The 58,847-nt window shown below is 38.8% G+C and overlaps 1 protein-coding gene and 1 long non-coding RNA gene across 5 annotated transcripts; one reads left to right on the forward strand and one right to left on the reverse strand.

Moving 5' to 3' along the window:
• The first annotated feature begins 9,857 nt into the window (after window positions 1-9,857).
• Window positions 9,858-38,091, forward strand: LOC135702813 (serine protease inhibitor 42Dd-like). Of its 4 annotated transcripts, none has more exons than XM_065223854.1 (4): window positions 9,858-10,043; window positions 15,896-16,687; window positions 16,746-16,887; window positions 37,896-38,091. In XM_065223854.1, exons 1-4 carry the CDS (start codon window positions 9,978-9,980, stop codon window positions 38,024-38,026), a joined length of 1,131 nt encoding a protein of 376 aa, XP_065079926.1. In that variant the 5' UTR covers window positions 9,858-9,977; the 3' UTR covers window positions 38,027-38,091. The 4 variants fall into 4 exon arrangements, with proteins under 4 accessions (XP_065079926.1, XP_065079928.1, XP_065079925.1 ...); XM_065223856.1 differs by lacking the exon at window positions 37,896-38,091 and adding an exon at window positions 25,717-26,171; XM_065223853.1 differs by lacking the exon at window positions 37,896-38,091 and adding an exon at window positions 17,043-17,963.
• On the reverse strand, window positions 32,475-37,883 carry LOC135702815 (uncharacterized). The gene is made up of 3 exons (XR_010517721.1): window positions 37,144-37,883; window positions 34,902-35,618; window positions 32,475-34,857 (listed from the first exon to the last, which is right to left on the reverse strand). It is a non-coding gene; the product is annotated as an uncharacterized LOC135702815 (long non-coding RNA).
• Window positions 38,092-58,847: the final 20,756 nt, after the last annotated feature.

Genomic DNA, 58,847 nt, shown 5'->3' on the forward strand with positions numbered 1-58,847 from the left:
TGAAAGCAACGCAGAACAGTCGCTCGTTCCTTTGCCTCTCCCAAATCCAAATTACGTATCTGAAAGTAAACCATTCGACTCGACCCATTTGTCTAGACGAAAAAGAATCATTTTCTCCAACAATTTCCGTATACAGGACAGCATCGCAACGGGACGGTACTAGTTATAATCCGATGCAGGTTTACCGGGTTTTCGAATGGCGATAACTCTTACTTGCCTCCAGTCATCCGGAACAATGTTGTGCTCCAGAAATTGATTGAATAAGTTCAACAAGCGTCTCTTCGCGACGTCTGGGAGATTTTTGAGCAAGTTGAACGTGATTCTATCCATTCCTGGAGCTGAGTTGTTACATGAGAGGAGAGCAAGTGAGAATTCCACCATCGAAAACGGGGAATCTATTTCGTTACTACCCGACGGACGATCACGAACGTTGGTTTGAACCTGGAACGCGTTTCGTCTGTGCTTGAAGAGCGCAGTCAACGATAAGCCGCGATAAAAAGGAGTACTCATCCAGCGGAGGGAGTATCTCAACCAAATCAGTACCACCGAGAACCGCGGACGCAAATTTTTGCCAGTCGATGTTTTTCGTGAGGTCGTACGCGATGTCCACCTAACGAGTGGAAGATGAACCATTGGTAATAGAAATTTTGATTGGCAAGTGGTCACTACCGTAGGGATCTTGAATTACTTTCCACGAGCAATCCAACGATAGTGAACTCGAACTGAGGGAGAGGTCTAATCTACTTTCTCTTGCTGGAGGTTTGGCCACTCGTGTTACTTCCCCAGTGTTTAGAATTGTCATATTGAAGCTATCGCAAAGGTCGCATATCAGGGTTGAGCGGTTGTCATCGTACAGTTCCCCCCAGCCTGTACCGTGGGAGTTAAAATCTCCTAAGATCAACCGAGGCTCAGACAACGGCGCCTATGGTGTAGTGGTAAGCGTGATTACCTCTCACCCCAGCAGGCCTGGGTTCAATCCCAGTCGGCGCCGCCGGGATGTTCTGAGGCATAACATCTCTGATCACGCCTTCCTTCGGATGGGAAGTAAAGCCGTTGGTCCCCGGTTCATGAGTTGATGGGTCGATAGGTAGGGTCCAGGTGTGGGAGCTGCCTTCCTGGCACGTCGGTAGCATTGGTGCTCAGCACGGAAAACAAGATCGACGGAAAAAACAAACCAAAGGAAAAAAAAAAAAAAACGAGGCTCAGATAAAGCTGAGCAGATATCTGAGAAACCTTGGCGAGAAATCGCTGTTCTTGGAGGAAGATATACTGAGGCAATACTGAGGCTTTCACCTCAAATATTTACCTGACATGCGACAACTTCAATGTCTGTCACGGAAGGCAGATCGATTCTATAAAAGGAATGGAGCTTATTAATCCCGAGAAGCACCCCTCCATACGAATCTGCGCGATCAAGGCGAATAATGTTAAAATCGTGGAAAGGGAGATCGGCGTCTGAAGAAAGCCATGTTTCACAAAGAGCAAATGCATCACAATGTGAGTTGTGAACTAAAAATTTGAATGTGTCAAGTTTCGGTATAAAACTTCTACAGTTCCACTGAAGAACAGAGATCATATCCCCGACATCATTCGAAAAATTATCCATCGAAGGATATGATCGACACAAGGAAGGACCACCTAGAAGCTAGTTGCTTCAAAAGAGTTTTCACAAATCGAAGCACTAAATTAATAATGTTCCTAGTTGAGTCAGAGACGTTGAATATATTGAAGATTATCTCCACAATTTCAGAAAACGTGAACATTTCATCATGTTCTTGCTGGTTATTCAGCTGTTTTTCTGTCTGAAAAACTGGGATATCTGGGGTTTTAGATGATCCCGGAAGTGGCGGAAAGTCTTTGTTAAAATTAAAAACTTTAAATCCCGGTGGTGGGGGTTTTGCTACATTTCCGCTACCTCTTAAATTTGTCAAGGTAGGTTGAGAGTCCGTACGAGAGGCCTTACGAGGTTTTTGGGTGACGTTTGTTTTGGACTGCTTCCTCGGGTTGCCGTTAAAGAAAAAAGGACTACTTTAACCAACCTCTGAGTCAGAGCCCTGATCTGGCAGGAGGTAGAATGTGTTGTTGCTTTTTGGGGTGGTTTGGGAAGATGAAGCGGTCGTTTTCAAAATTTCTGCTAACGAGCGCTTAGAGCGAGCTTGCAAAGACCGCTTTAGTTTTTCTCCCTGCTACTTGTACTTCGGGCAATCACTCAGAGCATGCGGAGCATCCTTACAGTAAACGCATTTTGGGGTAGCATGACAAGGACCCTACGTATGCTCCTCCCCACATTGATCGCACCGAGGTTTGTTGGTACAAAATTCCGCGGTGTGACCTAGTTGTTTGCATTTCAAGCAATTCATTACCCTCGGTACAAACAAGCGTACAGGTAGTCGAACCTTCCCGACCAGAAGGGTATAACAATAAAATAACAAGATTATAACAAGCTTTGTTATGGATAACTGATTATGATATAATTAAGTTAAGGAAACTTATCACCAAGAAAATAATATAACAAATCTCTTCAAATTTAAATGCATTGATTTTTTATTGATTTTGTAACTGATTCTTAACAAGATTTTATCACAACCAGATATTATTGACCAAACCCCAATAAAAAATCAAATATATTTTTTCTTGTCTTTCAAGCATTATATTTTCTATGAGTTTGATAATGTTTTGTATTTCATTTACACAGTTAATCAATCTGAGTTTTTGATTTACAAAGTGAAATATATGATTATAACACGATTTGATATAATTTTGTAATAGCACAACAGAATTGTGTTGCAAAATTTGTTATGTTTTTGTTATGAAAGTAACATAGCGAAATATATTTTTGTTGTATCTAGAGGAAATTTTTGTTACATTTTTTGTTATTTTAACTATATCCGGGATCTTAAGTGTAACAAGCTATGTTACAAATTATAGTGAAACAAAATAACACAAGCTGTAATAAATGTGTTATTCCCTTATGGTTGGGTTCCCAATTTTGACGTAGTCAGGTAATGCCGATCCTGAAAAGGTCACACGAAACGAATCTTTTTTGTTTGTGCCTATGAGCGACACTGACTGCAGTTGAATGCAGGAAATCCTCACAAGTCAGACTCGATTCGGTGACCACTCCTTCAATTTCTACGTCACAACTGGGGACGTAGACTCGATATTCGATCGAAAAAAGCTCACAGGCAACAATCCGGTTTGCCTGTTTTAGGTCATCAACGGTAACGCGCAGTTTGTTTGACGTCACCTTAAAGATATCGGTTACGGCTGAAAAATGTTTTGTTAGATCCTTCGAAATCCGAGAAATATTCAAAGGTTTTTTTAACACCCATCCCTGCGTCCCGGTCTCTCTTATTTTCGGGTTAATTTTTCCACAGTTGAATAATCGTTTAATAAATGGATAATAATGTATAATTAAACTTTACTTCACATGAGAATCAAGTGTATACAGAGCATTACTGTTTTAAGGAAGCAGTGATAACTAATAAACGCTGAATTATCAAAAATGTTATCGTATAAACTCTGTTACAACTCATATAAATCGAATAAAAGCTTCTTGACATACATTTTACAACACCAATAGTTCAATGTGTTTTGGTTGAATAAATTATCCAGATTTGTGTGAACAAAGCCTGAACAGAAGTTATTATTAAAAATAATTCAAGTATTATCAAGCATGCAGTTGAATAAAATCGTCAAGAAGTCGTTTCTTCAATAGACGATTGTTTGTTGGAAAGTGCCTCGTCACCTACGAATTGGCGCCTATGTTAGTGGTCTAATAACTCTTAGCGCGCTAATGGTATAGTTCCCCTGCCACATAGAGCGTTGCCGCTATGATATTAGGTTAGGTAAAGTCAGTTAACTGACTGGTGGGAAACGGGAGCTTCAGCATTGACTATTATGTACGCATTTGTATGATGTTATCTAACAACAATGGTGTGTAGCATTTACACGATTATGTTTATATTTCTAATGTGTTGTAAATATAATTGAAAGCATTTGAAAAGTTAGATTCTAATGTTTTGTATATCGTTTTGTATATAGTAAACATCTACATTTGAAAACATTGAAACAACATTTACTTTAAACGTTTTGTTCATCTTAAAACATCAAATAACAACAAACCGAGGTACAATTGAAAACATCCGATCCGAACAACGTTTAGTTCTAACGTTATGTACATCCCATCCGAAGACATCTCAAAAACGTTTGGTTCTAACATCAGTATTCATCTACATGAGAAAACATCAGAAAACATTTACATATAAAAAATCCGAACCAGTTTAGTTCTAACATTTTTTTACATCTGAAAACATCCAAAAACGTTTGTTTCTATTATTGGGAAACCTTTACGATTGAAAACATTAGAAAACGTTTACATATAAAAACATCCGAGCAACGTTTAGTTCTACACGGACAGAAAATTGTTTGCATTGAACATAAAAAAAACTTTATTTGTATTTAAAGAAAAAATTCCGGTTGAAATTATATTGCATTTTATTGTTTCGATAATACTTATTCAAATAAATTCAAAATAAGATTCTTTTTGTTTTAATAAGCCACTTTTCAACTGCAACTATTGTAAAAATAACGATGTTCTTTTATTAACCCAACAATAGTTAATTTTAATTTAGCATTTATTTGTTGTGTCCGTTCCCCGGGCCATGAATGCAAAAATAACTACCAACCATTCCTTCGTTCCCGGACAAAAATGTAAACAATAACAAAAAACTGTTCTCGTTTGATTCAGCTCTTATCCACGTTCGACGTTGTTTTTAACAGTGAATTTCGGGAAATAAGTGCAAGATTTTCGAAAATCTTGAGTCTTGAGGTAAGTAAGTATGATGCAGTAGCTAAATATAAACAGTTTTACTTTTTTTTCTTGTTTTTTTTTTCGTCGATCTTATTTTCCGTACTGAGTACCAATGCTCCCGACGTAAGGAAGGCAGCTCTCACACCTGGATCCTACCTATCGACTCATCAACTCATGAACCGGAGAGATTTTATGCCTCAGAAAGGTTTTACTGTTTATTACAAAAAGAAAACAAAACATAAAAATTATTATTGAATCAAGAAACATATTTTTATTTCTACCGCATATTATCAGGCTTAATAAAATAAATATGATTGAATCCGAGATTGAATCAACAAGAAATTTCTTTTAAAACAGACATATTTTTTGTTGACATAGCTGCCAAATTTGACAGCTCACGTCAAAACCATGAAAGATCTTGTAAATTCGAAAAGATTTTATTTTTGATTTAACAATCCATGGGTTGTAAGAAACAAAGATACTGGATTGTTGAAACAATAATGATTTCTTTTTTACGGCCAAAACAACATGAAATTCTTATTAATTTTACGCGAGAGGAACGACTCTATCTACGCTGCAGGAAAGATTGTGTTGTGTTGTGGCTAGCTGCTCGCACGCTGAGTAGATAGAAAGAAGATTGATGACGATTCTGAAGATTTCCTGCAAAAAAATGATGCTCGATGCAAGTAGATGCGAGAAATGCAAGAAGATTTTTCGAAGATTGATTCGCTAGTGTGAGATTTTTTGAGCATCTAAAATTGAGATTTAGATGTGTCGCCCCCTCGATTTTACGTCAAATATTATTACGTTTAAAAATTTTTTCTGCGTATAACGTTATGTACATCCGAAAACATTCCTAAAACGTTTGGTTCTAATCAGGGTTACTTCCACTCACTTGCTATAAAAAAATTGTTTTTCCGAATTATGAAAACAATAGATGTTATAGTGATAATTAGAACAGTAAGTTACAATAAGAGGTCGTGAAGTATGTGTTTGACTCATTAAACCTGTCAATTTCACTTTCAGAGCGTCACAATCAGCGATCTTATGATTCGCGAGCGTTCACTCAGAGTGAGCGCTCACGAATCGTTTAATCACTGATTGTAACGCACTGAAAGCAATATTGACAGGTTTTATGTATCAAACATATTCTTCACGACGCCTTCTTGTAGCTTACAAGTACTAATTATCACTGTAACATCTAATGTTTTCATAATTCGGAAAAACAATTTTTCATAGCAAGTGAGTGGAAGTAACCCTGGTTCTAATGTCAAAAGATTGAAATTATTGCCGTCAGAACGACATTAGAATATTTAACTTTTTATTTCAAAATTTCTGATGTATACACCATGTTACTTTGCTTAAATACAACTAAATCATAATGTTTTCTAATGTTTGACATCAGAAATACATTTGATTTCGATGCTGTGCAAGTACTCAACACCACTGTACAAGTACTCAACACCACTTGGCACTGATGCAGTCTGCAAGTAGTAGACGAAATACGCGTATCGGTCAAAAGATAAGCAATTATAACGGAATTTAAAGGAGATAAACCAACCCAATCAAAGATCATAAAGGAATTCCGTTAAGAGGTTCGACAAATTTAAAGGATTTACTGGAGGTTGTTTGCTCCAGCTCGGATTAGCCTCCCTGTTTGAATGATCTGCAAGGTGTTTCCTTAGAGTCGTGTTAATTAACTCTGATATCAACATCAAAGCAGCACCGGTGCGAGCTTACCACCAGAAAAGATGGCTGAGCACACCGCAAAAAAACACATCAAAATTGCTATATAAAAACGCCCAATGTCAAATGACGTCACTTTTGCGCCGGCAATTCGTGTGGGTTTCTATATACTAGTAATTGAATTCTCATGTAATTTGATGTGTCGCATGATGGGTTTGACCCTAATCAGATGTTGGCTTCTTCCCCGGGGACACCCAGAATATATCCGAATCTGGCCAAAGCGGTTCTTGGAACTCAATTTGAGTTCCATTGAACCAGTCATAGAATTCTCATGTAATTTGATGTGTCGCATGATGGGTTTGACCCTAATCACATGTTGGCTTCTTCCCCCGGGACACCCGGAATATGTCCGAATCTGGCCAAAGTGGTTCTTGGAACTAAATTTGAGTTCTATACAACAGGTCATAGAATTCTCATGTAATTTGATGTGTGACATGATGGGTTTGACCCTAATCAAATGTTGGCTTCTTCCCCCGGGACACCCGGAATATGTCCGGATGTGACCAAAGCGGTTCTTGGAACTAAATTTGAGTTCCATTGAATAAGTCATAGAATTCTCATGTAATTTGATGTGTAGCATGATTTTTTTTTTTTTTTTATCTTTATTAAGGAGACTTTCAGCCCTGGGCTGGTTCGTCTCCGGCGTGTAGCATGATGGGTTTGACCCTAATCAGATGTTAGCTTCTTTCCCCGGGACACCCGGAATATGTCCGAATCTGGCCCAAGCGGTCCTTGGAACTAATTTTCAGTTCCATTGAACCAGTTATAGAATTCTCATGTAATTTGATGTGTCGCATGATGGGTTTGACCCTAATCAGATGTTGGCTTCTTCCCCCGGGACACCCGGAGTATGTCCGAATGTGGCCCAAGCGGTTCTTGGAACTAAATTTCAGTTGCATTGAACCAGTCATAGAATTCTCATGTAATTTGATGTGTCGCATGATGGGTTTGACGGTTTGACCCTAATCAGATGTTGGCTTCTTCCCCCGGGACACCCGGAATATGTCCGGATCTGGCCAAAGTGGTCCTTGGAACTCAATTTGAGTTCCATTGAATAAGTCATAGAATTCTCATGTAATTTGATGTGTGACATGATGGGTTTGACCCTAATCAAATGTTGGCTTCTTCCCCCGGGACACCCGTAATATGTCCGGATGTGGCCAAAGTGGTTCTTGGAACTAAATTTGAGTTCTATTGAACAGGTCATAGAATTCTCATGTAATTTGAAGTGCCGCATCATGTGGTTAAACCTAATAAAATCTAATCAGTTACTGGATGCTTCCGCCAGGGCACCCGTGATAGGCCTGAACCTGAATGATGAGGCATTCCCGGGAATATCGTCTGATTCTGGGTAGTTTGTAAGTTTGTATGTTGTTATTGTTAGTTTAAGATATGTAAATGAATTATTGTTCATAAATCATTTTTAATAAAGTCATGTGAAGGGTTCAACATTATTTACTTTTTATTATTACACCGAAAATATTTTTCATGTAGCTTCAATTGGAAACTCACATGATTTTCATCCATCATCAAAATTCATCTCCAGGAATTCATCTGTATTTCACATAGCATTTATGCGATGACATTAATTTTATATGATTTTTCACATGAATTTCATCGGCCTTATAATATTCATGTGATTTTGTGGAGGGATTTGCAGCTATGTGATCACAGGAAAGCTATATGAAAATCACATGGTTTTCATCTATTAGATATGTGATAAATTTTGTGAGTGTAAAATTGCAAAAAGAAAGAAAATGGTGGTGCACAAACTACAGCCGCCGGGTAGCGCACCGGGGCAGCTGGGGGCGGACAAAGGGCGACCAAAGCGACCGATTTATCGGTAGTCCTACCGATTTTCGGGATGCCTACCGATTCACAGACAAAAGGTTAAAAACTACCGATTTTTCACTTTTCCTACAGAGAATCACAGATTTTTAGTAATCTTGGAAATTTTTCAATACCTATGTGTTCTTCTGTTTGTTCTTGTAGTCAGAATAATTCAGGCATAACATTTGATAACGGCACAAAAGCATTTGTAAACAAACTAAGGCCCTTTACACGCGAACCAAAGTACGCCCACGCAAACCAATACCACTTTCGGAAAGGTGATAGTTGCCCCTATCCGATGATGTTGTTGGTTTGCGTAGGCGTACTTTGGTTCGCGTGTAAAGGGCCTTAGAAAGTTTGTTTACAAATGCTTTTGTGCCGTTATCAAAAGAATTATTCTTAGCATTAGAATTAGAAATCAGTGCCAACATTTCAAAGGGGCATAATTGCTTTTGTAAACAATGAATTTAGCCGTCAATTTCTCGCGAATGAAATCTTACCTCTCCAAAATTACAATGCTAGCTGGTAGAGGTTATATTCCTCTACCTTCTGGTGTCATTATTTTTCATGAGTGAGCTTTAATTCGCGAGAAATCGACGGCTAAAGCCATTGTTTACAAATGCAATTGCGCCCCTTTGAAATGTTGGCACTGAAATATTGATTTCGACACGTTTAAAACAGAAGAACTGAAGGACAGTCCCCACGCTCACAAAGGTTTCAAGTATCGGGAAAGCCTTGTTCAGACGGCCTACCGATAACTACCGATAAAAGTTTTGAGAAGCTACCGATTACGAAAAAAATAATCTGGCCACCCTGCCAAAGCGGCTAAAACGGTCCGTGAACGCGCTGCTGGTGATTCGCCCGCTGTATAGACGAGTGCATGGATGGATTTGAGTTCACTCACTCGACAAAAAGTGACACAACAGCGGGGCCCTGTTTACTAATAATGAACACATATGTGTTGATTTATAGTAAACAGGGCCCCGCTGTTGTGTCACTTTTTGTCGAGTGAGTGAACTCAAATCCATCCGTGCACTCGTCAATGTGGGACACTGGTTACTGGTTGAAATATTTCACATACCCTGTGGAATGACAGAGTAATAAATTTGTTTTATTGTTGGTATTAGTAGTATGTATTTATTTCGTCCATTTTTGGTACCTACCACGATTTTTGGAAAGAATAAACTTATAGCCAATACCTTTACATTGATGTTGATATATTTCTAAATAAGTATTCAAGTGAGTATCTAATTATGTAATATTTATTATGATTCCTGCGGTATTTTGTTTGTTTATTGCACAATAACGATTTGATGCTACAAATACTTCGAGAATTACGTTCGGAATGAGATCATCATACCTCCTACATGGACATCGCCCAACACATTTATACCAACCGGCATGGCAGTATACTAAAATACTACTTAGTAAACCTTTGCTAGTAGGTTTGTATAAAAGTGAATTTGCTTCAACGATTCAGTGTAATTTGTATTCTTGTTTCGGTACAGTGGTACCTCTCAGTGCGCTCAGAATTGTTGTTGCATTATCAACCTTCCCATTAGTATTCTGTACAAATCAGTATTCAAAGATGACCCAAACAGCAGATGCCCAGTTTGTTCGCAAAACCAACGACTTTGCTCTGGAGTTGTATAAGGTAGGTGCATATGAAAAACCAAAAAAAAATATTTCGGTGAATTTCAGCAGATGATTCATGCTCAATCAATGTTTATTTTCATAATTGTTTATCAGTTAGAAATAAATCCCAGGGCTGTGTAGTGTCGATAAGAAATATAAGAAACAACTAAGGCTGTGTAACTGCTGTGTTCCATTTGGTGAATTTTCACTTTAATTTGAAAGATGGAAAATTTTCAAATAAACCTGCTTTTCCAGCAGACTTATTTCTGCTAGACAAGCAATCAATTTTGTTTGACAGACACTTTTTCGAAAATTGGTCGATCAACAAAAGAGGGATTTTCTAACATCTTCGAAGTTTCAAATTTAAGTGAAAATTTTCCAAATAGAACATAGTCTAAATATGATGATAATGTTAACTTTCTAATTATAAATTTATGCATTGACAATCCCTGGCTAACTGATCACTTTGAGACGTAAATATCAAAATAATTTTTATACAAATAAAAAATATGTGGGGTTGTGTACAAGACACGTCCGCATGGTTGACGTAGAAGGTTGGGCTTTTTCAGGTGATTCATTGAGCGGCGCCGGTGGTGTTGTGGTAAGCGTGATTGCCTCTCACCCCAGCAGGCCTGGGTTCAATTCCAGTCGGCGCCGCCGGGATGTTCTGAGGCATAACAACTTTGATCACGCCTTCCTTCGGAAGGGGAAGTAAACCCGTTGGTCCTCGGTTCATGAGTTGATGGATTGATAGGTAGGGTCCAGGTGTGGGAACTGCCTCCCTGGCGTCGGTATTATATTGGTGCTCAGCACGGAAAACAAATCAAGAAAAAAAAGGTGATTCATTGAAGTGTCCAACAATAACCGGTCATGATGGCTGATATTCCCAATCACTTTAGATTTCTAGAGCACAAATCTTGGACGGTCGTGACATCACTCCTGAAATTCGAACTCCTTGTGTATTGCACTGCAGCAAACGTGAAGTTTCAATTTATTTGTTATAAGTTTTGTGAGAGCTGATATTTGTGCTCATGAAATTTTAAGGTGGTAATGAGTTTGATCAGAAATAAGGTTTCCACCGAGGGGGCGACTCTACCTGCGATGTAGGAAAGATTTTGTTTTGCTATGGTTAGCTGCCCGCACGCTTAGTAGATAGAAAGCAGATTGATGACAATTCTGAAGATTTTCTGCAAAAAGATGATGCGCGATGCAAGTAGATGCGAAAAATGAGGATTGTTCGAAGACTCATTTGCTAGTGCGAGATTTTTCGAGCATCTAGAAGTGAGATTTAGATGTGTCGCCCTCCTCCGTTTCCACAGCGATTTAACTTCAAAACGCTAAAAAAAAAACGGAGTGCACAGTTTTGCCACAATGTTATGCAAAATTTCGTAGTTGATCGGGAATATCTCGATTAGCAATAAATCCCTCCAATAAGATCTCTGTTCATCTTTAATTCACCGATTGAGCAAAAAAAAACTAAATATTGCTGTTATTTTTAGATTTCGTTTGCGTTTTGTGGACGCACATGCATCATTTGGCATATGAACACGGGGCGTTTCTGTGGTGCATGCATAACTTGGATTAACATTTCTTGGTTGCGTTTGCTGTTGCTTTTGATAGCCAATACAACCTGTTACAAGTACTGTATTGGACAAATTTCAGAAAATTGCTTCCCTTTGAATTGATCATCGCCTGGGCCCTTGTGCATGCTCACTGTCAATTTCTCGGTGCATTTTCTGTTGCTATGCCTCACCCCCATCAGCAAAAATCCGGGAATTTATTAACCGTTCTATAGACCTTTTTGACATTTAATCGTCTTCCTCTATCTAGCACACAGGGATGAATGGATGGTTTGTTTTCCCACTAATCTGTTTCTCTCTTGCTCACACTTCTTCAGTTTAAATGGTGCATTAGTGTGCACCGAATAAACGTCAAAAAGCTCTATAGCATAATTTTCCAAGTTGGATGGACTTACATAGCTTATCAAAAAGCATAAATAGAGGTACCGTCTTATAATTTTTAATTTTTAATTAATTAAATCTTCAACATAATGTTGTACAGATATTTTCTAAGCTAGGTGTCGAATTCTATGTCTGTAGTAGTAGACTTGCTAATGTTAAAATCATATACATCAAACGTTTCATTAAACACACGACAACACAAAGTCCACGGTTCGTTGAATCCATAGTTGGTCCGATGGGTAGGTTGCCACAGAAGCGTGTAACTACGTAGAACTCTTTGAGGAGCATTGATGTAGATTTGGCTAACAAGAGAGTTGCAATCCACGTCACCGTTAAGCAATCCAAACACGAAGAGTCGCTGAAGTAGTTTCCTCCTTGCTGCCAACGTGTCCAGGTCAATCAGCCTGCACCGTTCTTTGTAAGGCGGCAAATTTACCGAATCGTTCCAGGGCAAAACACGTAAAGCGTATCTTACGAAGTTTCGCTGAATGGCTTCGATTCTGTTAGCTTGAATAGCGTGAAAGGGTGCCCACACAACAACAGCATACTCTAGAAGACTGCGGACGAAAGCACAGTATAGTGATTTCAGCGCGTAGATATCCTGGAATGCGTTTGTGTTTCGTTTCAAGAAACCTAATGTGGCGAATGCTTTAGCAGTTATCATGGAGATGTGCTCATTGAATCTGACTTTAGAGTCGATGATAACACCCAAATCCTTAACTGAAGAAACGAAGAGCAAACTACTGAGTCCTATCCTATAGTCATGTCGTAAGGGCTCACGTGAACGGCTAAAAGATATTGCGTAACATTTTGTGACATTAACCTGCATACCGTTCAATGTACACCAGCGCAAAAAGGAATCAATATACTTCTGGAGTCAGTGCTTGGTACAGAAATCTGTTATCTGTGATAGGGAAAAACCTTTTTTTTTTCCACCACGGAAACACCCCGTTTTATTATTCACAATAATGGATGTGCGTTCACAAAACGCATGAAATCTTAAAAAAAAAACAATATTTATTATTTTTTAATTCAATCGGTAGATAAAAGATGTACCGAGAATTGAACGGAGGGATTTCAAGCTAAAATGTTCTGATCACGAGATATTCACGATCAATTACGAAATTTCGCATAAATGTCCAACCTACGAGGGGGAAGGGGGTTAATTGGTCAAAAAAATTCTGCGTCATTTATGGATGGTCCCTTATTTTACTTCCAAAGCTGTGTCCCAATTGGCGAGTTAAATTTTACTCGTGGTTAAAATTGACAGATGGAAAGTTATCGAATAACCCTGCTATATGAGTGTGGTTACTAGACAAGAAGATAAATTTTGGCAACCGTGGCTGAGTTCTGTTTGAGACCTGATCGATCGAAAATTCCGGGATTTTAGAACATTGAAATTTAACTTAACTTGTTCTTAAGACATATTATAAAAATATAAACAAAGACAAAATTGTAAAAATAGCACTTAAGACAACAATTGTAAAACGGTCTACACTGATTGACGACAAATAAATAAATAAATAAATGAAAATAACTTTCGAAATGTCACGTTTGACCACGAGTTAAATTTACATCGGAAAATGGGACAAATCCCAAGAAGTATTTCTCGATTACTTTTTCGAGACGTATCAGCTTTTATAAACAAAGCATTTGATCGCTGATTTTGCGGAACTGGTAGCTCGCCCACGCCCAGCGTTGCCAACAGTTTTCCAAAAATAACTGGACAAATTCCGCAAAAAAAAGCTGGATCATCATAAAGTCTGGATTTTCTTAAAAAAATATATATATGTCCGGAAATATCATGGTTTTCATTATGCCTAAAAAAATCTTATGTTATTGCTAGCACACTTTCAACGTTGTAGGTGTAAAAAAAACAAAAACACTAGTTTCATTCAAATCGTGTGTTTGAAAAACAGCGATTTTTTCCTATTCCATACAAATATGTTTAAACATAACTCAATCGTGGAATAATCTAATTATTTGAGCAGTTTAAAGTTACGTTTCATTATCCCGAAATTTACAATGGAACACTATTGTTGGATTCAATAAATTACAAATTTATTACTAATTACACACTACGAAAAAGTCATTTACATTTGGTTCCCTGATACCAACACATGTAAGTGGCCCTTTTTACAAAAGAATCCGTTGAAAGAAACGAGAAAATCAATTCAATCAAAAGTTATCTTCGTCGACTTGCTTATGTTTCGGTTAGAGAACACTTAATTTAACATGAAATGTTTGACTACGTTACTACGTTCCATGATTTACGTTCAATATGGATTCCGTCTCGAGAAAAATTACTTATTTATAAGTGTTAGGACCAGTTTTTAGTCAGACATGTGAATTTCCCCCTACCTGGGCCACATTGCGCATCTCGAAACGAAAAACTTTTTCATAAAAGCATTCGTACAAAAAGTGTTTCGTTTCGAGATGCGCAATGTGACCCCTGATAGTGGTGTTGGTATGCGTGGGCGAGCTATCAGTTACGCCAAACCGACGATAAAATGCGTTGTTTACAAAAGCTGATACGTCGCTTCAAAAAAGTAATCGAGATTTGTAGAACACGGGATCGTTATCACTCAGGTGAGGTTGATCCACTTCGGAGTGCTTGTGCCATCGTGGCGACGGGGCTCGTTGCCAGCAGCCAGTGATCTCGACAGGAACCGTTACCTTCCTACTGCTGCTGCTGTCTAATGTTCCCTACCAGAAACTCAGCCAGATTGTGACGGCTATAAGCAATCGCATGGATTTACAGATTTTTTTTTTCCTTGATTTGTTTTCCGTCGATGTTGTTTTCCGTGCTGCGCACCAATGCTACCGACGCCAGGGAGGCAGCTCCCACACCTGGACCCTACCTATCGACCCATCAGCTCATGAACCGGGGACCAACGGTTTTACTTCCCTTCCGAAGGAAGGCGTGATCAGAGATGTTATGCCTCAAAACATCCCGGCGGCGCCGACTGGGATTGAACCCAGGCCTGCTGGGGTGAGAGGTAATCACGCTTACCTCTACACCACCGGCGCCGCTTATGGATTTACAGAGTTATAAGTGGTCAAAGCCTGACCACTTTTCGTAACGCGGTCGATTTTGGTTTTTTTAAATTGCACATCCAATATGTTGCCGAAAAACGTAATCCTACGTCAAAATTAGCATCACAGACAAACGGACGTAACTCTTCATTGTGTATCTTCATTCACGCATTTAACGGTTGATTTGAATTCTATCAGTTCCGCGAACTACTCGCCGCAGCGCTGGCATCGGATCACTTTGACGTTTATATACATTCTATAGAACTTTTATGCAATATTGTTTGCAAGTTAGCGAGCAAGCTTGTTTTCCGCGAAAAGCCCGAGAGATGTCGTTACTGAGGTTTGGTAGAAGTTTCTATGTTTTCAAGAAAAAAAATTTCAAAGAGTTACCTCTGTTTGTCTGTGATAGGATATTTTACCTTCTTTTAAACATGAGCAGTTCTTTGGAGTTGTGTTGTTCGGCATTCGGCCAAATGACCCGGAACCCGCAATACAATGATTTGAACTCGAATATGGATTCAGGACTAGAAAACTGCATAAAATGTGTGAAAGTTACGATTTTAGACAAACAAATCATTACGAATGGTTTTTGCATGGAGTGCGATGTGTTCCAGTTTTAGTGCTGTGCCGACAAGGTTATTTTCAATTGGTTAGCACAACCAAACTGGTCAAAATTCATACAACCGATGTCTCTGATTTTATTCGCATGGGCAATATTTTTTGTGAATACTGTGTAAAAATATATTCAAATACTAACTGTCGACACGTTATGCAATATTAAAATCTTATCACTCATTATTACTCTTATTACTCTCATAATAACTACAATATACAAACTACAAGCTGTGCTATATCTGATAATTCGTCCCTTCAGCAAGTCATCTCCAACGAGAAGAAAAATGTCGTCATTTCGCCGTTTTCAATCAGCACCTGTTTATCGTTTGCTGCCATGGGTGCAGGTGGACTGACCGCCGAAGAGATGTTCAAAGTGCTCAAGTACGATCCAGCACAGAAGTCATCCATTGCTGAGAGCTACGGTAATGTTATGACAAATCTGGATGGCAACAAAAGCCTTAGAATTGCCAACAAAATGTATATTATGGAAAACTATTCGGTAAAGTTCAACTTCCATGAAATTGCGAAAAAAAGTTTTCGTTCGGAAGCGGAGAATGTTAACTTTCAAGATAATACTGCTGCAGCTAAAAAAATAAACACCTGGGTAGAGCAGAAAACAAATGATAAAATTAAAGACTTGATTTCGCCTGATTCTTTGGATGAATACACCCGTTTGGTGTTGGTTAATGCAATTCACTTCAAGGGTACATGGACGCATCAATTCAATCCAGAAAGTACCAGACCGATGCCATTCTGGATCAGCGGAACGGAGTCTGTTGATGTTCCAATGATGAACACCAAGAAACATTTCAAACATGGTGTTTTCGATGACCTTGGTCTTGCAGCTCTAGAACTTACGTACAGCGATAGTGATGTGAGCATGCTCATCTTACTTCCACACGAACGTGATGGATTGACTAAGCTTGAAGAGAATCTTCAGAATATCGATATTCCTGAAATGCTTACCAAAATGCATAGCCAAGAAGTAGAAGTATTTTTGCCAAAATTTAAAATTGAATTTGACTTGGATCTCAAGGACACTTTAGAAAAGGTAAGTCCATCTCATAAATTGCTATATCGACCAAGAGTAATGAACTGTTCCTTCACAGCTCGGAATGGGCACTATGTTCAGCGACAGAGCTGATTTCAGCGAGTTGTTGGAACAGAATGAGCCATTGAAGGTTTCAAAAGTTGTACACAAAGCGTTCATCGAAGTGAACGAGGAAGGAGCGGAGGCTGCTGCTGCTACGGGTAAGATAAACTTTTTTTTTATATACGATGGTATTCAGCATGCTGACAAGTTGCCTCATTGTGTGCAAGTTGGTTCTGGTGCATACCGTCCTTGTTTGGTTTATGTTGTGTGTAAATTCTTGCTTAAGTGCTCTTAATATTTTCCTCGTTTGTAGGGGCTATTGTACGAATGAAAAGAAGCGCGCCTTTCCCGCCAGCCCACTTTAATGCAGATCACTCTTTTCTTTTCGTATTGATTAAAGGGAATCATTTTTTGTTTATGGGAAAAAACATTTATCCAGATAAAATGACGCAGTTATTCCATGATGAGCTTTAATTGTTTTCTCGAAAATAATAAAAATTAATTGAAACTCAATAAATAAAAAAATTAAACTCAATGCATCTTAACTGCTTTCTTTATGTTCGATAATCCGAGATAAAAGTTAATTTTTTTTTTCAAAACTTTGGAACTCTTTTACAGTTTGATGTTGCAAAACTATCCCAAATGAAACATTTGTGTCCCAAATTTTAGTATACATAGTATGATTCTGAGGTAAATGCATATTCGAAATCTGCATTAAGAATGGAACTGAAATCCAAAACGTCATCAATTTTGAAGCATAAATTAGCATCATAACGCCCTCGGTGGGACTTTATATGGGAGTGAGCTGTCAATTTGTTTGTTTAATGTCAAAAAGCGATGTTTTATTTTGCTATAAATCTTGATTTAAAAATTCGAGATGAAAATGTATGGGATCGAACATATTTTCGGTGTGCTTAGAAAACGAAGTTCTTTCAGATTATTTTATCACAAAGTTTCTGTTAGATGTCATTTATATTTCAATATTGTTCATATTCTTAGCTAAAAAAAAAGGCTGCATAGGGAAAGAACGTGTCATAATCTAATCATTCCGATATCTTAGCAGCGTTATCAATTAAGCGCTTGCGCATGCTACTGATCCGCCATCCGTTTTATTTTATTAATCTCCATCTTTGCGTCACCATCCTAAACTAATGTTACAATTCCTAGGTATGATTATGATGATGAGGTGCATGATTATTCATCCTTACTTCACCGTCGACCATCCCTTCCTGTACATCTTGAAGCAAAATGAGCAGATGATATTCGTTGGACGAATGAACCAAGTATGAACACCGAAGTTCCTTTATACCGTTATTCATGATTCCGCTTGATCGTCTAATCCGTTTAATATCGTTTTGTACTGCTCTCAACATCGGCCGAACGACACCAAATAAATTCATACGTATTGGTATTGAACGAAAAGAGGAGTAACGGAGTTAATTTTCATTTAAATTGTAGAAGTTATCCCTAATAAAATAATACCATTCCCGGACGATAACCCTAATGATAGCTATTCCACAAATGGTTGGATGATACTCTGAACACGTCGTTAAGCAAGATATCCGTATATACAGGGTGGCAAGTGAACCAGGAAAACCAGGAAAAAAATTTTACCAGGAAAAACCGGGAATTGTTTTAAGCAAAACCAGGAAAAATAATAATTAACACGGGGGACGACCCCGGCGTAGTGGTTAACATCCATACCTCTCACGCCCCCGGACAAGTCACGAATAACCCGAGTGTTAAAGTGACTATAATAAAGTGACGTCGCTTTACGTTACTTTATGTTCTCAGTACAAACACAATATAACCTCACACTGTTTTTACCTTCTAAGGCTCTGAACCATTTGGTGGATTATTTTAACTTTTGGTTAAAATTTGACAGATGGAAAGTTATCGATTAACCCTGCTATCCGAGCGTGGTTACTTCTGACAGACAAGAAGTTAAATTTTGACAACTGTGGCTGAGTTCTACTTGAAAACCGGTCGATCGACAGCACAGGGATTTTCGAACATAGAGAATAACTTTCGAAATGTCACTTTTAACCACGAAATAAATTTAACTCGGCAAATGGTTCACAGCCTAAGGCTCTGAACCATTTGGTGGATTATTTTAACTTTTAGTTAAAATTTGACAGATGGAAATTTATCGATGAACCCTGCTATCCGAGCTTTGTTATTCCTGACAGACAAAAAGTTAAATTTTGACAACCGTGGGTTGAAAACCGGTCGATCGACAGCACGGGAATTTTCGAACATAGAAAATAACTTTCGAAATGTCGCTTTTAACCACGAGTTAAATTTAACTTGGTAAATGGTTCACAGCCTAAAAGTCCAGATATATATATATACTATTTCGAAATTGGTGTCTTATCTTCTTAGGCTCTGAACCATTTGGTGGATTATTTTAACTTTTGGTTAAAATTTGACAGATGGAAAGTTATCGATTAACCCTGCTATCCGAGCGTGGTTATTTCTGACAGACAAGAAGTTAAATGTTGACAACCGTGGCTGAGTTCTTCTCGAAAACCTGTCGATCGACAGCACAGGGATTTTCGAACATCAAGAATAACTATCGAAATGTCACTTTTAACCACGAGTTAAATTTAACTCGGCAAATGGTTCACAGCCTTATTTGGCTAACTTTCCTACTGCGAATTTACGCCGGTTCTCAACTTATAGCGAATTTGTTTTTGATTCAGTCCCAACCTGGATCGGGTATGAAGATTGGGTCTGCTTGTTGCCTTTCAAACGTCAGTGTTAACGTTTGTTTTTGTAACCTGGCTCGGGTTGAGGTTCGCACTGACAATAAGCTCGGGTTCGCACGGGTTGGAACTGGTTCCAACCTGGATAATAAACAAATTCGCTATTAGTGTTCTAGACGCACTTCCACAGTTGTTAATTTAGAGCATACACACTATTTTTAGATTACTGGAGTCAGTAAAATTTTACTGGGTTTTTAAATTGCAGATCGGCCAGTAATCATTGCATCAATCACAGAAATAATTTGCATTACAGAACTGTCCATAAAGTCAATCTGTCAAAAATAACTGTTCCTTCAGTAATTGGTTCGAGTTGCGTATACTGGAAAACCCAGTATTTTCTTTTTGTTTATTTTGCTGCAATTTAACTGAGAAGACAGTTATTTTGTTCATTATTATACCGTGTTACCCAGTTATATTAAAAGTAGTGAATGTGCAGTAATAAAAGCATGAATCCTGGTATAATTCACCGTTTTTAATATGCCAATTAATATGACGACTTAATCCCTTGACGTACCCCGAAATAGCGCGTCGACAGTGAAAGCAAACTATGCAAACATCCATTTTGTTAATCAAAATTTGTTGGAGATCAAGGAACTGCAAAAAGAGTAAATAATAAGTGTTGGTACCAACGAAATAGTTCTTCAATTTCGCTGTCGAGCTTTCTCAGTTCCGTCATGATATAATTCAAATTTTAACAAAACTGTGCGATTAAACACTTGCTCCCGGATTTTACTGAAGCTAAAATGGCGGCGGGATTAAAATTGACAGGTTAGAGTTTTACAATTCGTGGTCGGTAAAACAAGGTGGCTATTTTGCTGACCAGTCGGTAAAAAAAATAAAGACTACTTTGTGCACAGTAATTATTTTTACTGACTTTTCGTGAAATCACGAAAATTTGAAAATTAACGACTTTCTCAGTAAATAAATGTTCTGTGTACAGTATTTTGCATCAAACGATACCGAAGTTCAGTTTGTGTTTTACAGAACGTCGATTATTCACCTGATTTAAACTGAATTTACAGTGTAAATCTTTCGTTTTACCGTGTAAGCCCAGTACAAAAAAATACCGAACAACTAAATGCTGGATTAGTGTGTATGTATTATATGGCTTGGTACGTGGTACATCTTTACTACGATGGAAGTGATTCGTATATTTTTTCTTTCTTTTCCGGCTTTGGTTCAAATAGCTAAATCTATTGATCTAGACTGAATACTTTCAGTCCATCGATAGTGGAATAGCGTAGGATCCATATTGTAAAGATTCCCTATTTTCAGCTTTTCTACAGGCTGGAGTTGTTGTTTGAACCATTTAGTTTATCAATTTAATTTATCTGTATAACAATTATTCACAAGCATTCGTCCAGGTTAATTCAAGAATAGTTTATCACATTCTTGAACTTTTTCCAATCGATATTACGGGTAAGATCGTACGCGACGTTAACGGGTTCCGACGGATTGAACCCACTGGCAACTGAAACTTTTATCGGCAAGTGATCACTACCGTGGGGATCTTGGATTACATTCCACGTGATATCCAACGATAATGAGTTATAGCAAAGTGTGAGGTCTAATCCGAGGTCTAATCTACTTCCATTCGAGGCTGGGCCAGCCAAACGTGTTACTTCTCCATTGTTAAGGATTGTCATATTGAAACTGTCGCAGAGGTCATATATCAAAGTAGAACGGTTGTCATCATACAGTTCCCCCCAGCCTGTACTATGGGAATTAAAATCTCCCATAATCAACCATGGAGCAGGAAGTACCGAACAGATATCTGAAAGTTGTTTTCGATTAACAACGGCTCTAGGAGGAATATAAACACAAGCAATACAAAGGCTCTTACCTTTAAAAATAGCCTGACATGCGACAACTTCAATACCTGGAAATTGTTTAAGATTCACTCTATAGAAGGAAAGACACTTTGATCTCCAAAAATACCCCTCCTCCACGCGAATCATCACGATGTGATCGATGAAGCCCTAATGTCGGTAGAAGGGCTTCCACCGTTGGAGGAATATAACTTCCTCTCCAATCTGATCTTGAACAGCGCGCTTCAAGCTCAAACTCGGCCGGTTCCAGGAACGTCTTTCCGTAGAAAACCTCCTTTCCCTTGGTGGGACCAGCAATGCACTGAGGTTTATCGTAAAAAGTCTGACGCGTTTAAGTTTTTTTCCGGAAAAGTGGAACACCCGTACATTTCGAAGCGTACTCGGCTCTTGAACGCCTCATCAAAGCCAAGAAACGCGAATACCGGCGGCAATTCGTGGACGAATTATCGCGCGAAACGTCGATAAATACGCTGTGGAACACGGTGCGAAGGATGCGTAACCGGTCTTCAAACAACGTGAGCGAGGAGTAACTCGGATAGTTGAATTCTCCAGTTTGCGCGAAAAGTATGTCCTGATTCTGTGCCGGCACAGATGATTCCTCGCGAAACGACGAATTCGGTAGACGAAATCAGCTAGCCATTTTCAATGCTAGAGCTCTCACTCGCGCTCCTTTCGTATGGCAATTCGGCTCCGGGGGCTGATAGAATCAAGTTCAACTTGTTGAAGAACCTCCCAGACGTCGCTAAGAGGCGCATGTTGAACTTGTTTTGTCAGTTCCTGCAGCTCAATATTGTTCCGTATGATTGGAGACAGGTGAGTGTTATAGCCATTAAAAAAACCTGGAAAACCCGCGTCAGATCATAACTCGTATCGTCCCATCGCGATGTTATCGTGCATTCGAAAATTGTTGGTGAAAATCATTGATCATTTTTCACCTGGACAAATGAGTTGGGATGAACCACCTACTCTCAGATACTCAATTTGGTTTCCGTAGGGGCATGGGAACGAGTGACTGTCTCGCGATGCTTTCCACAGAAATTCAGTTGGCTTTTGCTAAAATGCTTCTGTGTTCTTGGATATTAAGAGGGCTTTTGATACAGTATCGGTTGAAGTCCTTTTAGACAAACTCCACGCTTGTGACCTTTCTCCATTAATAATAACTTTTTGTACAATTTGCTGTCAGAGAAACATATGAGTTTTTCTCATGGAAACTCTACAGCTTCTCGATTTAGTTACATGTGTCTCCCCCAGGGCTCATGTTTAAGCCCCCTTTTGTATAATTTCTACGTCAGAGAAATTGACAATTGTCTAAGTAACAACTGCACGTTGAGACAACTTGCAGATGACGGCGTAGTGTCTATGACAGAGCCCAAAGGGGTCGACCTGCAAGGACCATTACTGGATACCTTAGACAATTTGTCTACTTGGGCTATCCAGCTAGGTATAATCACAGACAAACAGACATAACACTCACAATTACATTCATCGCAAATAATTTTTTAGATGGGAATGTGCTTGCATTTGTCATGGTGGCGCCGCTGAAGCATTGAGCAAGCCACCACATTTCGAACTTATCAGTGATGCCAGTTCTTTTTCACGTCTATTTAGGACATGTCAGCTCTTGAAAATGATAAGTGGTCAAGGCATTCCACTGGAGACACATACCACATCTGACGAATACAGAAAAAAGTTGTTGAATATTACATCAAAACTGCTGCACATTAGTCACTCCGTTCCTAATTTTACGTTGTACGATGTACACGGAATTCGAGAACAAATCATGTTAATGACTCTACTATTTTATCAACTTTTACCAGTTATTGATGTTCAATACTTCACCATGAATATCATTGATTGATATATATATATTTTTTTTTCTTCTGTGTACACATTGAAGTGATGAGCGGTGGTAGAAGGGGCACTAATAAGTGATGGATTACCTCGTTTAAAAACTTGTTTCCAGCAAAAGAAAAAGCACACTAAGCAAACAAAACAAATCCCTAAAAAAAAGTATCAGCTTCTGAAAATGTTTCCTACGGATCCGTATTTCTGCAGAATTCAATCAATTCTATAGATCTTCGGAAAATTTCATAGAACCGACATCACTGACTTCCATCTGTTTTGTTTTCGCTAAACACAGCTGACGCGTTGACAGAAAGAGGGAAAAGCAACTAGTGAAAAAAAATGCATGCACGAGGGATGCTCCGGTTGCAAAACATTGCTTGGAAATGTGAATGATAGATGGTGCTAGTGCGCATGCAAAATACGCTTGACGATATTTTGAAGAATTTTCTTCTAAGAGTTATGTCTGTTTGTCTGTGATATAATTCTCCACGGAGAAAACTGAGTTGTTTGTTTTTCTACGAAGCATAGCCCGGCACAACCGAAGCTTCAACTTTTGTTTAAGCCGATCACTCATTCCATGTATTTCAAATATCTTGGGGTTTGGTTCGATTTCAAATGCACCTGGAGATCCCACATTGAGTGTCTGAGACGAAAATGCCAACAAAGGATAAATTTTCTCCTCACAATTACCGAAACGTGGTGGGGAGCTCATTCGCAAGATCTTCTAACGTTGTACCGGACAACGATTTTATTGGTTTTAGAATACGGTAGTTTTTGCTTCCAGTCGGCGGCTAAAACACACATCATCAAACTGGAACGTATCCAGTATCTTTGTATTGGCGGGCATGTTGGCACTCTCTGATCGATTTTCGGAATTGTTCCTCAGGCTCCTCACCCGTTGTGAAGTTATGAACCCACTGGTAATCGAAAACTTTGAGAAGCTTCTTGAGCTAAACCCTCAAACTCGTTTTATGTCATTGCACTACGTGTACATAACACAGGATGTCAGCATAATCCTCATCGTGTATGCTTCTCCGACTTCGGCAATTCAGTTAGTTTTGATTTATCTATGACGCAAGAGTTTGGCCAAGATCGTTCTTCACAGATGGATCACTAATAGAGGCGTCCGCTGGTTTTGGTACTTATAACGAATTTCATAGCGCCTCTCAAATGCTTCAAGCTCCTTGTTCCGTATATGTTGCTGAGCTGGCGGCAATTCATTATACGCTAGAAATTATCGCTTCACGTTCACCAGATCACTACTTCATTTTTACGGATAGTCTCAGTTCTGTCGAGGCTATTCGCTCCATGAGACCGGTAAAGCACTCCTCGTACTTTCTCATGAAAATACGAGAGCTTCTAAGTGCTTTATCTTTACGATCATTTATCATCACCTTTGCATGGGTCCCATCTCATTGCTCGATTCCGGGCAATGAGAAGGCGGACTCGCTTCAAAGGTGGGCGCTATGGAAGGCGATATTTACGATCGACTAATCGCCTACGACGAATTTTTCTTCATTTATCGTCAACAGTCACTCGCCAGCTGGTAAAATAAATGGAGTGAAGGGAGTTTGGGACGACGGCAATATTCGATCATCCCTAAGGTGTCGAAGTATCCTTGGTTTAAAGGGTAAGACTTCATTCGTGTGATGTCTCGCCTCATGTCCAATCACTATTCGCTAAGCGCTCAATTGTTCCGTGTTGGGCTGGGGGACAGTAATCTCTGTGAATGTGGACAAGGTCACCAGGACGCAGATCACATTATTTGGTCATGTGCTGAGCACCGTGGAGTCAGATCCGAGTTGTACGATTCCCTTCGGGCTCGAGGTAGACAACCTAATGTCCCAGTTCAGGATATTTTGGCTAGACGCAATCTGGAGTTTATGCAACTCATATATGCTTTCCTTAAGAATAATAACCGTGGATTGGAAGTTTGATTAACCTTGTGTTTAGTTTGTATTTTGTGTGTGTGTTTGTTTTTTTTTTTTGTTTTTGTATATTTGTTTCTGTAATAATTGTATAATTACAGTACATGTTTTAGAAACAGTGAAATTTTTGAATCATAAATCATATTCCAAATCTCCTTCTCCCTCTCCTGATCCATACAATTGTCATCCACTAACCTGTCCTCGGTGGGACTTTGTATGGAAGTGAGCTGTCAATTTGTTTGTTTATTGTCGAAAAGCGATGTTTTATTTTGCTTTAAATCTTGATTTAAAAATTCGAGATGATAATTTATGGGATCGAACAAAATTTCGGTGTGCTTAGAAAATGAAGCACTTTCAGATGATGTACAAGAACCGATACATTTTTCATTTTCTTTTTTTTTATCACAAAGTTTCTGTTAGATGTCATTTATATTTCAATATTGTTCATATTCTTAGCTAAAAGAAAGGTTGCATAGGGAAAGAACGTGTCATAATCTAATCATTCCGATATCTTATCAGCGTTATAAGCGCGTGTGCATGCTACTGATCCGTCATCCGTTTTATTTTTTATTAATCTCCACATTGGCGTCACCATCCTAAACTTATGTTACAATTCCTAGGTATGATTATGATGACGAGGTGCATGATTATTCATCCTTACTTCACCGTTGACCATCCTTTCCTGTACATCTTGAAGCAAAATGAACAGATGATATTCTTTGGACGAATGAACCAAGTATAAACACCGAAGTTCCTTTATACCGTTATTCATGATTCCGCTTGATCGTCTAATCCATTTAAAATCGTTTTGTACTGCTCTCAACATCGGCCGAACGACACCAAATGATTTTATACGGATTGGTATTGAACGAAATGAGGAGTAACGAAGTTAATTTTCATTTAAATTGTAGAAGTTATCCCTAATAAAATAATACCTTTCTCGGACGATAACCCTAATGATAACTATTCCATAAATGGTTAGATGATACTCTGAACACGTCGTTAAGCAAGATATATATTTTATTAGGGATGATTTATAGTTTATTTTGGTCGAAATCTATGCTGAATAAATGTCGATTATATGAAGAAACCAACATCAGAGACAATATTTATCTTTGTGAATTCCACGGTCTTTAACACTGCCTTTATAGAAGTGGCTCAGCCACCGTCATGTTTTGAAGATGGTTGATGGTTCAATGCATGGTGGGTATAATAAACAAGTTGAATTTGAGAAGCATACGAAACATAAAGGTAATTGTATTTCTGTTCGATTGCAATAAGGCATTTTACGAGACGTTTCGAGTCAGCTGTTTTTTTCTGTTTACCTATTTTGACGTTTACTTTAAGGGTATTGAGGTAAATGCATATATTCGCAATCTGCATTAAAAATGGAACCCAAATCCAAAATTTTATCAATTTTGGTACACTGGAACTATTTTAAATAAGAACGATTACATTCGCAAAAATCACCTTATTAGCGCCCCTCGGTGTCACTTTGTATGGGAGCGAGCTGTCAGTTTGTCAGTTTAGTGTCAAACAGTGAAGTTATTATTTTGCTTTAAATCTTGATTCAAAAATCGAGATGAATGTGTGTGGGTTCGAAAAAAATATCGCTGTGCTAAGAAAACGAAGCTTTTTCAGATGATATATAAAAACCGATATATTTTTCAAAATTAAAGAACCCAATTGCACACAAGTAAATGAAAACTACTTTAACCCGCTTTACCTACTATTATGCCTGTAAGCTCCAATCGGTATTATCCTCGGATTAAATCCCGATCAAGAATGTCCGGCTGCTTTGATGTCGACATCAGAGTTATTCAACACGATGCTATGCAAACAATTCGCAGATCATCCAAACAGGGACGGTATTAAAAGTTAATCCGAGTTGGAGCTTACCGCCATTAGTCTCCTGCACTATTGCAATGACGTTTATCGTCACGAATGAACTCAGTGTTAATCGGCTGAACCTTTTTGACAGTTCAGTGGTACTGTTTACAAGCACTTAGTCGTTTTTTCGAAAAAAAATAATCTAAAATTTCCTAATTTTAACTTGAAAATTGTCGAGGAACAGCGCATTGCAAGGATGTTGCTCGTGAACATTGCAGAAATGTGGTTTACATCTCACTGCAGTCTGAAAAATTATCGAGAAAATCCACCCAAGAAAAAATCGGCTAAGTCCACGTAAACAGTACCACTAAACTGTCATCAGATTGAAGTTAACCCCGACGGTGCAAAACCTAATCGAGCAAAACAGTCCATTTTGACGGTTCGATCGGAACAACTTATGACAGACGTCCATACTTTTACTGTACACGCTAAGATCAGTTTACCCAGACGGTACAAAGAGATTACCGAGATTGGCCGTAAATTGCACAAATTCACATATGGGTAAATTTTTTTAACCCAAATATGGGCTCTTACGATCCATAAATGATTTATTTTTATGCAAATTTGACTTAAATTTACCCATAGTTGGGTAAAAAAATTTACCCATAATATCTGAGTTTGTGCAGTTTACGCATGATTTGGGTAAAGTAAACCTACATTTGGGTTATCTGATCTTAGCGTGTAGGGCTTTAGTCATTTCCTAAGAGAAGAGGTGACAATACGGGGGCGAAAATGAACCACTTTTCTGTCAAACGTGAACCAGCTCCTGATTGGCCGATTTCATGTGCGTAAGAAAGAGATAGATAGAGAAAGAAATATAACATGAAGAAGCCAATTGTCACCTCTTCCTCTTAGGTCATTTCTGATTCACTCACACCCTCCAAATGCTGCTCATTCAGAACTATGTGAAATATTTCAAGAGCAAATTTTCATTACGTCGAATGTAACAAAGGTAAACAAAGTCGAGCTATCAGTGTCAATCGATTCTCCTGCCATTACACTATATACTGTCCGAATATAGGATCAAATCCCATTTTTAAATTTATTTACCAGTCAAATTGCTTTTCGACGTAATCACCTTCCGATCAAAATAGTTTTCGATGTTACTTAAGTCACCCAATTTGTATGGAGATGCCGTTTGACTTAAGTAACAGCGTTGAGAAACCCGTGAAAAGTGTACGTTCGTCGTTTCGCTTTCTCATTATTAAAGTGAATAAATCGAACTGTTTGTTGCTAAGATGATTTCGGTGGTCCTAAAATGATAAATGGGCTGCACGTAAGGAGACGTAATTGATAATTCTCCCGAATAACCTGGTAAATACACTTTGACTTAAGTAACAATAGGGGCCACCAAACGACGTATAATAACTTTTGACTCAAAAACCAGTATTTTTTAGCATGAAAGCTAGCGATTTGCATTTGTATGATTAAAACCCTGCTAAATATGTTAAACATTGCTATCACTATAAGATAATATGTGTATACTGGGAAATAGGAATAATTTTTCGGTCATCAAAGCAAAACCTTATTTTTCTCGGATTGGTGCGAATGTTACTTACGACATAATGAAAATGTGCTCTTGATTTCATACCATCATAAACGCTTATGCATACTGATAGGGGAAATAACACGCTAACTTGAAAGTACCCATTAATGAGTAAAAAAGACCCATTTTTAAGAAAAGTGGCTTAACTCATTAAATGAGTAAAACCGAGTTTACTCATTAATGAGTTTTCGACGAATACTTTAAAAAATGGGTATTTTGTTTTTTTGCCCATGGGTAAAAAGTACTCTTTTTTAATGTTTGCTTCATGGAGCTGCCTGTTATTAAACTTTTAACATGTTAAACTAATGAAAAAGCTAAAATTGTCAAATTTTTTCATAATTTTTATTGAACCAGAATGGATCATTGAAGATGCTGAGGTTTTGACAGCACCGTACTGTGGCTACCACAGTATTTTACATTGGTTCGTACGTATACAGTAGCGCCAAATGAAAACTGTGGTGGGTTCAAAACTCAGCCATCTAAAATGATCCATTAATATTAAACGGATCAAAATATGTATTGATGAACATTTATCTATTTCTTATACATTCATTGACCAAACGAGGCATTAAGTAGTGCTTCCGTAAGATCGTTTTTCTCATCACTGCAGGAATCAATCCGATGATGGATGCTGCTTATCGAAAACGTTCAGATAATTGAGCATGTCGTTTTCCTTCTCGAAGATCTCCGCTAATCTGGAACAGGAACACTTGTTAGAATTTTAGCATGGTTTCATGTCTTTTCCTTACCTCGTAACAATCGGAACTGCCGTCCAAAGCACCATTTTACTGTGCTCGTTTTTAGCCTTAACGAACATCGGCCGAAAGGAATTCACTGGCTCAATCACATCTACGTTGTGTGATCTTATAATAACAGCACTAGTCCGAGCATTTTTACCGAGAATTTCGACCGATTTGCAAGAATGACAAGACATTTCACAATCTGAATACTCCGTGCTTTTAGTTTTCAGTTCATCAGACTGTTGACAATGATTATTATTATTACTCATTTTTTCTGCCTTAAAGCAAACCCCACACGCATCAATATATTGACGCGAAGGGGAATTATTGACAATAATATTGATGATGTGAATTCAGAAATATTGTCAATCTCGATATATTGACGTCAATATAGCATGTATTGACAATACGATTATTGTCAATAAAAGCAATCGTGTAGGGTTCACTTAAGATATTTTCAAAAATGAAGAAAAAATACCCTTTTTAATCTTTATGAAAATACCCATTTTTTGACATATAAGAACAAATATAAAAAATGAGTACAAGATACTCATTAAATGTGTACTTTCGAGTAAGCGTGAAGGCGATATCGTCTCCCGTAAAAAAAATCCAACTAGTTTTTGCACCGTTCGAGCACCGTCGGGTTTATGTAGTGCGTAACAATGTAGAAAACATCTTGCTAACAGAGATGTCAATTAAATCATTTCATTTTCCACACTCAAGGTCTTGCAACGTTGACAAAAATACCCAAGCTCAATTGCGTGCGCACCGCACGGCATCAGCGTTGCCAGGTCATTTTCTGAAAAATCTGGTACAGTCTAAATATAAAATCTGGATAAATCTGGAATGCTCCAAAAATCCTGCTACTGAAATCAAAGTGATGTGTCAATCTCCCGTAAAAATCGGTCAGTATGATCATCTGGAATTTATACAAAGTCTACCAGAATTTTTATGAAATCCATGTTTAAAAAAATATACGCTGAGAAAATTGTGCATATCCAGAACAACATGTGAAAAGGGCATACAAGCTTTTTGTAAACAAACCTTCATATACCCTTTTCTCGCCACCCATATGACGCCAACGCAAACTTTTAACATCACCGGGTAGGGGACACTTTCCCCTTCCCGATGATATTGCTGGTTTGCGTGGGCGACCCTCGGTTGGTGAGAAAAGGGCCTACAAAGGTTTGTTTACAAAAAGCTTGTATGCCCTTTTCACATGTTGTTCTGGATATAACGTTTATGTGCCACACACATAGATTTTTGCAATGTGATGCACAAATGAAATTTATGTGTGAGGTACATAAATTGCTTCCAATCGACATTCAATGAAGCACAAATGGGCATTATGGGTAGTGATGAATAGATTTCATCTGACTGTTGATACTTTTTATTGTTTATTATTTTGAAATTGTTGGATTTAATTTTTAACCAGAATGATATAATACTCTAAATTCAAAGCTTCTCCATATATTTCATGTTGATCGGAACACCCAATAAATTAATACATACACCGAATTGGAAACTTTATCGTTCTTCATGATTTGAGCTCTAGATGCTTTCGTGTTCGAGTATTGCCAATCGTTTCATTATGTGCCGAGTTCCAGTTGATAGCTTGTTCAGCATTTTCAGCAATCTTCCGTTTCAGCATCTGCCTTTTTTTTTTTTTTTTTACTGATCGCACAGTGCTTATGGTGTTGCGACCGAGGTTGCGACAAATCAAATATTCAGCTTGTCGATTCCCATTTCAAGTGCGCCGCTCGTTACCGATCCAATTCTGGTGGGTTTTTTCTGCAGTGCGTCGGATCCATGTTTTAACCGGGCAGCTCTTCCATCTCTTGCTGCAGCAGCCAGTTTAGATCGAGGAGCAGATTTCATCTGGTTCTTAAAATATTACAGTTAAATATACGTTTCAACATTTTTCCTCATATTTACCTTAAACTAAAATACTAAACATTCACAAACTAGTTCTTCATTTTGAAATTCCACTCTTTATCGAGTGTATATTAGTTTTATGTGTGCTCACACATAGTTTTTTTGCTATGTACCATTAAACATGCTGTTCATTTCAGAGATGAACTAGCCTAAGGCTAAAAATCTCTTAAATAAAGAATTAAAAAAAAATGCTGTTCATTTGGGGCACACATAGTTGGCATAAGTGAGACACATGACGTTCATGTGTCGGTTTTAAAATTTATGTGTGGGTCGTTTTATGCAATCAAAATATATGTGAAATCATATAAATAAAATCTTTGCTGTTTTATCAGTGTATAAAGCCAACTTGTTGGCATTGATAAAATCATCCAAAAGTTTAGAAAAGTATTGACATATTGTTCCCAAAAAGATTAAATATCCATTACGCAGCATTTCAATGATTTTTTAATTTATATTTTTGGTAAAATACTGCAGAAAATATTTTTAGGATTCTGAAGCAGCAAAGAATCAAGCAACTTTGATGGGATGATTTTTTTAAACTAATAGTTGATTTAGTCCTTAATATTTGATGAAGTACCAGAATATGTCTTAAAATTTTTATGTATTTTAACTAATTGTTATATTATTCTGCGATTGATCAGACTTCCAATTTCATTCTTGACATCATTCAACTCACAACACTCGGTAGACCAGGAAGCAATTTTATTTTAAACTAAAATTCTCCTGGCTGAAGTGAGAATCAAAGCCTAACATCGTGGTACTCACACACAGTATACCTAAACTTCGGGTAACTCCACATGATCATTACAAATAATTTTATGCTAAAGAATAATATTCTTATGTAACAAAAATCAAAGTCTGAAAGCGGATCTTGAAATGATTCTAAACTCTGGAATTTATATTTTTTCTAGGTCCCATCATGAAATTTTTTGTTAGTCTGAATGTATTTCATTTACAGAGTTCAATTTTAATCATCCTTGAATTTCATCATACTCCTATTCTGGATTCCCCTAAACTAATCTTGATAATATCCAAACTTTTTCAGTAACATTCTAAGAGTGCTTAGCATTATCTCTTGTAATCTCTTATAATTCGCTCTCTGATTCCACATTTCCCTCAAATTGGTAATAATTCCGAAGAATTGGCATAATTTTGTCTCATGCCTCATTCCTTAGAATATTCTTAATAATTTCCTTGGTACGCTCTTCAGAATTACAAGATTGATAAAACTTGATAAAACCTAATCTCTCATTGGACAGAATTCTCACGATTCATATCAGCATTCTCCTTAAGTTTTATCTTAAGAATTTTCTATGATTTCTCTTTCGAATTCTAACTATTTCCTTTCTTCACAAATCTCCATGCAATTGTCATCAGAGTTGGCAAAAGACAATTTATACCGTCTTTACTTCAATCAAAGGTTGCACAGACTGCATACTTACACTTCACTGTAAACTATTTTCAGAATTACCTTAAAATTCTGAAGTCTAGGGCAACTCAGAATTCTAAAGTTTTTCAGACTACTAAGGTAACTCGATATTCACAGGTACTTTAAAACTCTATTTAAAAATCTAATTAATTATCCTCAAAAATATCACGAACATACTTCAAAGTCCTGGTGGTTGTCTAGATTCAAAAGCCTTGCCAAAGCTCAATTTATTGTTTTCAATCCTGAACAGTTTTCGATTTCTCTAAATTCCAAAATTATGAAAATTCCTCCATATTGGAATATTGATTTTTAAAAATCCATGATTCCAAAAAAAAATTATAGTCAACATCTAAACAAAAACCATCCTGGCTCGATATTTTTAAAAATTTGAGGATTTTTTACCGCCAATAATCTTTAGAAAATGACTTAATTTTCATGATTCTGCAACCCATTGCAAACATGTTGTAACAATTCCATGTATGATGTTGCAATAATGTCCAACGTTGATGGCCTTTAGTAATTAAAGTAGTAAGTTTGGCTTTTTATTTTTTGATTAGAGGGTCCATTAATTGCAGTGATATTCTGGAAATAAACTTGTTCTGTTCGTGTATCTGGCAAGACGACTGAAAATCTGTAAAATCCAGATAAATCTGGAATACTGGAAACGCTGGGTGCAATTGACAACGATGCAAGTTCCCATCAGCGTTGCCAGATATATCGATTTATCGGTATTTATACCGATTTCCGAACTATATACCGATACACAGATAAGATTCCTCAGAATAGCGATTTTTTAAATTGTGTACCGATTTATACCGATGTTTTTCAAATGATCAAAATTATTATTGCCTAACCGTACTCGAATTTTGGAGAAAATTACTGTGAGAAACTTGTATCTTTTTGAATAACTCAAATTTTTCATAAAAAAAATCATATTTGAAAATGTCATATGATTGATACTCTTTTGACTAATGTTTCCATTTCTTCAACGTTTTTGGTTACCCAGGAATCGATAAACTGTCGATGGCTCTTTTCGGTTATTCGTAGAGAATCGCGAAATATTTTTTTAACATTTTTTAACTTCCTTAAGTTTTTACTCATTTTTATCTTCCTGAATTTTTTTCCAACTTTCGCCTGGAGTTTTCTTCCACCTTACACCATAACTTATTTCTCGATTCCTCCCGAAAACTTATTTCAACTTCCCTTGGAAGCTTCTTCAGCCATCGCCCGAATGGTTCTTCCGTCTTCTCCCGCCAGTTTTTTTTTTCAACTTCCCCTGAACTTCAGGGATGTTTCCTTATTTTTATTGTGGATTCACACTAGCTGCAAGAACTTTTAAGAAGTTCTGAAATTCAGACAAGTCTAGACTTTTGAGTAAGCTCCGATAAATTAAAGATAGTTTCATTAATTTCTGTTCAAATTCCAAAACCCGAAAATTTCAGGAAAGTCCAGCGAACTCCAGTGAACTTATGAAAACATCAGAAATATTTTGGAAACTTCACTAGTTCAAAGAACTTCAGGGAAATTTAATGGTTTTCAGGAAAGTTTCATTTGTTTCAGAGAATTGAGAGAACTTTAGGGAAGCTCCGTGACCATCAGGACAGATCAATTAATTTCAAGGAAATGCTGATATTTTAAAGGATTTCCGAGAAACTCAGGCAATGTTCCACAAATTTAGGAAACGTAAGGGAAGTTACATGACCATTAGAACATTGTGAGAACATTTTATGGGAAATTCCGTGCTTTATAATGGCAGTGCCAAGAACTAAAATTTTAAAAATTGGGAAGATCATAGATCTTCAATACTAATAATACAGCCGGCGCCGGTGGTGTAGTGGTAAGCGTGACTGCTTTCTAACACCCCAATGGGTCTGGGTTCAATCCCAGCTGAGGTCGGTGGGATTTTTCTGAGGCATAATAATCTCTGGTCACGTCTTCCTTCGGAATGGAAGTAAAGCCGTTGGTCCCGGCCCATGTGTGTTGAATGGGTGCGATATCCTACGCATATCCTGCACATTCGAATGCCGTCAATGGATGGCAATCGATGTCCGTCGGTGATTGGCACTAGATTGCGGAACAGAGACCGACGTTAAATGAAAAGGAAAAAAATACATACTAATAATACAATAAATTCAAGAAAATTGTGAGAGCACTTAAGAAATTTCGTTATCTTCAAGAAAGTCCAGATACCTTCAAAGAAGATTATATATATTCAGGTAGCCTCATCTAAAACAGCCCCATTAACTTCAAGAAAATTATAATAACTTTTAAGGAATTCCGTGGAATTATGGAATAGGAATCTATGTGCATTTCAGAAATGTTCCGAAAACTTCAGGGATGTTTTATGAATATCAGGAAAATTTGCTGGATCATTAGAACATCCTACAGAAATTTCTTTCTTCCGGAATTATGTCCTTGTTTCATTCGACTGTTCCATAGGCTCTGCCTTCCGAATTTCTCCAGTAGTTTCTTGCAATCTACCTTAGGAAGTTTCTGCCAGCGTCTTCAGAAAGTTTCTTCCGTCTTCTTCTGGAAGTGTGTCAATAAGCCATAGGTTTTCGATTTTTAGTGGAAGGTTTTTCCGAGCTTCTTCTGGTTTCCCCTAGAACTGGCTACTTCTGGAATTTACTTCTATTCCGAAACTTTTCTTACTTTGGATGTGACATCCGATTTTTTTTTTGTTCGATGGTTTCTTTGAATATTCACTAGTAGCTCCTCAATTCTTGTATTGGTAGTTTCTGGATGTTTCTCCAACTTTTCTTAGAATTTTCCCCAAATTTCTTCCACAAAAGCTTCTTTCTTCTTTATCTAGATGTTCCTTCAGAAGCTAATTCAAACATTCCCCGGAGTTTTCTTTCAGAATTTTCCGATCATAGTCCAAACGTTAAAATTTTCACTTTCAAAAACAGCTAAAATAGAAAATAAATTAATATAGTAAATACCGATAAATACCGATTTTTTTAAAACTTTGATATCGATAAACTTTAAAACAATCTGGCAAAGCTGGGCACATTTGCCTTTTCTCAAAATACACTATCCTCAGCTTTTACCCACGATCCGTGATCGCCTTCAATAACGTCGAAATGCATAAACGCGTTACCACACGGATATGAAAAACTACTCAAAATTAAGTACTTTTCCCTCAATTCCGGGGTTCAGCCCAATAACCCAAATTTGAGTAAATCGCATATAGTAGTTTCCATTTAACACCAGCAAAAAAAATACCTACTCTCAAGTATATGCTACCCAAAATTAAGTTTAATTCACGTAAATTTGAGAATATGCATTTAACTCAAAAGTTACTTATTGAACTGAACTATATCGTTGGGTCGAATCTCTTGTTCCTTTTTTGACAACAATAACGAGTGCAAGTGAGAGGCTGAAGTCAATATTAAGTAAAAAGAACTCAAATTTTGGGTAGTATTTTTTCTCCGTGCAGGCACCTCAGCTGTCTCTGTCTTTTTCCCTTTTATGTAATAACCAGTATGTAAGCATCGATTAAGAGAGTTTATGAATAAACATTCAATCAGTATCAGTCAACAGTGGAGTCAAGTCGTTTTGATGACATCCTCATCGCCTTCTTCAACACGACCTGCATGAGCAGGACAGGTAGTCTCAATCTGATGACAGTTCAGTAATACCATAGAGGTAACTCTAAGACCACTGGGTCCCGAAGAAAATCATTATTATTTTTGGCTCACTCAGTACCAGAACAACGGTCCCAAGCAGTCCCAAGCTATTTCACTCACCCCTGCATGTTCTGCATGAATCCACACACCCCTGATGTTATCTGTCAAACTTTCATAGCGAATCAAAACAAACATAGTGTAGTAATAGAATTTCAACTAGAATAGGGTACGTTAATCGTTTGCTTGGGACCAATAGGCTACTAAAGTGGTGAGCCAATTTAAAATCGTTAGTTTCGTATTGATTGTTGGTAATACTGTTTACGTAGACTTAGTTATTTTTTTCTTGGGTAGATTTTCTCGACAATTTTCAAAAGTTAAAATTTGGAAATTTTAAAATATATTTTTTTCGAAAAAACGGCTAAGTGCTTGTAAACAGTACCACTGAACTGTCAAAAAGGGTCAACCAATTAACACTGAGTTCATTTGTGACGTCACGCTGCAGTACCTAATTGATGAATTTACGCAAAGATAAAACTATAGAGGTAACTCTAAGACTAGAAGGTCCCGAAATAACGTGCTCAACTTTTTGGCTCAGCTCTGGTACTCTCTTCGGTCCCAAGCTAATCGATTCACCCCTCGAAACATAGGAAAATCCACTTACCCCTCATTTTATCTGTCAAACTTTCATAGCGAATCAAAACAAACAGTGTAGTACTAGAATTTTGACTAGAATGGGGTACGTTAATCGTTTGCTTGGGACCAATAGGCTAGTCAAGTAGTGAGCCAATTTAAAATCGTTAGTTTCGTATTGATTCTTGGTAAAACTGGCCATGTGACACCTAGTTTTCAGATTTGCAATTACAAAACTGATGATGTACTAAAAAATATTCCATACGTTTTGACAGGTAGCAAAACGTCATTATCATTTTTAAATCATTTCCATCTGCTGGTCGACCGTAACGTAAGTTCATCAATTAGGTAACTCATAGATGGCGTGTGGGTGAAAATGGTAATGAAGTTTGGATATCTGTCAAATTACATGACATTATTTTTAGTACATCATCATTTTTGTAATTGCGAATCTTAAAATTAGGTGTCACATGACCAGTTTTTGCTTTGCTTTGATTCGCCAATACAGAGCATTCATTTCATATCATACCATACAACCATAGAGGTAACTCTAAAGGCCCACGCACATTAGATCCGGATCGGACGCGTTGTGGCAAAGTGACAGCTAAATCTATTGTCTAACTGTCAAATTTACGTCAACGCAACGCAAACGGATCTAATGTGGGTGGCCCTTAAAACTAGAAGGTCCCGAAATAACGTGCTCAACTTTTTGGCTCAGCTCTGGTACTCTCTTCGGTCCCAAGCTAATCGATTCACCCCTCGAAACATAGGAAAAACCAATAACCCCTCATTTTATCTGTCAAATTTTCATAGCGAATCAAAACAAACATTGCGTAGTACTAGAATTTAGATTAGAATGGGGTACGTTAATCGTTTGCTTGGGACCAATAGGTTAGTCAAGTAGTGAGCCAATTTAAAATCGTTAGTTTCGTCTGGATTGTTGATACAATTGCTTCACTTGCTCAATTTCGATTTTTTTTTCTTGCCTCATATCTTACAGGAATGATAATGATGGCCATGTGTCTGATCATACCAGTGGAATTCATTGCTAACCATCAATTTTACTTCGCTCTGCTCAACAGAAAAGAAAAACTTGTTGTATTTAACGGCCGTATTCAAAATCCAAAATGATTTAGAAGAAAAATATTCAAATATACATAATATTCTTTGTATAATACACAGTTTACATTTAAGTTTACACTTATGTCAGAGGTATTGATAGGGCGCATTATAATCGTATAAACCCTCGTAAATACGTTAACTTTAATTAAACTTCAATGGGTCCTGGTATTTTTACCATAATGTATATGTTTACGATGCGCTATGTGAATACCCCTATTTTTTCCAGTGAAAACAAAGTATTTCAAGTGATATAAACAGTATTATTATTGTTGATGACACCTTCCAAAGTGATTCGCCTTAGGGGCTGTTAATTAACTACGTAGACAGTTTTTAGGGATTCATGCTCCCTCCTCCCAATGCGTATGTATGGGTTGTGGATAATTGGGTTCTGTGTAACAAAAAAGGCACTGTGGTCCCAGGCCTGACTAGACCTTTTCCCGTCCGTTGTGCATAAATCGGACATTTATTTCCAGTTTTAATCCCAACTTGGACATACGTGGACGTTATACAATTCCCGGAGCCAGAAATCAACCCTGCGTGTACTCCCTTGGAGCCACCAAAAGTCACCATCACCGGAAGCCACCATCACCATCCCCACCGAAACCGTAAGCCACCATCACCGATAGTCGGTACCACCGCCGTAAATCACCATCACCACCGAAACCATAAGCCACCATCATCGATAGTCGGTACCACCACCGTAATACCATAGAGGTAACTCTAAGACCACTGGGTCCCGAAGAAAATCATTATTATTTTTGGCTCACTCAGTACCAGAACAACGGTCCCAAGCAGTCCCAAGCTATTTCACTCACCCCTGCATGTTCTGCAAGAATCCACACACCCCTGATGTTATCTGTCAAACTTTCATAGCGAATCAAAACAAACATAGTGTAGTAATAGAATTTCATCTAGAATAGGGTACGTTAATCGTTTGCTTGGGACCAATAGGCTACTAAAGTGGTGAGCCAATTTAAAATCGTTAGTTTCGTATTGATTGTTGGTAATACCCCTTACAGACTATGGCTTATATCATGCAATATTGACTATCTTGCAATGAGCACTCATACATCTAGTTTTCACTGGAAATCCTATGTATGAGTGCTCATTGCAAGACAGCCTATATTACGTGATACAGGCTGTAATGTGAACGGGGTATTAGGGGAACAATTAAAATAAACTTTCAATTACCGAGGCATGATTTCTAAATTACACATCACGGCTTTTTTTATTTGTGAAGAAGTAGGTGTTTCCAGAATTTCGCACATTGCTGAGTTATTCGTGTCTCGACAATGAAAATTCACCCAATGCTGGAATAGAACTTTTTGACGTTTAATCGGCGCACACTACTGTACCATTTAAAGCGAACGAGTGCGAGCAAGAGGGAAACAGATTACTGGGAAAACAAACCGTCCATTCATCCATGTGTGCTAGATAGAGAAAAATGATTAAACGTCAAAAAGGTCTATTTTCCACCCCTCGCTTTCTGAAATCTTTCCGAGGTTAGATTTGGTGAAACTAATGTACCTAGTTGGATTTAACCCTGATGAACTTTTTAGCGTTCATGTTGTTCGTGTTTCTTCTTTATGCTAGAAGGTTTATGCAGTGTCAGAGAGAGTAAACATAAAACGACATTGGGAGCGTTCCCTTCCACGTTTGGACTAAGGGAGAGTAAAAAAAATTAAAGGGTTGTGTCCTAGACACGACCGCAGTATGATGTATTTTTGACTATTATACTTTATCTTAAAATTTTCAAGTATTTCAATGTTTCGGTTATGGTTGACTATTTTTCTTGACAAATATCCATGTGAAATTCCACATGATTTTCATTTGACCACACATAAACAGAATCCACTCAGAAGTACACATGAAATTTATACGCAAATGAATAGTATGTGTGGTCACGCATGGTTTTTATATGTACATATATTAAGTATGTGGCCGACACATAGATATTGATTTGTTGATCAAGTTGCAACAACTCATGTGTGGGATTTGTTGATGAGTGGGGGTGGGAGTTAGGAGAGGTTGTTGAGGAGGGGGGAGATATTGATGTGAAGGGGGGAGGGGGAGAGGTTGTTGTGAAATGGGGAGGGGGTTTACATCATTACTTTTCCTCATTGTGGTCACGCCGTGATCCACCTTTAGCCGCTGATTTGGTCCTGCTTACTGCAGGACCAAGTGCCACCCCTAATAAAAATTGTATGGTTAATTAGCTTAACGACGTGTTCTGGGTATCATCCAAACCATTTGTGGAATAGTTCAATGATTTGGGTTATCGTTCGTTTATGGTTATTTTTTATTAGGGACGCCGTCCGAAACGACAATGAGCAAACACATGACAGCAGCGCTGTTTTATATCTTTTCAGGTACAGACCCTGATAGGATTTCCCGCAGTTTTTTTATGAATGGGGCGGAGCAGAAAGTTTCTTTTGTGCAGAATATGTAAAATAGGATGTACTTTGGATGTTAATATAATTGCATATATAGAGGCACCAGATATGTTTCACAGTCAGGTCATCAGTCATGATTCTCTGCTTGTTCGTCAAGCAGTACAGTCCGATATTTGCTCGCTCTGTCGAGTTGTTCGATAGTTATTCCAAACGTTTATTCGCGTCGTCAGTAGTGTCGGTCGCATCGTGTGATGGGAAGACAGCGCTCCCGGAGCAGGCTCCGTGAGAAAGCGGAAAAGAACAGTGGTGAGTGTAGCACGAGTGTACCTATTTCAAATAGGTAAGCTACTCTTCCCACCGATGTTGGGAATACCACCTCCGCCACGGTGAAGCGATCCAAGAAGAGGAAGAAAAACCAAGGCCAGTCCGATGGTGCGAGTGGACGTGATGACGTCACAGCAACGAACGCCAGCGACATCGGTGATTTCGGCGACACCATCGACAACGAAAATTCTGCCGGCCCGAGTGCGGCAAAAGTGAAGCTACCTCCATTGGTAGTAAAAAATGCTCATCTTAATGAGCTCATCGCGGATCTAGCGACGCTGGGCGTTAAAGCCGAATACAAGTTGGGCAGAGTCGGCACCAAGGTGGTGCTCCGTACCAAAGCGGAGTATGACTTGGTCGTCGCCCACCTGAGGACTTCCAAGGTGGAATTCTTCACCCACGACATTCCCGGTGAGAAACCATTCAAGGTCGTCATCAGGGGCCTACCAAACTTCGACCCGAAGTTTATCGAAGCTGAAATCAGGGACCGGTACAAGCTGGCCCCAAGTGCCGTCTATCGGATGACAAGAAGAGACGAGAATGTGAAGGCGTATCCGGATTGCCTTTTCCTGGTACACTTCCAGAAGGGAACGGTGACGCTCAACGCGCTGAAAGCCATCCGCTCCATCAATTGCATCATCGTCCGCTGGGAGCCATACCGTGGCGGCCATCGCGATGTGACTCAGTGCCAACGGTGTCTGAACTTTGGACACGGCACCCGCAACTGTAACATTAAGCCACGCTGCGGCAATTGCGCTCAAGACCACGCCACTTCCGACTGCCCTGCGGATGAAGCCATGGCGTTAAAATGCGCCAACTGTGGTGGTGCTCACCAAGGTTCCGACAGACAGTGCTCCAAACGCGAGGACTTCAAACGCATCCGAAAACAGGCGGCAGCTAACAACCAACCAGGACGCAAGAAGGACAAAGTCTCGGCATTTCGGACGGAGGTATTCCCGCCTCTTCGTGCTCCTCCGCAAAGGCAAGTGAATTCGCGGGTGTATTCCGCTCAAGCAACTTCTGGTGATTCTGCTGGCCAAAGCTCTCCATCCCCCCCTGGATTCTGGAGACAACCACCAGCGCAAAACAACAACCCCGATCTGTTTTCAGCGGATGAACTGATGGAAATTTTCGTCAACATGACCGGTGCTCTACGTAAGTGCCGCAATAAGCCCGAACAGATCCAAGTGCTCGGTAAGTTCATCATCCAGTATGGTGTCTAAACCGCTAACCATCGCTACTTGGAACGCTTGCTCTGTAAGAGCAAAACAGATTGAGCTTGCCGACTTCCTCCGCAAGCATAGCATCGACGTGGTTCTTCTAACCGAGACCCACCTAAAGTCCGGTGACAGCTTCTGGTTGCCTCACCACAACATTATCCGGCTTGATCGCACCAGCTCCAGGGGGGGGTGGTGTAGCGGTCATCGTCAGAAAGGGAATCAAGTTTTGCACTCTGCCCCACATCCGCACTTCTATCATCGAGGCCATTAGTGTGGAGGTGGAATCACCAACTGGAAACGTCCGGTTCATCGCTGTTTACTGCCCACGCCAGTGTACCGCAAGCAACGGATTAGGAATCCAATTCAAGAAGGACCTGACCGCCATCACCCGTACTAACTCCCGATTCATCGTTGGGGGCGACCTGAACGCCCGCCATGAAGCAAGTAGCAAACAATCATACCGATCCGCAAACCCGGTAAGGATCCAACATTGTCTTCAAGCTACAGACCAATCAGCCTCCTTTCAGCGCTGAGCAAATTGTTCGAGAAACTCATTCTCAATCGTTTGCTCAAGTTTGTCGAGGAAAGCAACATTCTTCTTCCGGAACAGTTTGGATTCAGAAAGGGGCACTCCACCAATCATCAGCTAGTACGGGTGATGAATAACATCCGAAGTAACAAAGCTGTATCCAAGTCCACAGCCATGGCCTTGTTAGACGTTGAGAAGGCGTTTGACAATGTTTGGCATGACGGACTTGTGTACAAGCTTTTTAACTTCAACTTCCCATTACATCTGGTTAAAATCACCCGTAACTACCTCCAGCAAAGGTCGTTTAAGGTATCGTTGAATGGTTGTCTCTCAGACACGTTTTCGATCCCAGCAGGAGTCCCGCAAGGTAGTCTGCTGGGCCCCTTGCTTTACAGCATTTACACTTCCGACATTCCTCCCCTCGGTGACGGTTGCGTGTTTTTCCTGTTCGCAGATGATACCGCAATAGCCGTCAAAGGAAGGATGCCTCACGAAATAACGAACAAACTTCAACGATGCCTTAACGCCTTTGCTGATTATGCCACCACGTGGAAAATCAAAATCAATGCCACCAAAACACAAGCGATCATGTTCCTCCATCGGCAATCGCCCAAACTGAAACCGGCTCCATCTTGTACTGTAATCATGGATGGCACAAGGGTTGAGTGGTCTACCGAAGTTACCTATCTCGGGATGTTGTTCGATGAAAAGCTCCTCTTCCGTTCGCATGTAGAGAAAACTGTAGTCAAGTGTTCTACCTTGGTTAGGTGTCTGTTTCCGCTGATTTGCCGCAGATCTCGCCTCTCAAGGGTGAACAAACTGGCTGTCTACAAAAAAATCATAGCACCTGCGATCCTCTACGCAGCTCAGGTGTGGGAATCATGTGCACAGACTCACACGAACAAAATCCAGGTCGCTCAGAATAGAGTGCTGAGGATGGTACTCGATCGTCCTTTTGACACTAGAATAACAAATTTACACGAAGAGGCAGGCAATGCCAAAATAGATTCCAGAATTAACGAAATTAAGACTAAATTTGCACAAAAATGTAATTTATCAGAACATGCTTTGATAAGCAATTTGTATATAGTAGATTAGGTGTATATAGTAGTTGTAGGTTAGTTGTAGTTGTAAATAGTAGTTATAAGTAGTCTCCTTTTTCAAATTTTCAAACAAACCAATCCCACCAATGTGGTCATTCTCTAAAACAGGCCTGATAGGACTAGGAACTGTAATTAATAATAATTGAAATTTCACAGGAACTAAAGTTGAAAAGACGCATCTGTGTCACTTGACAAGTTATACATGTAAACCACACAAATTCAAGAAATATAGATCATTTAAGTCAAGTTTCACAGTCAGTTGCGTGTAATTCACCAACTGAATGTCATTGAACATATCTTTCGAGCAATTTGTGTTCAAATTTGAAAGTTTCGGTGTGGGAAGAAATTAAGGGAAAAACTTGTTTTAACTAATAATAGGGGTTTGTTTAAAATTTATTTCCCGAAAAAAAGTGATCGTCAAGGTCCATGTCTTTTTCGGGTTATTTTTGCGGGGTGGGGGGGGGGGGAAGGTTGATGATGAGTGGGGTGGGGAAGGGGGGGTTAGGAAAGGTTGTTGATGAGTGGGGGGGGGGGGGGTAAGGAGAGGTTGTTCAGGGGGGGGGGAGATTGTTGTGAAGGGGGGAGGGGGAGAGGTTGTTGTGAAAGAGGGAGGGGGTTTACATAATTATTTTTCCTCATTGTGGTTACGCCGTGATCCACCTTTAGCCGCTGATTTGGTCCTACTTGCTGCAGGACCAAGTGCCACGCCGTCCGAAGCGACAATGAGCAAACGCATGACAGCAGCGCTGTTTAATATCTTTTCAGGTTCAGGATTTCCCGCCGTTTTTTATGAATGGGGCGGATATGTAAAAAAGGATGGACTTTGGATGCGAGTTTGGATGTTAATATAATTGCATATATAAAGGTACCAGATATGTTGTACAGTCAGTTGTTGGTAATTCATCCAGTGTATGTCTCCTATTAAGCAATATTTTTTTTGAAAATGTTGGCTCTGCATGTAAAAAATTAATTATTCATACATCATTAGGGTTTGCTTAAAATTTATTTCCCGAAAAAAAAATGATCGTCAAAGTCCATGTCTTTTTCTGGTTATTCTTAAGGGGGAGGAGGAGGGGATTGTTAAGCAGGAAGGGGTTTTACATGCACGTTTTTTCAAGTCTCATTCCTCATTGTGGTGGACACGCCATGATCCACCTTTAGCCGCTGACCTAGTCCTGCTTGATGCAGGACCTAGTGCCACGCCGTCCGAAGCGGTAATGAGCAGAGGCATGAGAGCAGCGCTGATTTATATCTTTTCAGGTTCAAGCAGGATGATGTGCAACCAAGTGGTATTCGTTTATGATGACTGGGTTTGGGAAAAAGGCTTATTTCATGAAATCAGTGATAAAATTATCATTTGTACAGTTTCAAAAGTTTCATTACAGAGAAAAATCAAAGAAACCGTACGACCTTGGCAAGACAGCCACAAGTACAAAGACCAGCGGATTATCTCAAGACTCCGGATCGGCCATGCGAGGATTTCCCACAATTTTGGTGGGACACCCTTCCACAAGGTTTGTCCAATCTGCAGCATCCCTGCCTCGGTGGAACACGTGCTGTGTGTCTGCCCAGAGTTTCAGAGGCTACGCGAACAACACTGACTCCCAGAGAGCATCAGGGAGCTACTTGGCAACGACCCCTCGACGTTGACTGCGCTGATTGCATTCTTGAAGGACGCTCACCTATACAACCAAATCTAGCCCTCTCGTCGTGGGCTGCGCTGTCCGTGTTCTTTCACCTTCCTATTTTCCTGCCGTCGGGGTATCTCTGCCGGACTGGGGCACTGTCTCTTACGGTGGAGCTCTACCTTGTTCGCGCATCCATTCCTCACCACAGTCCCGATGTAACTCCCACTTTACATTAAGTTTTTTAAAATGTTGTCTGTCCCTTTTGGTGGGTAATCAGAGCCAGTTGTACGTTATGTAATGATAGACTGAAACGCTTTCTTTCGAGGCAGGCCCTAAGCCTGACCCTCGATTATCAAATGTGATGAACTAGCCTACGGCTAAAAATCACAAAAATAAAGAGAAAAAAAAAAAAAAAAAGTTTCATTACAGAAAAATTGGAAAAATATTTATTTCAACAGGTTCGTAATGTAATATCCTATCGATTGGCGTATTTGGATTTTAATTTCATCTATAAATGACAAAGTTACAAGCGTTCAAAACCTAACACTCATTCACCACACATATTTTTTGATTTGCACCCTAGTATAGTCGACAAAGACGTAGTTCTACATCAAAAGGAGTAACATTGGGTGTGGTGAAATTCGTGAATTCGCGGTTGATTTGCAGTGAAAATTCCGTTACACAAAATTGCTCACCGAGTCCTTTTTTTTCGTTCAACGACGACGGGTTAGCGAGAGAAAAATAAGCATCGGGAACGTGCTACCGGATAGATTTATTTGGTGAGTACGTTCCAGTTGAAGATTGTTCTTATACATTTCTCGATTGCATTTTCAAGGGGACGTCCGGACGCTTTGAGATTTGGGCGTTGTTGGTTTTGTGGGCAGACGCGTTGGTCGCCGATTGCTCGCGGATAAGGGCTCAGTCTCTAAAAAAAACTATATCAAGTGATAGAGGAATCATGCCTCTATCTGTTTGTGTTGTTGGTTTTTGAGGATGAGCTTTGGTTCGCGAGGGATCGTTGATTGGCGTGTTTGCTGGCAAAGGCGATTGCGCCCTGGTCTCAAAGTTCTATGGACGTGTCTGCTTTTGTGGGAGTGCGTTTGATGGTCGGTTTGGTGTGGCTGGTGGCTCGCCCGTGCGTGCTAGCGCCGCTATCAGATAGGGGAAAATTTCCACTTTCTGATGGTGGTGTTGGTATGTGTGGGCGGGATGCCGGTTGCGCCGGATTGGGGATCGGATGCATTGTTTGCGGGAGCAGATGCGTCCCTTCGGGGGAGTAATCGAGGTTATTTTTTTTTAATCATTAAATTCGTGTTAATCAAGTTTCGCCCTGCTGTTTGAAAGAAAGTTTCAGTACATTATCAGCATCAGTTGCGATAGCCATGTTGACATGTATTTATGTAATGCTTGCAAAAACAAACAATCTCTCATTTATCAGGGACTCAAACACCTTAGATTTAACCCCGAGCCTCGCCCTGAGCTAGGTAATCCCACGGTAGTTTTCCATTTTGCATTTATCTCCTTTCTTGAAAACAGGGAACATAGTAGAGCGTTTCGATAGTGTGGGAAATTTCTGCTGACGAATCGACTGTTTATAATATCTGCTTAACTTTAACTGAAATGGTTATGGAATTTTATATAAAGGTTTGTGTGATAAAGTTTTAACCTTTTGTTTTATGGTTTTTTGGAAGTGGAGCTTACAAATAATGGGTTGTTAACCATTACCTTGAATAGTTTTTTTTATCCTTACATTTTCGAAAAGAGAACTATATTAGAAGCTTTTTACCTATCGTTTGAGAACTTTAATGGTTATGGTAGCCAGTAAGGTCCATGTATATGGTTTTGTATTATCGGTCCACTTTACGTAAATACGTGGATTGTATGTGGCAGGATAATTTCTCAAAATGGGATTATACTATCTGTTTTCTGTTTATGGTCATACGACTGTGTCCATTGATTTAACACGGCGGGTCTTTATCCAGGATTCGCTCCTCAAGCCGCTGCCATAAAATCGAGCATAAAAAATACTATCTAAGATACACACCTGTGTATAATCCTTATGGGCGCGGTTGCAGCGCGCTTATGAGCGGCGCGCTTCAACCGTTACCAAATGAGGATTTAACATAAGTGCGACAATATTGCGCAATGGTAATCAATAATTTACAGGCAACCAATTCGCGATATGTTCCACAAAACGTTGATCGATGTTACAAAAACATGCATGGACCTTACTGACTACCATAGCCATTACCATTAAAGTTATAAAATCATAAATAAAAAGTCCTTTTTTTTAAATGTGTGGAGAAAACAAGAATTTGGAATGGTAATGGTTCTTAACAACTCATTATTTGTAAGGTTCACTTCCAAAAAATAAACCTAATGCCAAGCCTAATACATAAGGTTAAAACTTTATCACACAAACGTTCGTGTAAAGTTCCATAACCATTTCAGTTAAAGTTTAGCAGAAATTATAAACAATTTTTAACCATTTTTGAAAAGGTCAAGTAATGTTTCGCATTTATGCGGAAAGGTTGCCGTAAACGAGTGGTTGGAAGACCCCTTCACCAGGCCCGCACACAGGGCCTGACGGCTGCAGGTCGCTGGCAGGAACGGCTCGACTGTGATGGGGGGCTCGGGGGCTTCCATGATGCCATTGGAAATGCGTCCCAGTAAACAAACAGAAGTTGATTCATCAAATGGTGTACGCCGTCACTCTTAGACAGGACTAGATCAGAGGATCTGGATGCTGTAGACTCTAAACTTTAAGCGGGTAGCTTCGAATATCAGACTTCTGAACGCGGTGATAGCCGGAATATAACTGATTCTTTTAATTTATTCTCTCTTTTTAGGTACAAAGTATTTCCACGTCAGGTATCATACTGTCAAGATATATATTAAAGGTGCTACTTTTCCACATTGGTGTACACCAGAGAAATATTAAATGCTCGATACAACAGATGCTACCGGTGAATTTTCTGTGGTGCATCTCGACTTCTGGCATGGTGGGGCTGGTATACTGTTAATGTCATTTTCAGCCCACAATTGTCGAAGAGCAGACATATACGATGGCACTCTGGAAAGCAAGAATTTTCCAGACAGAGAAGTTGTTGCTTGCTGATTGTACTTGCACGGTTGGAGTTTGGAAGACCTCCTCTCCTAACTCAAACGCAGGGCTGGCAGCGGGGACAGCGATGATACACGGATAGAAATCTCCTTATACCTTTTGGCAAATTTCTATTGCTGATTATTCATAAAATGTATAAGTCAACTAATAAGCAGACGCCTTGCAAAAAGCTAATGAAGATCATGTGTCAAATGAAATGTATAAGCGTTCACACATACCTTGTATGCATTAATATAGGACCTATGTGGTTTGTCTTATGGAATGTATAAGCACAAACGAAGTGACAGACGACTTACTGGCGAAGAAATCCATTAAAATAATGTGGTTCACTGTAATAGAATTTTCTTGGAAGCTTGTGCCATCATCCACCAGATGGGTTAGTTTTTTTGTATTGATTTGAACAAAGTTGATTTTGTGTACAATGATTCTTTGACAGTGTGCAAAGAGTGTGTATCATTTTGTAATTTTTTTATGCATTTCAGTTTTGAGTAGAGTGAAAGAGATAGAACCAAAATATTCTAGTACATTTGGTGAAAATGCTAGTTCAATCCAATAGTAGTATTGCCATGTGGTACAATCCAGTAGTAGTGGTGTTGCCATGTGGTACACTGAAAAATTGCAATAGCAGGTTAGTCACCAAAGTTTTCGAGCCGCTCCGTCTGTCACTTCGTTTGTGGTATAAGGCTGATGTTTTGGCAAAAATGTATAAAATTCCACTTTCTGATGGTGGTGTTGGTATGTGTGGGCGGGATGCCGGTTGCGCCGGATTGGGGATCGGATGCATTGTTTGCGGGAGCAGATGCGTCCCTTCGGGGGAGTAATCGAGGTTATTTTTTTTTAATCATTAAATTCGTGTTAATCAAGTTTCGCCCTGCTGTTTGAAAGAAAGTTTCAGTACATTATCAGCATCAGTTGCGATAGCCATGTTGACATGTATTTATGTAATGCTTGCAAAAACAAACAATCTCTCATTTATCAGGGACTCAAACACCTTAGATTTAACCCCGAGCCTCGCCCTGAGCTAGGTAATCCCACGGTAGTTTTCCATTTTGCATTTATCTCCTTTCTTGAAAACAGGGAACATAGTAGAGCGTTTCGATAGTGTGGGAAATTTCTGCTGACGAATCGACTGTTTATAATATCTGCTTAACTTTAACTGAAATGGTTATGGAATTTTATATAAAGGTTTGTGTGATAAAGTTTTAACCTTTTGTTTTATGGTTTTTTGGAAGTGGAGCTTACAAATAATGGGTTGTTAACCATTACCTTGAATAGTTTTTTTTATCCTTACATTTTCGAAAAGAGAACTATATTAGAAGCTTTTTACCTATCGTTTGAGAACTTTAATGGTTATGGTAGCCAGTAAGGTCCATGTATATGGTTTTGTATTATCGGTCCACTTTACGTAAATACGTGGATTGTATGTGGCAGGATAATTTCTCAAAATGGGATTATACTATCTGTTTTCTGTTTATGGTCATACGACTGTGTCCATTGATTTAACACGGCGGGTCTTTATCCAGGATTCGCTCCTCAAGCCGCTGCCATAAAATCGAGCATAAAAAATACTATCTAAGATACACACCTGTGTATAATCCTTATGGGCGCGGTTGCAGCGCGCTTATGAGCGGCGCGCTTCAACCGTTACCAAATGAGGATTTAACATAAGTGCGACAATATTGCGCAATGGTAATCAATAATTTACAGGCAACCAATTCGCGATATGTTCCACAAAACGTTGATCGATGTTACAAAAACATGCATGGACCTTACTGACTACCATAGCCATTACCATTAAAGTTATAAAATCATAAATAAAAAGTCCTTTTTTTTAAATGTGTGGAGAAAACAAGAATTTGGAATGGTAATGGTTCTTAACAACTCATTATTTGTAAGGTTCACTTCCAAAAAATAAACCTAATGCCAAGCCTAATACATAAGGTTAAAACTTTATCACACAAACGTTCGTGTAAAGTTCCATAACCATTTCAGTTAAAGTTTAGCAGAAATTATAAACAATTTTTAACCATTTTTGAAAAGGTCAAGTAATGTTTCGCATTTATGCGGAAAGGTTGCCGTAAACGAGTGGTTGGAAGACCCCTTCACCAGGCCCGCACACAGGGCCTGACGGCTGCAGGTCGCTGGCAGGAACGGCTCGACTGTGATGGGGGGCTCGGGGGCTTCCATGATGCCATTGGAAATGCGTCCCAGTAAACAAACAGAAGTTGATTCATCAAATGGTGTACGCCGTCACTCTTAGACAGGACTAGATCAGAGGATCTGGATGCTGTAGACTCTAAACTTTAAGCGGGTAGCTTCGAATATCAGACTTCTGAACGCGGTGATAGCCGGAATATAACTGATTCTTTTAATTTATTCTCTCTTTTTAGGTACAAAGTATTTCCACGTCAGGTATCATACTGTCAAGATATATATTAAAGGTGCTACTTTTCCACATTGGTGTACACCAGAGAAATATTAAATGCTCGATACAACAGATGCTACCGGTGAATTTTCTGTGGTGCATCTCGACTTCTGGCATGGTGGGGCTGGTATACTGTTAATGTCATTTTCAGCCCACAATTGTCGAAGAGCAGACATATACGATGGCACTCTGGAAAGCAAGAATTTTCCAGACAGAGAAGTTGTTGCTTGCTGATTGTACTTGCACGGTTGGAGTTTGGAAGACCTCCTCTCCTAACTCAAACGCAGGGCTGGCAGCGGGGACAGCGATGATACACGGATAGAAATCTCCTTATACCTTTTGGCAAATTTCTATTGCTGATTATTCATAAAATGTATAAGTCAACTAATAAGCAGACGCCTTGCAAAAAGCTAATGAAGATCATGTGTCAAATGAAATGTATAAGCGTTCACACATACCTTGTATGCATTAATATAGGACCTATGTGGTTTGTCTTATGGAATGTATAAGCACAAACGAAGTGACAGACGACTTACTGGCGAAGAAATCCATTAAAATAATGTGGTTCACTGTAATAGAATTTTCTTGGAAGCTTGTGCCATCATCCACCAGATGGGTTAGTTTTTTTGTATTGATTTGAACAAAGTTGATTTTGTGTACAATGATTCTTTGACAGTGTGCAAAGAGTGTGTATCATTTTGTAATTTTTTTATGCATTTCAGTTTTGAGTAGAGTGAAAGAGATAGAACCAAAATATTCTAGTACATTTGGTGAAAATGCTAGTTCAATCCAATAGTAGTATTGCCATGTGGTACAATCCAGTAGTAGTGGTGTTGCCATGTGGTACACTGAAAAATTGCAATAGCAGGTTAGTCACCAAAGTTTTCGAGCCGCTCCGTCTGTCACTTCGTTTGTGGTATAAGGCTGATGTTTTGGCAAAAATGTATAAGTGAAACACAAGAATAAAATAATTGATTTTCGTTTCGTGTAGGATCAAGGGCTTCCACAAGGCTAATGGCAAGTGTGTGTCCGAGTGTCAAGTTGAATAAAGTAGGTTGTTGTACATGTAATAATATATAAGGGACATCAGGGCAAGTTAAATCGGTTTTTCACAGTTAAACAGGAAAAAGGACAAATAATAACGATAAGTTGCATCAAAAGTTTCGTGAACGCGTCTTCTACACTGGAGTCACTTTTTACGCGGTTTTTTTTACACGGTTTTTTTTACGCGGTTTTTTTTACGCGGATTTCGGAATTTACGCGGTTTTTTTTTACGCGGATTCCGGAATTTACGCGGTTTTTGGTTTTTTTTTACGCGGATTTCGGAATTTACGCGGTATATCGCTTTTTACGCGGTTTTTTCTTACACGGTCTTTTTTTACGCGGTTTTTTTTTTTACGCGGATTTCGGAATTTACGCGGTTTTTTTTTACGCGGATTCCGGAATTTACGCGGTTTTTTTTTACGCGGGACGTATCACCCGCGTAAAAAGCGACTCCAGTGTTTTATGAAAAGAATATAGAATTATGCATGAGAACACTAAAACCACAAACGAAGTGACAGACGGAGTGGCTCGAAAACTTTGGTGACTAACCTGCTATTGCAATTTTTCAGTGTACCACATGGCAACACCACTACTACTGGATTGTACCACATGGCAACACTACTACTAGATTGAACTAGCATTTTCACCAAATGTACTAGAATGTTTTGGTTCTATCTCTTTCACTCTACTCAAAACTGAAATGCATAAAAAAATGACAAAATGACACGCACTCTTTGCACACTGTCAAAGAATCATTGTACACAAAATCAACTTTGTTCAAATCAAAACAAAAAAACTAACCCATCTGGTGGATGATGGCACAAGCTTCCAAGAAAATTCTATTACAGTGAACCACATTATTTAAATGGATTTCTTCGTCAGTTAGTCGTCTGTCACTTCGTTTGTGCTAAAACTTACATTTTTATAAGGATACAATTCTGATGTTTAGTTTATCATTTTATTTAACTCCATATAGTGGGATAAGTTGAAACACATATTGCAGCAGTTTAACGTCGAGAATACTCACCTTGATGGGATTGGTGGAAATTATTGAGGGCGGAAAAGTCCTGGAAATGATCGATTTGAACCAGTAAGAAACCGGCGTAGGAGAATCTGGAGGTGTTAACAGAGTAAAGAAAAGGGAAAATCAGTCACAATGATCCTAAAGCCGTATTTAGGAATACAAAAAGCGGCCGGTGGTGTAGTGGTAAGCGTGATTACCAGCAGGTCTGGGTTCAATCCCAGTCGGCGCCGCTGAGATGTTCTGAGGCATCCCGAAAAAAAAAACCAGTGAAATTTTCAGTGGGAACAATGCTCTAACATTAATATTTATTGTGGACAATAAAAATGATTGTTATAATGTTGTACCACAAACGAAGTGACAGACGACTAACTGGCAAAGAAATCCATTTAAATAATGTGGTTCACTGTAATAGAATTTTCTTGGAAGCTTGTGCCATCTTCCACCAGATGGGTTAGTTTTTTTGTTTTGATTTGAACAAAGTTGATTTTGTGTACAATGATTCTTTGACAGTGTGCAAAGAGTGCGTATCATTTTGTCATTTTTTTGTGCATTTCAGTTTTGAGTAGAGTGAAAGAGATAGAACCAAAACATTCTAGTACATTTGGTGAAAATGCTAGTTCAATCAGTAGTAGTGTTGCCATGTGGTACAATCCAGTAGTAGTGGTGTTGCCATGTGGTACACTGAAAAATTGCAATAGCAGGTTAGTCACCAAAGTTTTCGAGCCGCTCCGTCTGTCACTTCGTTTGTGGTTGTACCCTTCCGAAAACGGCAAAACTGCTACCTAGTTGTACAATGAATGTACATAGTAAAATATTTTTACAATGATTTTTATCGTATTTTTCATTTATTTTATTGTTAACATGATTCAATCATGAACAATAATGAACAAATCTATTACAATAAAAATTGTTGTTACATTAAATATTGGTGTGTTTTCATTGTGGGTTACTTCACGAACAATAAAAATAAATCTGATTGAAGCATGCAGAGAGGGTCAGCAACACTGCCAATATAATCAAGATAGGTGCTGCTCGTATGGCTCTGGCTTTGACAGTTCGTTTGGCTCAAAACTAGCCAGACCGCGTCCGCTCATCTCTTATCCTAGACCCTCTCTAAAGCTGGGTTAAGATGATTAAATTCAGCGTTCAACTCACTTGAACTTGAGTCGAACTGCGAAATGAAAGTCCAGAAATCTGACCGAAATCGGACTTGCTCTATTCGTTGCCAAGTCAATTGAACGCCTACGACCAGATCGGTTTGAGTTGAATTCAACTCACCTGCCTTATCTAAATCCCACTTAATGCAGACCTTTTCCGTGCAGTCAATAATCATACAATAATAATAAAAAAAAATCCACCACTTGAAGATGTCAGGAAGGAACTATCAGGTGGAAGCATATTTCATGGGCGATTCTCTCCAGTCGAATGCATTAACTTATCAACGACGTGACCTAGGGATATCGAGCGCAGGGGAGTTGGCCTGTATTTCTCACAAGTTGCGGATCGAATCTCGATCCATAACTAGTAAAAAAAAGGACCACCCGTAACAGACGTACCACCACCTTTCCTTCCCGGGCGATGTTTTATTTTTTCGATTTATTTTTAAAGTCGATAAAGTAGATCTGTCAAGCCAACACATACACTCTAAAGTACACTGTTATTTTTTTTAATCAATAAATTCGTCAACCAACAGTAAAATAACAATAATATATAATGTTATTGAAAAAACAATATATGGGGAAATCACGAAAATTTAATTGTTAAGATACTTAATAACCCCCCTTTTTTATTGTAAATTTTCCATCTACCATGAAATTTACTGTTTAGTACAACATAAATCAAGGTAAATTTATTGTAGACGTAACAATATAAATCATTGTTAAGACAATAATTTTCGTCTTATTGCTACATTGTTTTTTAATATATTTTTGTTGTTATTTTTTTCGGGATAACATCTCTGATCACGCTTTCCTTCAGGAAGGGAAGTAAAGCCGTTGGTTCCCGGTTCATGAGTTGGTGGGTCGATAGGTAGGGTCCAGGTGTGGGAGCTGCTTCCCTGGCATCGGTAGCATTGGTGCTCAGCACGGAAAACAAATCCAGGAAAAAAAACCGATTCTCTAGGTGTCACCCCAAGTTAACTTTTTAAATACAGTTTAAAACAAGAACCATTAGCGATAGACAATTTGCATCTTCAGCAGTTGTTTCAAACAACTTTGTAGAACATTCCGCTGGTCTATCTCAAATAACTAAAAACTTTGTTGATCTCAATAACCATAGGGACCACCCTAATTTAATTAGCATAAAAAATTGGCCAAAAAGTATACAAAAACTTGCCCGAAGGCACCCCCAAGTAACCATGGCCTCAGAACATCCCGGTGGCGCTGACTGGGATTGAACCCAGGCCTGCTAGGGTGAGAGGCAATCACGCTTACCACTACACCACTACTGGCGCCAAGAATCTGTTTTCATACATTGATTTCACGCAAATGATTGCTGCGTCAAGCTTACGATGGGTGGGTGAATAGGGTCGAGTGACTATCCAGATGCTGTATTTGATTGCAGAAGTGATGACGGCGTTTCAGTCTTGTTGTTGTATTGTATACCTGCTTGGCTTCGAGGGGGGCGACACATTTAAATCTCAAGTTTTGATGCTCAACAAATAGCACACCAGCAAATCAATCTTCGAAAAGACTTCTTTCATGTGTCACATCTACTTGCATCGTGCATCATCTTTTTGCTGGAAATCTTCAGAATCGTCATCAATCTTCTTTCTATCTACTCAGCGTGCGCGCAGTAGCCTCAACGCAACACAATCTTTTCTGCATCGTAGATAGAGTCGTCCCCCTCGACCTGCTTTTCTGTTCGGTATTGGTTGTAGGTTTCACCCTTCCTGAAGTTGATAAATTTGGGGAACGAGAGGGCTGCAATTGGGTGGTCGGTGGTCAATGGCGGACCAGCAAATTGTACTTACGCTGTGGCCAGTAGTTACTTGTCCGATCCCTTGGCGCGGCTGTATTCATTTCCTTGGATGATGTTTCTGGTACTGCTGGTGTGGATTTGTTGTTGTTTTCGACGTTTTCTGCTGCGTTTCGCTTTTTCAGCAGCTTTCTCCTGCAACCTGCGAGTCCGTTGTTTTGCGTCAAATCTAGACCAGTCCTGCTTCCAGTGCCATTTGTTGCCTAAAAACCGCCATCCAGGAGATGAATGGTCAGTTTTTGGAGATATTGTATTTTTGTGTACTGGAAGCTAATTCTTCCTCCATGGTCTTCTGATGAGGTTCTGCAGCATTTATCTGAAGACTAGAAACAGCCCCAGATACAAATTTCACTTCCTCAAGAATTTCCAGAAGTTTCGGCTCTGGATGATGATGATGAGGTGATGAATCGGCCCCTTTTATTGAAAGTGCCGATAGCCGTTCGTCAAGTAATTTTGTAATTTTTTGTTACATCAACGAATTTGATTCGTTGATGCCGGTTATTGTCGCGTGCGCTTGTGAATCACACGTTTTCATATGCTGGCCGACCGCGCTGCACATGTTATTTTAGTTCTTATTTATTAATGCCAACGTTTCTTTCACGTCATTGAGCAGGTGCTCAATGCTGTCGAATAATTCTGATACTAAGCAGAATTTTTTTAGGTCAGCAGCAATGCGGTGATTCGTGTCCGTTTGTGAGTGGATTGCTTCCACAAGTTGCTCCTGTTGATGAAGCAGCTTCCCTACGTCGACTTCCTTCGGTAAAATGTGCTGGCAGTCAGCACACATAGGCACCATGAATGCCGTGATGAAATGCTCCCGTTGTCGCTGTACTCCGACACAGGCAGCATGGTATTTTTTGTTGCAAAATTCGCACTTCCATAGAAAGCGGTCGTCGTTGATGCTGCATGATATAACATTTCACGGCATAACTGCTTATGTTTTAAATATTCGACGCGATACTATAAGGGACAAATGGCCAGCGAGACCCACACGCATCGTTGTCGAAGTGTAAAAAAAAATTATATAGGTATAGGGGAAACGCTCCTATAGTTGCGGTACGTTAGAAGCGTTAGGTTCCTATAGTTGTGTACGGAGTCTCCATACACAACTATAGGAACCTAACGCTTCTAACGTACCGCAACTATAGGAGCGTTTACCCTATACAAATTACTTGCGGACCAAAATGCAAATGCGTCCGCGTCCGAAGACAGCTCGTTGCGAGAAGAAGACCTACGACTGATTGGAAACTGAAATCGAGTTCCCAATATTCTTCTGAAGATATTTGGTCAGTTAGTATGTATTTTCAAAATATAAGGATGACCAGGAATCATGTTGTATATTATCCCTCCATATCATGTCGATCAGGAATTCTTCCAAATTATCAGAAATTACATCGAAGACCTTCGGCTAATAGAAAAATTAAATTCGAGTTCTCCATATATTTCCTTAACATATCAAATTGATCAGAAATTCTTCTGAAGATCTTCGGTCAGAAGAAATTGAAATCCTTTGCGTCGGTAGCATTGGTACTCAGTAAGGAAAACAAGATCGATGAAAAACAAATCAGGGGAAAAAAGAAATTGAAGTAAATCCTTTGAATATTATCTCACCATATCAGGAATTCTGCGAAATTATCAGAGATTATAGCAAAGACCTGCAAATAATAGAAAGTTGAAATCGAGTACTCCATATATTCCCTCATCAAATCAAATTGATCAGCAATTCTTCTAATTATATTCATTGAGGCATCATGTCGAAGATCGTCAAATCATCAGAAATTTAAATTTAAATTGAAAATTCTCTCAATATCAGGTGATCGGAAATTGAAATCGAATTCTCCATACATTTTCTCATCAAAATATAGCGTTGATCAGGAATCATGCCAAAAAAATTCAAATGATTAAAAATTGAAATTAAATCTATTGAATATTCTGTCAGCATATCAGGTTGAACCGGAATTCTCGCGTATTATCAAAAATTATAACAAAGACCTTCGAAACTTCCATAATGGCTGGCAGCAGTCACTTCGTGTCTGCCATCGTTAAAGAGTAAAAAAAGATAGCAAACTATACTTTCTCTTTCTAAGAAAACGATGTGCAACGGAATCATTGTTGTGTCAACTCTCAGCATGATTTTTACACGTTGTGAAAAGTCTCGCAATATCAAAGCCGTCTCGAATGAACTAAATTCTCCTCTTGCAAGGGAACTGTTTAAAGAGACGTTAATAAACTTAGCCACAGCATTATCAAAGGAGCTTGTAAAATCAATATCAAGCATGATATTTTGTTCCAATATTGCGAGTGCATGAGAGCGGAAAAATATCAATTGATTTCTGATTTTGCCAACACTGCTCCATACACACTAAGATTGTTTTACAGGAGTCAGTATTTTTTTACTGGGTTTTTGAATTGCTGAAAAAGTCGGTAAAATTCAAATGACCGTTATCCGTAAGGAATCAATGAAATCGATCAATTTTATTTTCTATCATTAAATGGGGTTAACAGAACTAAGTATGTACAAGTTCAGAACAAATTTTCTCATTAATAAATTTTACACAGATTTTTAAACTTTTACCGAACAGTTCCGCAATTCAAAAACTCAGTAAAACCGTACTGACTCTATTAGTGTGTATATTCTCTCATCCTGACTATTATTTGTAGGTCTCTGATAATTCGGAACCAATTATTTATTTCTGTTCTCGCTTCGATATTTTTGGAAAAATGTTGATATTCAGATTTTAATCAGTTAAAATTGTTTGCTGGAATCTCCGTAGATTATTTTCTTGAATAAAGAACATTTTGGAAATGGTGATTGTGTTTATTGGATGATTAGTTATTATGAACTGAATTCATTGTGGATAGTTATACGATCGGTAAATCAGGATTTTGATACTTATTGTGTGACATAAACAGCAGGAAGTTAATTTAAGATCTAATCTGCTCAGTAAACATAAATGGTAAAAACAAAACTATGCTAGCGAGCACGTCCGATGTGCTGTATTTAATTAAGTTTGCGATTAAGATAAAGTCAGATGAAAAT

The sequence above is a fragment of the Ochlerotatus camptorhynchus genome, unplaced genomic scaffold (assembly GCF_037179485.1).
Source record: "Ochlerotatus camptorhynchus isolate MF236.1 unplaced genomic scaffold, CSIRO-AGI_Acam_v1.1 ptg000199l, whole genome shotgun sequence".
Taxonomy (NCBI): Eukaryota; Metazoa; Arthropoda; class Insecta; order Diptera; family Culicidae; genus Ochlerotatus; species Ochlerotatus camptorhynchus.

What these genes read in the sequence shown, in the direction of transcription:
- LOC135702813 (XM_065223853.1), top strand. Translation starts at nt 9,978, where the DNA reads ATGACCCAAACAGCAGATGCCCAGTTTGTTCGCAAAACCAACGACTTT. An exon ending in TTGCTCTGGAGTTGTATAAG is followed by an intron (nt 10,044 to 15,895) that starts GTAGGTGCATAT and finishes TCGTCCCTTCAG; the next exon opens with CAAGTCATCTCCAACGAGAA. An exon ending in TCAAGGACACTTTAGAAAAG is followed by an intron (nt 16,688 to 16,745) that starts GTAAGTCCATCT and finishes GTTCCTTCACAG; the next exon opens with CTCGGAATGGGCACTATGTT.